The sequence below is a fragment of the Nelumbo nucifera genome, chromosome 3 (assembly GCF_055504915.1).
Source record: "Nelumbo nucifera cultivar China Antique chromosome 3, China Antique-T2T, whole genome shotgun sequence".
Lineage (NCBI taxonomy): Eukaryota > Viridiplantae > Streptophyta > Magnoliopsida > Proteales > Nelumbonaceae > Nelumbo > Nelumbo nucifera.
The window spans coordinates 88568751-88640839 of record NC_142651.1 but is presented as its reverse complement, the minus strand read 5'-3'; the positions used below and the strand labels follow the sequence as shown (position 1 = coordinate 88640839).

General features: G+C 36.2%; 2 protein-coding genes across 4 annotated transcripts; both read left to right on the top strand.

Annotated features, from left to right (window-relative positions):
• Window positions 1-4860: 4860 nt before the first annotated feature.
• LOC104587692 (WRKY transcription factor 28-like) lies at window positions 4861-6920 on the top strand. The gene is made up of 3 exons (XM_010245403.2): window positions 4861-5455; window positions 5897-6040; window positions 6345-6920. The coding sequence occupies exons 1-3, from the start codon at window positions 4995-4997 to the stop codon at window positions 6721-6723; spliced, it is 984 nt and encodes a 327-aa protein (XP_010243705.1). The 5' UTR covers window positions 4861-4994; the 3' UTR covers window positions 6724-6920.
• A 36627-nt stretch (window positions 6921-43547) lies between these two features.
• LOC104587693 (protein REDUCED WALL ACETYLATION 1-like) lies at window positions 43548-65611 on the top strand. Of its 3 annotated transcripts, none has more exons than XM_088900927.1 (17): window positions 43548-43751; window positions 43863-43901; window positions 53187-53278; window positions 54698-54835; window positions 54924-54980; window positions 55080-55152; window positions 60959-61117; window positions 62812-62961; window positions 63057-63312; window positions 63406-63527; window positions 63655-63741; window positions 63934-64022; window positions 64124-64186; window positions 64290-64346; window positions 64536-64632; window positions 64744-64902; window positions 65179-65611. In XM_088900927.1, the coding sequence occupies exons 2-17, from the start codon at window positions 43869-43871 to the stop codon at window positions 65182-65184; spliced, it is 1638 nt and encodes a 545-aa protein (XP_088757053.1). In that variant the 5' UTR covers window positions 43548-43751; window positions 43863-43868; the 3' UTR covers window positions 65185-65611. The 3 variants fall into 3 exon arrangements, with proteins under 3 accessions (XP_088757053.1, XP_088757052.1, XP_010243706.1); XM_088900926.1 differs by having other exon boundaries at window positions 64744-64941; XM_010245404.3 differs by lacking the exon at window positions 65179-65611 and having other exon boundaries at window positions 64744-65085.
• Window positions 65612-72089: the final 6478 nt, after the last annotated feature.

Genomic DNA, 72089 nt, shown 5'->3' with positions numbered 1-72089 from the left:
AGCTTTTGTCTTTTTAACATTTGGTAAAAAAATGCTTTTAAAAATATAATAATCTAAAACTAAAACACTTTTAGGCCCCAAAGTACATTGGGGTTTTGTATTTTTGGACTTTGAAAGCACAAAAGCTGAAGCTTATCCAAACACAACCATAATCTCTAATTTTCTATCTATCTAGACCATAATTTGGATTAAATAAAAATGGGTTCCATTGATTGTGTCACATTTGAATTAAATCTTTGATTATTTTAGAATTAGAGGGGGAGAGCAGGTACTTTTGTCACTTAAAATAATTGAATAGAACATTTCATTCTAAATACAAAACATAATATTTTCTTGCAGTATAGTTTCAACTTAAAAAAATACAAAATAAAAAATCCTTCTATATATTGGTTTTAGACTACAAGAGGAAACCATCTGGGTCCCCCAAAACTATTCAATTGTTTCACTTTCATGGAACCCTTGAATGATATCTTGTAGTTGTGGGTCCAACCCAAAAGTTGGAAAAAAAATCAACTCAAGCAAATGCATGTTTGGCATCTGTGCTTGTAAAATGTTCAATCATATTCAATTGATGATTTGAAAAGAAAAAATAATCTAAAGCAGCATATTCTATCTCAGAAAGTATAAAGGAAAATCACCCTTATCAAAATGATAAAAGTTTAACGCTTTCTAACCATTAGTTAGGGTTTGGCAAGCCCACGCAATCAGCAGCAAAAGAAAAGATTTGGAAATAAACACCCAAAAGAACTCACCACACAATAATCTGGGGTGGCTAAAAAAGTAATCTGGGTCATATTGGTTATTGTCAAAAGCAAAAAAGCAATTTCTTATAGAAGATATGGGAGTATGCCCCACCACAATGAGAATGGGACATGTGAAGAGTTATTGGGGCAGAGTACTTGGGCCTGTTCTGTGGCCCTTGATCCAAGACACTGACCATCCCTTTTGCTTTCATACGGGTGGCAGAGAGATATGTTCACACAAGAGATGGAGGACATGACGTATCTCTAACTTCCTTGATAATCAGACGCTTTGGGCCTTTGGCTTTCTCCTTTTACAGAACCCACTCTCTGTGTACTGAAGACTGGAAAGTGTAAAAACATTCTCAATAGAAACATGTTCATTGCATCCAGACTTGCTATTAGGCTAGAATTTCATTTTATCTTCATTTGGCTTTTTTCTTTTGGGAGAATGACCGATACCCTCAGTGTCAGAATTTATAGGTTTAATGTACCAATTTACGGGCCGGCGTGAGTGCATAGAGTGTGGGTATCGATCCATTTGAATGTTTATAATCCTGCAGTGTAAATCAAAAATCTGCATCGGGCAAATCCCTACTTTTCCAGTTTTCTTTTCTATCATCCCATGAATGAAAGAAATCTGAATTAATGAAATCGTTTGATTGATTGATTTGTTTGTGCACTAATAGGCCTAGCTAGTGTAGGGAACATCTTAATGAAATGACCCAAGAATCTTCCCTGTGGCAGCACAGAAAAGTTAACCCTCCCCATTGTTACTTTGAGGCTATGTTTGGTTTGATAAAAGATGAGAGGGAATTTTGTAACTAGTAAGAGTGCAAAACGCATATGTATTGATGTAAATGTAAATTTAGTTAGAAAGTGATGAAAATGCAAATTTGATTGGATTTTGTATTGATAAATGTTTGTATATTTGTGTTTGGTTGTGATGAATAAAAATACAAATTTCAAGACTAGAATTCGTCTTATTTTACATTGACCAATTTTGAGTACAAACTTTGAATCCCATTTTGAGTATAATGGCAGATCTATGTAGAAGTCAGTGTGGGCAATTGCCCCCACTGAAATTTGAAACTGCTTTATATGTATATGAAGAATTTTTTTTTTTTTTTTTTTTACAATTGCCCCCACTCAAATAAAATAGTAGGAGATCAAATTTTCTTAAATGAGGTCTTTTTTCATAGTTTTAAAAGGCCTCAGAGGTGAGTCCACAGGTGTGCCCCCACTGATCAAAGGTCCTGGATCCGCTACTTACGATGTATTCTTACCGAACAACTGTAAGACCAAACTGGAATACAAAATTTGCCTCATTTCTGCATTTGCACTCTTGCCAAATGCAGCCCAAGGAAAAGTTTCAATTCAGAGATCCCTACTTATCTTTGAACTATGAACTTGAACCCCTTTTCAACCTTTATTTGAAACAGAAGATAGGAACTTCGAATGACTGTTATTACTTTTGAAGGGCTTCAATTTTGGTTGAACTCCTTTAGAGAAGCCACTAAAAGAAGCCTCACTAAAAAACTGAGTGGCTGAAAAATAGTCAGTTTGGGCTCTTTGGATTTTTCATGGAACATTGCCTAGAGACTTTTTGAATGGCCCCCCACTTCACAAAGCTAAAAGCAGCAACATGGAAGTCCTCCTCAATGGGAACTTAGAGAGAGCTCCGACTATGGTGGGGTAAGGCTGAGAAGTAGTTAAGTGAACAAATTAATGACCCATCTGGTGGGTCCTGGTCCACATCATCCAGTGGGTCCATCTTGGCCTCTTTGATGAGACTCCCTACCTAGCCACCCAACTGATCTGCTTGCTTATCAGAATGTCTCTATGTAAGAACATATTTGTACTTGTTCTTGAAGAGATTGTCTTTAAAAAAATCCAAATTTTTTCGATATTTTATTTATAAGTCAAACATGATTGTGAAAAAAAAAAGAGAGAGAATGTTATTCTACTAATTTGTATGTATATATATAAATGTATACATGCATTTTCGGTATCATAAAAAAATGATCAATCAGGTGGTATTCATAAAAGTTCATAGGGTGCTTTGATTGAATAAAGCTATTTTGGTACATGTATTTCTGGTATCATAAATTTATTCATACATACATATACATATATCGGTTGATTTGGTCAAAACTTTAAAATGAAAAAGAAAAGGAGAAAGCTATAAAGTTGTAGGTTTACTGTTTTTAGGACTAGAGAGAATAACCCAAATAGTAATTATAGTCCGTTTGATTCGTAATCGGAATCAGAATCAAAATCCTCTAGAATTGGAATCGGAATGGTCAGAGAATGACTATTCCCTCAAATGAGGGAATGCTAGTCTAGTAGGAATGGGAATAGAATTTCGAATCCGCCTAACCAAACAGTTAGAATCAAAATAACCCTTTCCGATTCCAATTCCAAAACCCTATTCCCGCAAACCAAAGTGAGCCTAAGTTTTAAATGAATTATAACAATGTAACACAAGAATCAATGGCAATCATCTGGTTTTTGAAGTCTAATATTGTAAAATTTTTCCAGTCTGTAGTGCAGATTGCCAGAATTAGACTGTAGATGGATTATTAGAATCGATTCTAGAATGAATGCGTAGAATTCCAACCAAAAAACTGAGTTCTTGCCAAAATATAATTTTATACATAATTGGGAAGATTCTAATACACAAGCCATATGCTTTTAGGCCCCGTTTGTTTTTCTTTTGGCTATTTATTTGGATAAATGTACTTACCCAGGTAAGTATTCATCTGTGTTCTTTTATTTTTCACGTGACCGAGATAATGACTGTTTTATTCTTAAAAGAACAAAATTAGAAGGAACAACATTATCCCATCATGGGCCGATAATTTTCCTTTCAAGTTGAAAAATTATTTACCCACCTAGGAGAAATGTATAATTTATCGAGGTAAGTGATACCCAACAAAAAGAATGTGGAATTATTGGTCAATAGAAATCATTTTTTCCATTGATCAATTTTCCCTTCCCCAACATTTACCAAAAACAAACTTGCCCTCAGTAAAATTGCGTATATAGTTAAGCATCATTTTCTTATTTTTTATTTTGAAGAATATTCAAGCAAAAATATAGACATATTTGTAAATATGTTGAAAATTCATAATAGGAAAACCTTAATTTGAGTAAGGCATTGTTTCACTTAATAGTGGTTGGGAATAAAAACCTATTCAGAAACCTTATGTAATAGCTTAATCATTTTGATTGAATGATTCCTTGAAATGGTATCAAATAATCTAGTATTTGATCCTCCATCCCCCTTATTATAATTAATTAATATCCAAACATAAAATATAGGTGGGCCTGTATTTATTCATGGCTTAATGGGGTTTTATGTATGTATTAAAGAAAATAATTTTAATTTTGAGCTTAAAATTGAGGAAAGTTATTTACTTTCTGTACTCTCCCGAAGACATTTTGGGACCAATTAATCTCCTTGCAGGGCTGATTTTTAAATCTGTCAATTCTAAAGTTAAATAATCTCCTTTGCAGGGCTGATTTTTGGACCATTTAATCTACAAATATGACAAATGTCACACATCCAATGGTGGGTCTGGGTCCATGAATCATAGAACACGTGGCAAGTTATGTGGGACCCGGGCTATACAAACCCTCTATCCCAGAGGCTCAGACCCAAATTCAGCCTTTCACTTGTTAGCAACAAAATAACTGTTCTCTCATTGACTAGCTCTATAGTTTAGTTTGTCTTATGATCCGTCAACTTTTATTCTTATTTTTTGAATAAAATTGTAAATATAAATTTAATATTCCAATAAATTAAAAATACCATGTATATTTAATATTTTAACCATAAGTTGGCGCCATTGGCATCACTATAATTCTGTAGATAGACTACGTCGACATTCGTCAGCAGGACACACACAAAAGAATTGATTCTCACGTGCCAAGTCTGATGTCGGCTACGGTCAAATGCCGGTGCCCATCTGATACGTGTAAGCCTGATGTTTCGAATCCACAGAAGAGTTTGAAACTTTGACCACAATTCACAAGGAGCCTCGTTACCGGCTATAGCCGGTGGCCACCGCTAACTCATCGCCAGCTTCAGCTTCATGAGATCAATCAAAGACTATTCAAAGCTTCAAGCTTGCTCTCAAATTCTCAACCCTCTCTCTGAAAGCCTCCTCTCAATAATAAAACCAAAAGCCTGAGACCTTCACCAGAGCTCTATTTCAGAGCCATCTCCGTGTCTCTTCTTCTTCGATTTCCATGTCTGATGAGGCCAGAGATCTCTACCACCTTGACCCATTTTACGACTATCACCGCAACGTCGGCAGAAGCGGCTTTCCCTTCTCAGCTGATCACCCTTCCATGTATAATCAATCGGGTCATGGGCTAGGAGACTCATCAGCTAACGATCTACCTGGGTTTGGTCCTTCCTACATGAGCTTCACTGAGTGTTTACATGGCGCAATGGATTACAGTACACTGTCGAGAGCTTTCGACTTCTCTTGTTCTTCACCGGATGTGCTTTACCCTGTGGATGATGCCGGTCAGAAGGGAGCTGGTACGGGAGAGTCAGTTGGGACCGGTGACATTCCGGCGACACCCAATTCATCTGTCTCCTCGTCGTCCTCGGAGTCAGCAGGAGAAGGCGAAGATTCCGGGAAGAGTAAGAAAGATCGGCAGCCGAAAGGGTCTGAAGATGCAGTGGACAAATCTAAGAAAGTGTAGGTTTTGTTCTCTTTTTTGGATTCCTGGTAAAGGTTTTATATCACCACCAGAAGGTTCTTCGTGGGCTTTGAGTACCCTCTGGTAGATGGTCTTCTCCCAAATGTGAACTGCTGAGGATTCTCAAGCTTACGTGAACCACTGAAATATCTTTCTTTTTCGATTTTTTTATTGTCTCCAGATGAAAATTATTCACTATCTCCTAAAAACAGTAGGAACTAAAAACGATCTTCATATTTGTTTATGATCTGTTCTAGAGATCTCTCGAAATGACAGTGTTGAATGCAATAACAATTGATCAAACACGCTATGAAGACCCTAATTGATCATCTGGGTCGGATTATTTATCATGGAATTGAAACTCGATCTAGATGTGGTGTTCTTCGCTTCTTAATAGATGAGTCGTGCTTGAATTTGACCTTTTTTGGTTAAACCATCAGGAACAAGCCCAAGAAGAAAGGAGAGAAACGGCAAAGGGAGCCAAGGTTTGCTTTCATGACTAAGAGCGAAGTTGATCATCTTGAGGATGGATACAGATGGAGAAAATATGGGCAGAAGGCAGTAAAGAACAGCCCTTATCCAAGGTTTGTTTCTTCAACTGATCAACTCTCTGTAGATAAACCCACACAGAATTAACAGAAAAAACTCTTAATTTTTTTCCCTTTTGGGTGTTATCTAAGATAATTAGATTTGAACTCTTAATCTAGAAAACTGTAAATTATGGGACCTGGTTGATGATTTGATTGAAATGTCTGCAAGTCTGCAACTTCAGAGACATTAACGTTGTGTGACTCAACTTACAGTAGTTTCTTAATTTGATCGAAGTTTTAGATTAACCCAGAGAGTTTTCAAGTTTTCTTATTAATCTTTTCACTATCATTGAAGCAGAAGCTACTACAGGTGCACTAGCCAGAAGTGCTCGGTGAAGAAACGTGTGGAGAGATCAGTCCAAGATCCATCGATCGTGATCACTACATATGAAGGTCAGCATACCCATCAGTGCCCAGCAACACTTCGAGGACACAACACTAGTAGTACTGGAATGATGACTCCTTCCATGTTAGCAGTGCCTCCATCAGCTGGGTCAATGTTCCCACAAGAACTACTGGTTCAGTTGCCTTCGACAAATAACCAGGGAGGCACAGGCTCCATCTTCCAACAAAACCTAACTCATCATCATATTCCTCATATTCAGCAGCTCCAACTTCCCGACTATGGCCTTTTACAAGACATAGTTCCCTCATTCATCCATAGACAGCAACCATGAAACAACTTCCACTTTGTCAGTTCATCTCTCTCTCTCTATCTATCTATCTATCTCTCATATATTGTGTTCTATTTTGTTTTTTCACATATTTTGTACACTGAGTTAGTATTGGACAGATGAAACAATGCCCGTATGGTATGCATGGAGAATCAGATTCATCTTATTGGAGTACAGAATAAAATTAATGTACTTATTTTTACAAAACCACTTGAATTATTCTTCTGTCAGAAAAGTGAATGGCATTGTTTGTGTATGAAAGAAATGCAGTCCGATCAGACTGTAAATGTAGGAAAGGAGGACTCAAATTGGAGAAGATGGGTCTGTGCTGTGAGAGAGGTTTAAAAAAATAGGGCTTTTGATGAGAAGGTGCATGTTTTTGCTACAACTGCAACTAAGGCTCTATTTGGAAAGAGTACAAATACAAATATCTACTTTGCTACAACTGCAACTAAGGCTCAGTTTGAAAGGAGTACAAATACATACAAATTAAGACAACGGATTAACTGGAGACAAAAACATACACACCCGGCTGAACTATACTTATCACGGTTGAATACACCAGTGTTCACTCTGGGACCCAGCTGTATTGAACACTAGCGTGTTCAACCATGATAGATAGTTCAGCCAGATGTGTATGATTTTGTCTCCAGTTCACCGGGACTGACAAATTAAGACAAAATACAAGGTTTTACGCTCTATATATTTATATTTGTACTCCTTCCAAAATAGAGTCTAAGGCTCTATTTGGAAAGAGTATAAATACAAATATGTACTGTACAAATATATACAAAATACAAGGTTTTATGCTCTACATATTTATATTTGTACTCCTTCCAAACTGAGCCTAATGAGAAATTACTTGCTTGATGGAAGGGGGTGGGATTGCAATCAAGATTGAATTGGGAAGGTAGTTGACTTGGTTAGGGTTATATTAAGATATTGAAGTAGGGCTTATTGGGTGGGTTGGCCGGTTAGGGGGTGGGGTAGTGGGGAGGTTGGGGGTTATTGATAAGAAGAAAGATAATGATGGGCCTTAATTATCTGAAGTGGTGTCAATTAATAGTCTCTTATGTCAAATTTACATGCAAAACTAAGATTTATAATCCACACAAATTTGGTATTACTTCTCCTATCAAAAACTTTATATGTGAATTTTCCATGCTATTAGGAGTTGTGTCTAGCTAAGCCATTTTTAATCCTCCATTTAACTATTAAAGTGCCCGTTGGGATGGCTGAAGCGCAGAGGCTTCTGGATTTCGAAGGTGGGCTTTACACAGACAGTCTATAAGTTATGTTTGGTGAAAAATCCGAAGAGCCCAAGTGCTCATTTGGGAGGATTTTTAGACTTTTATGCAGCGGTTTCTAGCTTTGCAGGGTAAGTCTCATATGGAAAAACTAAGTTGTATATGTTTGGTGAAAAACACGGAAGCCCCGATATGCTTTCATTAATTCAGCCAAGAAAATGACTTTCCGGTGAAGCTAGTTTTAGTAGTTTATTCAAAGCGGATAAGTGAAAGCAGTTCAATCAAAGCTGAAGTCCTCCCAAATGAGCCCCCCAAATCAACTTTCAATCAATTATATGAAGAGTCGGAGCAGTTCAAAGCAGCTGTACCAGCTTGGCTGAATCTTCAGCTCAGCCCTCCTAGAGGGTTCCTAAATCCTTTAATTCTGCAAGTTATTTTGGATGCATGGTTTTTGAATTTCCGTTGATCTGGATGGTCAGACCATTTGACTCGGGAATTATTTAGGCAATCGGTTCCGTTTTATCTCAAATTCGGTATTTGGTCAAAAACCGTTGAAAAAGTCAATAATTCATTGACCCGGGTGATTGAACCATCGACCAGTTCAACGGTTTTTAGCCATTTTTTATTGTTTGTCAGAATAGGCCATTCGTTCAAACTGGATGATCGAACTATCGATCCAAAAACCGGTAGCCAAAATGGTTCTGTTTCCAAATCGTTTTTTGAAACCATGCTTAGATGAATACAAAAGCAGCTGAGGTAACGTGAACAATGATCTGAATGCGTTCCACCATCTCATCAGCCCCTCTTTACCCATAAAGTCTCAGGCTTTCAGCCTAAGAGACTCTGCCATGTGGTATAAATAGTCTCTTTCTTGTCTCTTCTATTTGTGAAGACATCCACAGATGTTCAATTCGCTTTGCACAAATGGGAAAAAATTAATGCAATAAGTAGAGGAGGACATGAACCAGAGAATTTTCAGTATTGCTATATTCGGGCATCCAGTTGAACGCTCATTCAAATTGGCCACCTCGACCCTCACGATGCAAAAAAAACTGTGGAAATTATAAGAAACAAAAGTTGTTATGTCCACAAACAGAAACCCTTTCCCCATTAATACAATGACTAAACACCCAAATCTAGACAGGCTTGATTTATTGAGAGCTGTTTGTAGGTAGCTTCTCCAGTTCTCCTACATTTATGTGGACGACTAGCGTCCCTGTCAAAGCTGCAACTTCCCAGTATTGTTGTCTGCTTGATTTAACTTCAAAAAGGATAGGAGATGCTTTGAGTGGAACTCAATAATTTAAAAGGCTTAGTGCTCCTTAGCTATCGCGTGTAGCTTTTTAGAAGCGGAATTGGAATCGAAATCAAAATCCTTCAGAATTAGAATCGAAATACTCTATTCCCGTAGTCTGTTTGGTTCAGGCAAAAATGAGAATGGAAATTAAAATCAGCAGGAAAGAGATTTCATTCCCAAAAGGGGTGGCTGAGAATAACCATTTCCTCAAATTGGAGAATACCATTACAAAAGGAATAGGAATAAAATTCCGATTCCTCCCAACCAAACAGTTGGAATCGGAATAACCTATTCCAATTTCAATTCCAAACTCCTATATATTCCTGCGAATCAAATGAGACCTAAGTATTTTTTTTTCAAGAAATTCTCTAATAGGAGAGATAAAGCAGCTAAGTAAAGCCTTACTTGAGTATTTAAAATCAATGAAATAGAGAGTGTGATATAGAGATAATCCTGTCTATACACTTTAATCATCTTCTAAGCCATCCTCCCTCACTTTGACCCTTTTTATACAAGTAGTCCAGCCCGGGCCACCTAGTAGGCCCCAACAGATCTCATGCGCGGAAGCAGCCCAGGTCATTGGGCCCAAACATATCTGCCGAAATTCAGGTTGGAATATATCAAGTTGGGCCTCAAAGTGGGCCACCAAAAATGGCCCATGTCAAGATTAATCTCAGTTCCATGGTTGAATCCCAGAAACAGTACCGGTTTAGGAATGCCAAAGGTCATGACCTCTAAACTGGTGCCATACCTCTTGGAATTTGCAGACCAAGGGGGGTGTCCGATAACATGGTTTTTGTTTCTGAAAACAAGAATAATTGCCACATCAGCAAAAATTATATATTATGTTTTTGCTGATGTGGCAATTGTTGTTATTTTCAAAAACAAAACAAACGATGTCGTCAAATACACTCCAAAATTCCCGCATAAAATATGTGTCGTTGCACTGGTACAGACAAAACACCAAATGCTGTAAACTGAGTTCACATCTCCACCCCACAACGTCCTACCCCACAATGCCCCATAGCACATCCCTGTCATGTATTGAGAATATCTTCCGATGATAATACCAGAACCAATGATGCCATCATAGAGATATTCTCAATATACTGCGAGGATGTATTATGGGGCAGAGATGTGAACTCCTGTAAACTATTGTTGTCCTCCAGTACTACTATACTATGTACTCTCATCACTATCATTTAAGCCTTGTCCCATTTTGTTCTCTTCAGTGTCAAATATTTATGTATTTGATAAGTAGTTTGGAAGGTTGTCATTAAATGAAAACTAATTAACCCCCTAGAAAACGCATTTCAAGGTGTTGGTACAGCGAAAGCACCAAATGTTGTAAACCTTGCACCTTTGTGCTGTTAATGTTGCACTTCAATACTATTATATACTTAAGCTGTAAATTTAGCATACTTGGGCTGTATTTGAAACTCCGGATTTATCTCTTTTTTGCAGTTAAAATAAGAGCCTTGTCCTAACTATATAAATTCGGATTTTGTCATTCTGATTTATTCAATGTCATATTATAGGTGCTTAAAATGCTTATTAATTTATCCATTTGACAAGTAGTCCGACGGTTATCGTTAAATAAAATGAAAACTATGTATATATTTGACTACAACTGCTAAAATAAGAGCCAAAAGTGAAATGTGGAAAAGATTCCAAATTTAAAAGATGTACCATTCAGCATTTCAATAATTCGAGACCCATTTAATAAGTACAGGCATTTGGGTGATTATTTTATCCCTACAAAAATTATCATGTACCATCAGTACTCTTGGATATAAGTTTTTTTTTCGGAAAAATACAGATAAGTCCAATGCAGATTTCTGAATTCTATTGCAGAATCATAAACATTTAAAATGTTAAAAACCCTACTCTATACACCAATGGCGGTCCTAAATTAACATCAATTCTAAACTGACACTCGCCCAATTGTATTTTCGGCCTAAAAATTCTGACCCTGGGCTGAACCGTCATTCTCCTCTTTTTTAATTCAGAATCTTTTGGAAATTTCTCTTTCAACACCCATGACAGCTAAGGCAGACTGTCAGCAATTTTTGTGCCCCTGGTTTTGTTTTCCCACTTCAAAAACTAGAAGTACCCCAGTCAATCTATATATCATTTATTTATTTATTTTATAGTTTATTAAATTCAGAGGCCAAAGGTTAATTAATTGGTGTAATGATAAAATCTCAGACTGTGAAACATGAAAATGCAGATTGGAGTGTGAAAGCAGCCACTTTGTGTAATAAAATGTCAAAGGTTAAGAACATGTCAGCCGACCCCTCTCAAGACTCCAAATTGCGTAATGGCCTTTTTTTATTAAATTCAGAGGCAACCAGAAAATATTGCAAAAAGAATAATAAAACGAAATTTATGGATTTATTGTCATTCTCAACTTTTCAACAAATTCGATATCAAGTATATATGTACACGGATAAATTGTATGTTTCTAATACAAATTTTGAATAGAAACTCATATAAAATGGCTCAGTTTGGAAGGAGTACAAATATAAATATGTACAGTACAAATACATACAAAATAATATAAAATATAAGGTTTTGCATTCTATATATTTGTGTTTGTACTCTTTCAAAATTGAGCCTAGAAAAAGTATAAATGCAAATATGTACAGTATAAATATATACAAAATAATATAAAATACAAGATTTGCACTACCTATTTGTATTTGTACTCTTTCCAAACTGAACCTAAAATGGAAAACAACTTTTTTATGGGAAGGCCCAAAAGCCGCATAAAGTGCAAATACAAGTACAAATACAAATATGTATTTGTATTCGTACATATACAAATACAATAAAAATATATACAAAATACAAATATGTACAAATACATCTAAACTGAATCTTTGAAGGAATATAAATACAAATATGTATAGCACAAATATATACAAAATAATACAAAATACAATGTTTTACACTCTACATATTTATATTCACTCCTTCCAAACTGAGCCAAAATCAATAAATAAAGTGGCTCAACTCAAACCTCACCCAACTCAAATCAAAAACTGACTGGCTAAATGAAGACTACCTATGGAAGCCAACCTGAATATTTCAATGCTGCAATGTCAACGGGTTGGGTTTAATATGGGTCACCTCAACTTCAATCCAAATCAAAAAGGGTTGATGGGTTGGATTAGGTCATCGCGGGCTTTTCAATTAACCTAATCCATTGACATCCCTAATTTAAACACGGGATTTCCTGCAAGCAAAAACTCTACACACACAGTAAAGCATGGGTATTTAAATTGCACATTAGGAACATCTTCCTATAAATTTAATATACATATACGGAGATATTCTCAATGTACGATTAAATGCCATGTGTGCAGAATTTTTACTTGCAAGAGATCTGAACTCCTAGTTTAAATGTATCTTAAAATATCAATTTGTGTCATTATCTGATTGTTACAAAGGGCACAAATTAGGTAGTGTCATTAATTATCGCAATACTAGTCTCATGGATCAAGCTTTTTAAAATGGAACGGGCCTGTTCTGATTTAAAAAATAAAAATGGTCAAAAATCGTTGTCCAAGTTGATGGTTCGACCGCCCAGGAATTAAGCAGCTAATCTTCTTGTTCTCTGTATTTTTGTTGCAAGAGATTTCTTAGAACGGCCCCATTGGCTGAATCTTCAGGTAGAAAAGGATATGCATCAGAGTTGTACATATTTTTTGTTTGATAGAAAAGAAGAGAAAAACAGGAGGAAGTTAAGAGAAAATTCTTAACGAATTTTGTGAATTTCCTTGAAAACTTAAATGTCTAATTGATCAAGGAGAGACATTGATGCCACTTGTCCAAACATTTACCCCGTTTTTCCAATAGTCATGCCATGATTCTGTGGTTTAAAACCGTGGAATTGCAGGGTAGAGTGCCCAATGGGATGGGGAGGATCACAGATCACTGACCAATTCAGTCTTTGATTGGGTCACATAGCCCATTACACGCGAACCGGAGTCAATGGCCAATAGCCATAAGGCCCCATGTAGGTCTCTCTTTATACGGCTATAATTCAAAATTTGGACCATCTTAGATAAATATATAGTAATCCATTCAAACCCTTTTTTATATTTTCTTTCTGAATGTTTGTAGGGTTTGGGTGTGGGTCTAAATCCAATGGATTTTACTTTTAGTGAGATAATTTAGGTGGCGTTTGGTTTGTCATATCGAAAATTAGGTACATTAGGTACTTGATTTGAAGAATTTACATAGCATTGGGCCTGGCCCCTTGGACTGGCAATATAATTCAAATTTTGGCAAATATCAACGGAAGTCCACCCAAATTTTAGCTCTGTTTGTACATGAAAACACAAACACCTTTCTCACTTTTCTATTGATGGTTGGTCGATATTAGTAAAGAACCTACTGCATGAACCAAACACCCCTTAGTTTGTCCAAAATGGAAATTTGTCCGGAGCAATGTTTATGTTGCAGGGGGTCGCATGTGTGCTTTGAGATCTGGTGAGAAGAAAGTCTTTTAACCTTGACCAATTACCAATAAAAATGCTAGTGTATAGACCTGGCAAAAGGTTGATCCAACTCGCGAACCCGAACCAACCCAACCCGAAAAAACAGGGTTAGGGTCTCATATTTAGCTACCCGAGCGCAAAAACAACCCGACCCGAAAAACAGGGTTGGGTTGGGTCATGGGTCAACCTTGTTAAGTCTAATTGAGATTATTTATGCATTGTTAGAAGTTTTCACTCTTTAATTTTTTTCTATTTAGTCTTTACTTTTTATTGTTTACTCTTTAAATTATTAAATGTTCCAAGTTTTTTATTTTACATTTGGAATTTTAAGGTTAATTCTTTTAATTTTGACATTTTTCATTTAATTTTTCTTTTTTTTTTAATTTCAATTATTTTTTGGGATGACTCGAATTGACCCATGGGTCAACCCTAACCTGAACATTTAGGGTTAGGGTCTAGCATTTGACAACCCAACCCGAAGTCAACCTGACCCGAAATCAACCCGAAGTATATTGACCCAACCTGAACCCGACCCACCCAACCCAATTGCCAGGTCTACTAGTGTAGTAGTGTTTCATACACATAGGACTAGGGTTGGAAAACTTGACCTCAACCCATTTGACCCACTCATACCCACCCAATTTATTAGTGGGTCCATATGGGTCGAGCAACCCATTAGGTTTAGTAGAAAAGGATTAGAGTGGGTTGGGTCGAGGGTACCCATTAGGGTCAAGATGGGTTGGGTCGCTCTATCTATACTCGCCAAATCTCAAAATACAAAAGTTGTAGAAAATGCTTTTATGAAAATACTTTTACAAAAGTACTTTAACATGAAAGCATTTTTATTAAAGTACTTTTACGAAAACATTTTTATGAAAGCATAAAAGTACATTTACAAAAGTACTTTTGTAAAAGTACTTTTATGTAAGCACTTTTACATAAAAACACTTTTATAAAAACACTTTTATGAAAGTACTTTTATGAAAGCACTTTTACACAAAAACACTTTTATGGAAACACTTTTATAAAAGCATAAAAGCCGTTCTATAAAAGTACTTTATAAAAGTACTTTTATGAAAGCATTTTTATGAGCGCATAAAGCATTTTATTAAAGTGCTTTTATGAAAGTACTTTTATGAAAGCACTTTTATAGAAGTACTTTTGTAGATAAAAGTACTTTTGCGAAACAAATTTTATAAAAGTTATGCATTATTTTGCATTTTCTGTTATTTTCTGCATTTTTTGTAATTTTTTGTATTTTTCTGCATTTTTTCATTTTTTGGTATTTTAATACATTTTCTAAAATTTTCTGGTATTTTCTACAATTTTTGGTGCTTTTTTCCATAATTTTTGCATTTTTGGTGTTTTTCATGCATTTCCTACAATTTTCTATTTTTATTTTCATATTTTCTGATTTTTTCTGCAAAAGTTCTGAATTTTCTAAAATTTTTTAGTATTTTTCATAATTTTTTTGAATTTTTCTACAATTTTTTGGTTTTTTTTTCATTCAATTTTCTGCATTTATCTACAATATTTTCATTTTCGAGTATACGGGTTGACTTGACTCGTTTTTGTCACATGACAGTCTTGAGAGAGATTATTCTCTCAAAATTTATAATTTTGCATATACGGGCCATCCCGACCCACTTTTGTATCTATAAGTGAGGATAGATGGGTTAGTATGGGTGAGGGTGGTTAAAGGTCAACATGGATGGGTCAAGGGGTCAATATGGGTGGGTTAGGGTTAGGGTAGGTTATGATTCTTTAACTATGATTGGTGATGGGTCATGGTGGGTTAGTGGGTCAATATGGGTGGGTTGATATTCAACCCTTACCCAACCCAACCCACCCATTTGCCACCCCTACATAGGACCCACACATGCACAAAGCACTGGTGTGTTTCACTCGTGATTGGTCAAGTAGCCAGGTTCATGCAATCTTGTCTGTTCGCATCAAATTCCCACTTGAGCTATAAGCGTTTGGGAGAAGAATTATTAGGGAGAGGGACATGGGTGTATAAGTAACTTTCATAAAGATATCTATCATTGGCAAATTACGTAAATGTCTGTCTTATGATTTTGAGTTTATTTGAATGTAAGAGTGATCTATGGTTCCATTTGGCAAGTTTTTTTAGTGGATCTTCCAATAGCTTAGATGGACGAAGGTGTCGCTTGACAAGTCTTTTTTGAAAGATGATTTAGAAGATTTGACAGTCAAAAAACTGTGGGCTTTTACAAAATGATTTTGGCAGCCCACAAACTGTTTGGTTAGAAGTGCATATTTCCGCACAAAGACGAGATGAAAAAAGGCAAAAAACTCCATTTCTAACTTTTCGAAATAAGATCGAATCGAACTTTTCGTATCTTTTTAGGGTGGAGTCTTTTGGTGGCTAGATCTTTCCCCAACCAAACGGGAAAAGACGAAAACGTAGGCTGTTGGGCTTCTAAACAACTGATAGCCTGCGAGGAAAAATGCATCAAACAGGGGCTTATTAAATGCCCCCTATAGGGGAGAATATAAAATAAAACAAAATAGGGGAGAATGACTGATCAACCCAGCTTAAAATTCTCTAGCCCCACCGTATAGGGGGGATGAATCCTGACCATGGATTGATGCCAAATCCACGGGCAGAATGCGATTTATAGGGGGCTACTAATAGATTATGGGGGGCTGTAATTCAGAATTCTACAGTGAGCTGAGAGTAATTTTTCCAACAAAATAGGCCACATTATCGGGCCTCTCCTTTATCCCATGTAAAAACTTCTAGTCCTATTAAATTGCAAGTACAATCACATTTTACTATGGATGATGAGGCCATTTCTCTTTGTTTTTGTGAAAATACATGAATGTGGGCCTGGATCTGCTCCTCACACTGCATGCCTCACATCGACCTCACAGCATGTCTTGGCCGCACATCGGAAACATCTCCCGTCCTTAAATTTATCATTCATGGGGAGATCAGTGTGAGGCACACTATGTGAGGAGCAGATCCCAATTCCATAAATGTTGGATGAGATAGCATTAATATCCATCGTAAAGATGTGATTATACCTACAATTTAATAGGAGCCAAATTTCTCTCTTCTCCCCTTCCCCAGCACAGCTTTCTTAGCCTTTGCCTTATACTGTTCCTAACTCTCTCAACTTATCATCTCAGCAACGAGATCAAATCAGCCTCCCACAAGATTGCCCCCCACAACGTCCCACAACACATCGATCATCATTGGGAGATGTTCCCAATATACGGCGGGGATGTGCTGTGGGATGTTGTGGGAGGAAATCTTATGGGGGGCTGATTTGAACTTCTCAGCAAGTCCCCTCCTCCCTTTCCCACCCCAACTAACTATGGTGGGGATGTGCTGTGGGATGGTGTATGCTATCATCAAGGTTTTTAAAACCAGACCAGACAAGGAACCGTTTGGAGACCAGTTCCTGGGTTGAACGGTCGGACTGTCTAGTTTGAACGAACAACCTGTTCTGACTTAAAAAATAAGAAGCGACCAAAAACTGTTGTTTGAGTTGATAGTTTGATCGCCCAGATCAGTGGGTCGTTGACCAAATCAACGATTTTTGTCCAAAAAGTGATTTAGGGTGAAACAGAACCGATTAACTATCTCGTGTGAGATACCTTGTTGAATAGATATCAAGATCTTCATACCGCAACGTGGGGGAGATCACCTCAAAAAGCAGGGGATGTTAAACCTCCTCATTTGATTGAGAATTACAAGCCAATTAGTTCTTTATGGCTTCATTAACTTCACCCAAACATCCAAACTCATTTTATGAAGACGGAAACAAGTAATTTGTTTCATGAGAGACTTGCATGTTGCATCATTTTATCATCTTTGATGGAAGCTGAGAAAACAAGATTTTTCGAAAATTAAATAAGTAACCTAGTAGCGTCCCATGTTAACAATTATTAGTATTTTAATAATAGAAGGCATGTTTAAGTCCAGTTGGTTCAATACACAAGGTATATTTAAGTCTATTTGAAAAACACAAGCTATCTTTAAGTCATTCTATGAAAACCAAAGTATGTTCAAGTCTTTTGCCCTTTTTGTTCTTATACTTCAACTGCACTCCCTCTATTTTGATTGTTTTTTGTTCTTATACTCATAGACAGCTTTAAGCCTTTAACCATGCTCCTTTTTTCATTGAAGAAGAGAACCAGAGCCAACCCTTGAACTCCTACTAGAAAAGGAGAGGACAACAATACTCTTTTAGTTTTGATTTTTATTGCTTCATATACTCGAAACAGCTTTATTATCATGGAACCTAGGGATCACACTATTGCATTTCTTTAATTTTTAGTGTATGTGATAAAAATTTCTATAGGGGTCTTTTTGTCTTTTTCTGTTTTTTCACATGCTTACAAATTCTAACACATGTGTAATTTATCCAAAATTCTTTTACATAGTTTTTTTTTTTAATTTAAATGCTTTTCTTACTCTAAATGACTTTTCAATTCAAAGTGTTTTTTCTGTCATCTATGTATACCCAAGGAAGGACATTTGAGGCTCAACACACACAAGAAAGAAAATTCTTCTCTCCTACTTTTTCTACACTTATTTTTGGCATTTTCCCATTCCCATACAGTGCATTAATCGAGTTGAATTGCATCCATCAAGTTGGAAGATTGTTGCAGTTTGTATGACCCAATATTTCTAAATGCACGGCTACTGGGACCCATCAAGGCTATTGAATCCTAGAGCAAGAAACCTTGAATCGGATTTGATTCAAAGGAGGCAAAATTCTTCTTAAACACAGTGTCCTAGACACACCTGATCAGTCAATAAGTCCAATTTTTTCCTTTTTTTTTTAATTCTCTAATCTTGTTGTTCGTAGTTTTCTATTCTATTTTCTACAATTTAATTGTTTTTTCAAGATTTACTTATTTTTTTACAATTAAATTTTTTATCTCTTGGTTTTTACATTTCTATCCTCACTTTATTAGTAGCATCCATATACACGTTTCTAGCTTTGCTTTGTTAGCCATCAAGTATGTGGTTTTCAATTTCTTTTGCTAGAACACCTGTTTCTACCGACTGTTCGGGAGTTGGGTTGGTGTAGGGGTGTTAATTGGACCGGATTTGGTCCAATCGGATCCAGTCCAATGTAAGTCCATTACAAATAGACCATATTCAATCCAATCCAATGAATATTTTGGATCATTTGGACCAGTCCAATTCAATATTTGGACCATCCAATCTGTTCGAATTCTTTTTAATTTATATAAGTTTGAATCCAAACCTGGTTCATTGACACCTTTATTCTTATCTTATATCAATGGATCAGATATTGGCTTAAATCCAATCCAATCCAATATAAATTTATTACAAACAGTCAGACAGATCAGGTCCAATCCAATCTAATAAATATTTTGGAATGAATTCGTCCAATCCAATATGTCTTGTTGGTCTGTCCAATCCGTCCAAATTGATTTTGGACTGGACGGGTCCAAAACCGGTCCATTGACACCCTTAGGTGGGCGGTTAGACCCAGACAAACTCATTTTGCATGTTTGTACTTCTTACATAGTGAGGTCTCATCAAGCCATTACACAAGCCCTCGCCATATTTTTTTTTTACTTTAAAATAATAAATGTTTATTAATAATACAAAAACAACTAGGTAATAATCTATATATTTAAATCAATAATCATAATCATAACAATATTTTTAGCAAATTTACAATTCATAGAAATAAATTATTATTAATAAACATAAATCAGTATAAAATTAATAAAACACACTTAAAGTAATAAAAATTGCGAATAAATGCTAATTAATTAAAAATATATTCCATGTAAAATTAACTTAAAATAACATCAACTAATAATAAATAATAAATATTTAATAAAAAATAATGCAAAAATCATCTTGCAATAATAATTAATTGTAAAACTAATTTTTAAATTCTATTTAAAAATAGTATCTATTAATAAAAGTTTAATATAAATTAGTATAAAAATTAATACATAATTATATAGTCCAGTTATTATCGATTATCAACTCTTATAACAATTATTAATTATTATAAATAAAATTTATAATTTGAAATGCATAAAATTATAAAAACTAATACACGAGTATTAATTTTTATTAATTAAATTTAGTAATGATTAATAAAATATAAATGAAAGAAAGAATTTGGTCACTCTAAAATTAATAACTTTCAGTTCATAACCATATTCTACCATTTGTTATTAACTAGCTACTACTATTATTTAACATGACAAAAGAATCTAATGCCAAAGATGAGCCCTATTGCTAGGTTCATACAATAAGATACGATATGCTTTGATATTTTGAGAGTTGCTAACAAAGCATGATAAGCTGGAAGGATCAAAAGGAGGGAGGAGTTAGGGATGCAACTTTTGCGGATTAGGGTTCGGATTTTGTCAAAATTTCAATGGGCCCAATCCGAAACCTAAGCATGAAACAGTGTAAACTATTAACTCGGGCCAACCCGACTTGCACCCCTAGGAGTAACTTGTAGGGGTTTTGCTGATATGATCGATGAGTTTGACTTAATCGATCTGGACTGTAAAGGGAATGCATTTACATGGTCGAATGATAGGGATGCAAGGGAGTTAATCAAGGATCAAATTGATTAACATTGAACCCTAACTGTGGAAGTTGCTTCAGGTTCTGATCACAGTCCAGTGTTGATGAACATTGAACCCTAACTGTGGAAGGGCACCAAACCCTACTATTAGTTTCCTAATTGATTAGAGAATTTTGCAAAGAGAACAGTATGTTCTCTTTTTAATGAAATTTGGTCCTACTATGTATTATTTTTTATTTTTATTTGTTAATTAAGTTTTACTTCAACAACAAATCGTGCCCTTATTTTGCCCTCCTAAACTTCCATTACTCCCTTCAATTTGGCCAAACAAATTTTGTGCATGATTCATAAATTTTGAACTCCCTTGAAACTACAAAAGGCATCTAAGATATTTGTGCAAGAAACCTACTATAATCAATTATAGTACCTTCAAATTTTGTGTATGATCCACAAATTTTGAACTCCCATGAACCTACAAAAGGCATCTAAGATATTTGTGCAAGAAACCTACTATAATCAATTATAGTACCTTCACGACCGGACACCTTCTTATCAACATTTGTGAAACTTTGGGTGTTTATGCTATGCAAGCACTTCTAAGCATGGTAGAGATAAATTTGCCGCTCGGTCAAGACAATGTGTGTTTATCGGCTACCCACATGGCCAGAAGGGTTACCGCCTATATGATCTAAACACCAAGCAAATTTTTGCTTCACAAGATGTAATTTTCTATGAGCAAAGCTTCCCATTTCTATCTTTTGAGACTGCTGATACAAGAAACTCGCTGGTAATTCCACTTCCAGCTTCTGATGACGTACTGGAATCCCCACTTACGTCCCCTAACTGTGGGCCTGATATTGTCACTAATGATCCAACCATTAATAGGTCGGATGCTCTACCAATTACTCAAATTGATAATCAGATTTCTAGTGAACTAGGGTTTCATAATTCATGTTAAATATTTCTCTAATTAAAAACTAAAAAGTGTCCTTACCAATTACTCAAATTGATAATCAGATTTCGTTGTTTTAACTATTTAAAATTTATTCATGTTAAATATTTCGCTAATTAAAAACTAAAAAGTCATTATGAGTTAATTAATAACAACATTTATTAAATTTTTGGTAATTTATTAATCGTATTTATTAATTTTTGGTAATAACACTATTTAATACATTGAATATGGGTTAGATTAAATATTAATCATATTTAATTAGTTATTAATTAATATGAATATTTTAAATAAGAGAGAGATTTTGGGAATCACTAATAAAAAGCTTTATATTTAGAGGCTTTAGGGCAAAGGCATTTGATAAAAGTGCCTATCTAGAAAGCCATTTTTGATATTAACCACAATTTATGACACTTCCTCGTGCCCTTCCTCGCGTCCCTTTAAAAGTTTTGACTTATAATTCTTTTGTTTATCGGGATCTCAAAAACACACTTCGTTTCTACCATCATGGATCGTAACTTGACCAAAATTCCATGACCGATAATAAAAAAAAAGCGAATTCCACTGCTGGTCCTATTCCTGAGTCCTGACGAACTGAGTCCTCGTAGTTTGATATTAATGACCGGAGATCAGTCCTTGAAGGGATCCAATGTTCTCCTAAAAGCAAAACTTCGGTAGTGTTAATACAAGTCACCATCTCCTTCCTCTATTTTTCTCAGTTAACTGGAAAAGGTGGAAAATGAGTGAGAGATACAAAGTAGCGACACTTTAGGTGTTTCAAGCTCATGTTCAATCATTTTCATGGCAAAATTGGAGAGTTCGAAGCTTAATTCGTGAACACTAACTTCGTTCATGCATGCTTCGGCAAACGACCAGGATATTGATGTGCACTCACTCATGTTCTCTCGAGAAACTTAAACTCTAGGAAACTCATCAAGTAATGATTTTTGAATTTCATCATTGTTTGCTTATTTCTACTACGTGCTTATGTTTCATTTTTGGAAATTTTGGTGATGTGGTTTTTGGTTTGAGTAGAGGCTCTATCTCATTGGGAACGACCGAAACAAACAATTCTTCTGAGTTTTGAAAATAGACAGATGTGGGCCTTGGGAACTCAATATCAATGAAGATCAGGTTGTCTATTCACGACAGCAAGTTAAGACCTTTCTTCAATGCACCAACGAAGGCAACTACACCACTGGAGGCCTCACATTTGTTGCCAAGGTCTTTGGGATTGTCGGTGATACTTTCTTTTCTGCTAACGCCTCACGCTCTCGTGTGAACATAATTTTTGTTATTACTGTACCTTAAATGACCAATTCATGTTGCAGGGTTATGAAAGAGATGTATTATGTGTGGTTTTTAAGAAGATAAAATGGCCTCATCTAGTCAAAGAGGAAATGGATATTCATTTAATGTAAACTCATGAGTTTGTGACATTGGATGTTGGAAAAATGTTTTCACAAATTATTAAAGGGAGTGGGCAAGTTCCATATTAACTAGGAGTGAAAAACTCTCACCCTTTTGCCCTATATATGAGACATTCGACTCATGCCTTCAACCCATCAAAATATTTGCAAATTGTACACTTTATAACTGCTTTCCATGTATTTTAGGATCTCAGTTCTAAACCAATTTTGCTTCACAATGGTTTGAACAATGTGCCCTTAGGTTGTACCTTATTCCACTATCCCTCTCCTCCATGTATGCACAACCTTGCAAATATGTTCTTTTTTGTGTCATTGTGTGAGTAGTGGTGGTGCTGAGGTGTTAGCAAGTAGATCTAGTAATGTCTCCCTTTACCTCTTTCTTCTAATAAAAATGGTATTCATTATTACGAATTGCAGTAAGGGTATATGAAATCTGTTATCAACCACACACAAAGTAGTTCTAGAGTAGCCACACAAAAAGAAAAAAAAAAAAAGTGTCATAAATGATACCAGTCCAATGGCTCTTGAAGATAGACTGGTTGAGCTTGTTGGGTTTCTACTATGGGACAGGAGCATCAGTGACAAAACCATCACCTTTCTACTAATCATCAGGAAATGGCCACTTGGATAACTTCCTATTTATTTTAAAATTTAAAATACTCTAGTGGCTTCTACTTAGAGAACAAGCCAGCCAACCATATTTCTCTCATAATCTTTTTTATTTTTATATATTTTAGTAATCATCCAATTCTTTTGTTGGCCTGGATTTTGGGTATATGGTGATTCCATGAATTTATTATCCATGTTTAGAGTTCCAGGTCAATTGGTCAAGTGGGAGGGCATCATCTTACAATGTGGACTGGCTCAACAAGCATTCCAGACAAAAAAAGTTGCCTTTTAACTAGGAAATCCCACTACTGTGTTGCTGTTTGGTCAGGTAATAGGAGATTAAGGATTTTCTTTGGCATCTGGAATTAGTTTAGGAAACCAATAAAATATAGTTTTATGGGGTATTTTTAAGTCTATATCATTTAATAGTCTAGTGGAAGGCTTGCATGTGTCATATCCGGAATGCTATCTAATTGACAGATTCCAATTAAATGGGGTTATTTCTAAAGACATTGAAAAGGCTAGCCACTGCACAGGGTTCCTACAAATGAAGGGTCCTAGGGAGGAATAGATGTACACAGCCTTAACCCTGCATATACAAAAAAGGCTTTTCCAATATTTGAACCCTGGTCACCCACATCGCAATTAGACTTGTTCATGGGCCGGGCCGGGCTTTCACTCTGTATTAACAGATTTTTTTAAGGCCCGAGCCTGGCCCGACCATCAGGCCTATAACTTGGGCTCGAGCCCGGCCCTCATAAAAAGCCCAAAGCCCGGGCTTGGGCCCGAGCCCGAAATTTAGCCCATATTGTTACTACTACTGAAGCGGCCGAATAGAGAGAGAGAGAGAGTGAGAGAGAGAAATTATAAAGAAAAAAATGTATATATTAAATAATAAATATATATATTTCAATAAATATTATATTATTTATATATTTTATATAATATATAAAATACATATTATGTATTTTATAAAATATATAATGCTGAGTCGGGCTGGGCCAGGCTCGGGCCAAGCTTTTTTGACAAATCCCGAGCCCGGCCCATAACACAGTCGGGCTTACTGTGTTAGGCCCGAGGTCAGGCTCATGGGCCTAATTACATGACCAAGCCCAACTGGGCCATCAGGCGACCCGGCCCATGACCCCCCCCCCCACACACACACACACTTTTTGCCCTTTTAATTAATATAATAGTTACATTTTTTCAAAAAAAAAAAGGAAGAATAGGATGATGAGAATTGGAACACCTTCATGATAGCACTACAAAGTAGCAAATAGAGAACAATTTCAGAAGTCAAAGAAACAAACTCCAAGAAGCATAAATAAAAGGCAAACAGACAAAAAAAAAATAAAAGAAAAAGGGTATAGTACTAAAATATTTAGCACAATCAGTCCCCACTCTTGTTCACAATGGAGACCAACTTTGGTCCATACCATTTTAAGAGAAGCTACAATCCAACTAGGTATCCCCATAACCCATTCTTGTTAGGGACTCTGATAAAAGCTAGAGTAGAAGAACTAAATAAGTTATTTCTTTATCTTCTAGAAGACAAATACTGTGTAAGTGTACCTAAAGCCTCGGCCAAGGCAATCCCATCTTCTAGAAGACGAATTTACAATGCAAATTTTATTTGTAGTACTAGTGTAAACGCTTAGGAGTGCAGAACTGTAGACCATTGCACCCTCATCTTTGAACAAAGTAGTTGTTATATGCTTCTCACTCTTGTTAGTTTGACCATTGCACCAAAGAATGACCTTTACATATAGTTAATCTATATAAATTTTGTAAATTCATATTGTAGAGAACACTGATGTGGGCCCCACAGATGTGGTCCCCACTGTGTTCATATGATAGCACATGTAACATTTGTTAGTTATGTCAGTGTTAGTTGGTAATTATCTTAGACAGCTTGTTATTTCAGTTTATTATTTGTTTTATTTTCCATGTAAGCATTAAGGGCAATTCTGCCCTTTCCCGCATTTAGTGAACATAACCTATAAATATTGAGAGAGTGGCAGTGGCAGTGGCAGCGACACATGTAACATTCGATCTGCTTTCTTCTCATTTCTTCTCCCTTTTTCTTCTACTTTTCTCAATCTGAAATCTTTTGGAATTCAAGATTGATTGTAGTCTTGATCGACTACTTGGAAGAAGGTGTTTTTGGGAATAACAGTTATGGTAGTATGTCTGAGACTACGTTTCAGATTACAACTGTGAGATTTGATGGATCCAATTACTTGGAATGGGCCCAATCAGCCATGATGGCTATTGGAGGAAGGGGAAAACTTAGCTACCTATTGAGAGATGTGAAAGAACCTTCCAAGGATGACCCAATGTATACCAAGTGGGTTAAGGAGAACTACTTGGTTATGACATGGTTGTGCAACTCTATGCAGCCACATATCAGTCAAAATTACTTATGGGCAAAGACAGTCAAGGAGATACGGGATGTCATAAAAGAGACCTACTCCCAATCCCTTAACATTGCTAGAGCCTATGAACTGAAGTGTGAGGTGAATAACCTTAAACAAGGAGAGAAACCAATCTCTGTTTATTTCTCTACCTTGAAATCCTTGTGGCATAAAATTGACCATCTAGAGACTCTTGAGTGGGAAAGTCCAAAAGATGCATAGACTCATAGAAAGCAAGTCAAGACCAATAGGGTGTTTGAATTTCTGGCTGGCCTGAATTCAGATTATGACATTGTGAGACAGCAGATACTGACAAGAGACAGTGTGACCATATCTCAAGCCTACTCCCTGGTGCATAGTGAAGAGACCAGGAGAAAGGTTACGATGCAACACCAGCCCTTCCCCCCAGCCCGGGTAGCAGTTAAACCTAAGTTTGGGGGTGATACAAAAAGGGACATGAAGAAGATAGATAAACGGGATCTAGTATGTGAACATTGCAAACCCAAGCATACGAAAGATGCATGTTGGAAAGGGAAACGGCGTTGCACCACATCCACAGCTCACTGTATTTCCCAGTTTCTATCCTATGATCGCCTGTCTCCCTCTTATAGGTCCTTTCTCACTTCCATTGCTGATATTCCTATCCCCAGAACAGTGCAAGAAGCCTTATTAGTTCCAAAGTAGAAAGATACAATGAAAGTTGAAATGGATGCCCTTTTGAAAAATAATACTTGGGAGCTAGTTGGCCTACCCAAAGGAAAGAAACCAGTTGAATGTAGATGGGTATCTATTCTGAAACATAATGTTGATGGCTCCATTGAAAGGTACAAAGACCAGTTTGTTGCAAAAGGGTTTACTCAGACTTATGGTATAGACTACTTGGAGACTTTTGCCCCAGTAGACAAGATGACCACTATTCGAGTTCTATTAGCCCTTGTAGCAAGTTATTCTCAGCCCTTGTTCCAGATAGACGTTAAAAATGCCTTTCTGAATGGAGACTTATAGGAATGGGTCTACATGCAGTTGCCCCCTAGATTCTATGATACAGAGATAGGTAAGAAGGTTTGCCGATTGAATAAGGCATTGTATGGATTAAAGCAGTCCCCTAGAGTTTGGTTTGATAGATTCAGACTAGCCCTTGGAAAATTCGGCTATGTACAAGCCCAGTTAGATCATACATGTTCGTTAAAAGAGTGAACTCTTCTTTGACCTTGCTTGCTGTATATGTGGATGATATTGTAGTGACAGGGAATAATAATAGTGAGATTGAGCCCCTCAAGTTAGAGGCAGACCTATGCAAGTTGGGAATGACAAATATCTATTCCCAACTTGAGGGGGAGTGTAGAGAACATTGATGTGGGCCCCACGGCTGTGGTCCCCACTGTGTTCGTATGACAACACATGTAACCTTTGTTAGTTATGTCAGTGTTAGTTGGTAGTTATCTTAGACAGCTTGTTATTTCAATTTATTATTTGTTTTATTTGCCATGTAAGCATTAAGGGTTGCCCTTTCTTACATTTAGTGAACATAACCTATAAATATTGAGAGAGTGGTGGCGGCAGATTCATTCGATCTATCCCTCCTTTCAAAACCCTTGTGGACTTCTGCTTTCTTCTCCTTTCTTCTACATTTCTAAATCTGAAATCTTTTGGAATTCAAGACTGACTATAGTCTTGATCGACTACTCATATTATATATTTATTGCATATTTTATTGATTTTGCTTAAAATACCCCAAAATTGTAGTATTTAACTGATTTTGTCCAAATTTTCTTAACATGTTCCTACATTTTTTGAGACAAGAAGCATGAAATTCAATGATTAAATTGAAGTTTGAAACCAACATAACCTGCCTCTAAGACTCTAAGATGGCATAAGATAGAAGCAACAGATTCTATTGACCCATTATCTCTTCATTAATACATTGCAGTGCATTTGTTTCATTCTAATCTGATATACTCCAATACAACTCTTGTGTAGTTAAATCGCATTTATACACGTCCTGTATTTTATAACCTACAACACTTAAAACCACAATAACACGGAACTTCTTGTTGAATAGTTGTCTTAGGCTCTTGTTTTATATATGATAAATGACGAAATATGTTATGCGGGAGGGTACCTTTTGCTATTGCAAAACCTTTGCTTGACAAAAAGAAGTATGTAGTCTTGTTTGATTTTCCTAGTCTACAAAATGGCTAGTGATCATCAAATTAGGTTCTAGAGAATGTCACTAAACTACAACATCATGATCCAAATCAAGAAAACTCACGTTTAATTCTCAGTGATGAAGAAGAGGACATGGTGGAAGCTAAATTTGATACCTCTGATGATGATTCAAGGATAGAAACCATTGATCTAATAGATGATAAAATAACAAATGGTGATGTCGGTAATACCTTGATTAATCTGGGTGGCTTGCGTTTCAGGCTTAAGGTATGAATGCCTTTGTATAGGTATATAGTGTTAGTCTAGTCCCTTAGAGCACAACAAACACCGCATTGACACCACATGGATGCTTGCGATCAAGTTGCAGCTAATCTTCTTTCTGCGATAAACACACAGCGCATCATAGGTCTACGATAAACCCATGGGTCATCACACGCTTGCGGTGAACCTTTTCCTAAACCCAAACCAAAGTAAACCTGGGTCAAACTTGCGATGAGGTTCGCGCACACTCGGCCCTGTGATAAACTCTCAGCCGCTACAGCACCCCAATTCACCAAGAACTGAGCCCAGATGCTACCTACATGCGTAACTTTGAAGGAACAAAAGTGACAGGGTGCCACAAGTCTAGTAAGACATTGTTTGCCAGATGGTGACGTCATTAGTGCCGCGTTGGTTAAGAAAGACACACAAAAGGGTAGTAGCACATGTGGGATATGTGAATCTCCAAGTAAAAGGAAAGTCAATCCTCAAAAAGATCCACATAGGGACACATGGTGAAACCCTAGCAGTGCCCTTAATGACTGACAGCAAATCCAATATTCCCTTTCTTAGTAGGAAACGAGCACATTTAGCTCCTTCCTTTTAGGATCTTGGGATCTCCCCCATAAATAGAGATCCTTCTCACAATGAAATTCATTCAGTAATCAAGCACCCTTATCATTGATTCCTAACTCTATCATCCTAGCTTGACACCTTAGCTTGAGATCCCATCCCCTTGACCCTCGGTCTTTCTCTGTCTTTCAAAGAGACCACTTCCCCAACCTAGCCTTTACCTTACCTACACTTTGTATGCTCTAATGGATGTTTAACATCTATGACTCTTTGAAGTATGAAGATTCTAGGCTATCAATTTCTTTGTTGCAAAGGATTTCTTTATTCTCAAACAAGGTCCTTGAAATGTTGGAGCCTCATATTTTTTCTTCTTTTACCTATTTGAGCCTTTTATCCAAAAACAAACTCCACAACATAATTTCTGATCACTTGTACGAATCAGCTAATGGATTAGATTATCTTGGTTTTGGCAAGTGTGGAAATGTGGGATAGGGGTCCATATCCAGTCCACCCCTCCAGATGGCTGGGACCAACATTGGATAATGGCCTTATAATTATTTCTGAAGGGACCATCTTGCTTTTGCAACTGTTCTATTCTTGATCTAGTGGTTTCTTGACTTGGTATACTATTTACCATATGCATTCTCTTCAACTCCTGTCCTATGATAGACCCTGGTAGCATTTTTCATCAACTTCTTAAGTGACAAATCTACTTGAGTTTTAAGTAGCAATGTTAAATAACTTTATTGTTTTTATGCTAGCTAAATTAATCAAGATTTTATGGTTCAAGTGGTTGCTTGGTTAAAGTAAATATTGCAAATACTATTGTTTGAAGCAACCCAGCTGCTTTGTCAAAGCACTAACAGGGAAAATCAACTCCTTGTGAATCTTTATTTGATCCTTCTTTTAAACCTATCTACTGGTTTAGTTCAATTCTGTTTATAAGTAAAATTAGGAATCCAGTATATTTTCATCCTTCACTATTATGCTTTTTACAGATTTGAAATCCTATCTGGATTGTTATGTGTGTTTGGGCAGCAGTAAGATAAACATGCTTCAAATTGATTAGTGATGCTCTCATTTTTGTAAAGAAAAAAGTATATTAAATTTTGCACATAAAGATGAGGGTGTCTAATTCCAATTTGATACTGATCTTTCTCAACCCATCATTCCTTTTATTTCATCCATTTGATCATTTGATTTGGTTTACATGTAAATGACAGCCTTAAAACCCTAAAACCCCATTTCAATTATACTGCAAGTCTTTGTTTTCCTTTAGATATTCATACCTCATCTTTGATTTATATAGAAGACTTTTGGCCATTTTTTTATAGGTCCAGCAGTATTTAGGTAACACATGTCCATTCCACTCTGTTTAATAGATAGGGACACTTTGGATAAGTCATGGACCAGATAAACATGGCAGCTTGGCAAGGGTTGCTGAAACTTGCTCCTGTGAGTAACTGAGCCTGGGAAGTCATACTTAGATTCATGTTGGGCCACCAAGTCAAATATTTCTAGGTTGTTGAAATCGCTTTCCTCATTTGGAATTGTATCATTTTGCCTTTCATATGTAGCCTCTATGTATTTTACTAACACATAAGACAAGGATCTAAAACTTAAAATTTCTTTTATTATCTTGTTCTCTATTATTCTTCTGCCTAAAGATTTATATAACTTCAAAGAACAGAACATTGAATAAAACTTATGCCTACCATTTCTTGCAAATTTATTCTCAAAAGTTTTAACCACAACAAGATAATATTTCCAAGATCAATGTAAGCTTTCTATACTTTCTTAGAAAATCCTGGGCATGACAAAAAATTACTTAATAATTTCTTAACCTTGACAATGATAACAAATATTCAAATAAAATAACTAAACTTATACTTGATGTGTATTATTCTACTATAAGATGCTAAGTCAAATATTAGAGGTTTCGATGAAAAATGCACATAAAATTTAGATGAAATTGTTCATAGAATTTTATATGATGAACTGTAAAAGATACTAGTAATAAACATATGGATACCAGATATTTTGTAGGTCTCTTAATCAATGATTTCATTTTACAATTATCAATCTAACCTAATGCATTGGATGTATTAACTAATATTTTGCATTGGATGTACTTACTACCAAGCTAACCTAATGCAGTAACAAATTTTGTTAGGTCTTTGTCAATGGTCAAAAGCTGAGCATGTCCTGAACTTGGGGGCCTTTTGATAATAGTTAAATTTAGCGAAACTTAATGACTTATTGCTTTGTCTTTTTAGTAGATGGTCATGTAATAAAATTCTTTAATGACTTATCCACTAAGATACAAGGCAAGAAGCCATATAGTTGAGCTACTTCATCTATGACCAAAGGACTCGTGAACAATAAAAAGTGAACTTAGGTGGTGATACTAGGAACTTGTTTGAGGGTCTACTCTAAGTTTACCACTTATATAGATTATTCTAGTGGATGAAGCAATATATTGTTACATCATATGGTTTCTAATGTTGAATGTGTTTCCAAGATATTGGTTAAATTGCTATTTGGGCATGGTATATTTTTAATCTAGTTGCATATGTTTCTTTCTCTCTCATCTTATATAAAGATTGTATCTTGATTGCTAATTGGCTAACATGGTTTGCTTTGCAGGCTGCTTTTGTGGTTGGGTCCCCTATTTGGGTGGTGGATCCTAAGGTAGCTTGGATAGATGGGGAGGTTGTGCAGGTAAATGGTGAAGAAATTACAGTCATTTGTACATTAAGGAAAATGGTAAGTGCTCTTGGTAGGGTTATGGTCCTTTTGTTTGGAAATTGAGGATTTCAACTTTCCCAAGTGAGGTGTTTATTCCAATCAAGTAAAGAGTTGACAAACACTTGGTGTTACTTCTTTGTTTGGAAATAAAGTGTTGTATATGCTCTACTTATCATGTATTTACTTTTTGCATTAGTTGCTTTTGCTTTTGGTTAATATTTTCTCAAGTGGCATTCCTTGGCTTGGGAACTCTTAGTGATACTTGTAAGGCCACCACCATGTCTGGTGAGTAACAAAATGCAACTCATGATCATTCTTTTACTCCCCCTCCCACCAATTTTATGTTGTGAATTGATTTAATGTTGATGTTAGTTACAGGTGGTGGTAACTTCCAAGCTAATTCAAATGTTCATAACGAAAGTGGAAGCCCAATCACTCCCACTAACTCTTCAAAAATTAGAGCTTAGATGTCTTGTGCTTGATTTAAAATTTGCGCAAATATCTTATAAGGAATCATATTGAAGGTACTATAATTTATTATAGTATGTTTCTTGCACAAATATCTTAGAAGCCTTTTGTAGGTTCAGGGGAGTTCAAAATTTGTGGATCATGCACAAAATTTGTTTGGCCAAAATGGAGTAATGGAAGTTTAGGAGGGCAAAATATGGGCACGATTTGTTGTTGAAGTAAAACTTAATTAACAAATAAAAATAAAAATAATGCGTAATAGGACCAAATTTCATTAAAAAGAGACCATATTGTTTTCTTTGCAAAATTCTCTAATCAATTAGGAAACTAATAGTAGGTTTCTTATAGGCAAACCTGGATTTAATCAAAATGGATATATTTCTTTCTTATTGAGTTTTTACAACAAACAACTAGCGGGGTTGATTCGAATAATCGGTTTATTAAGGTTGTTGATACTAGAGTTCCATTGTTTATCAATTACCAGGAATCTCTCATGCCTCTTTGAATCAACTTGGCTGATAGAATGCAGTAAAGAACACATCATGGTTCAAAAATGCTTTGAGCAGTCATGCATTTAGTGCCCTTTACAATTGGTATTCTGTTTCTTGACCTTGAAGATCAACCATCCAAAACTAAATTCTATTTCCAAGGTAAGAATCCTACAACATGTAATTAGATGGTTGAAGATCTTTTGTTTTTGAAAAATTATAGTTGCTAATTTGACTATTTTTTTTTGCTTTTTGTTGTGTTTTTTTTTCTTGTAGGTTGTAGAAGAAAAAGACTGTAGAGGTGTCGAGATGAAACTATTTTTTTCTTTTCTTAGAGTAGAAAGTAAGTTGTTTTTTTGTATTTTTTATTCCATGTGTTTTTGTAAATGAATTGTTCTTTTTCTTTGAATTTGTATCAATTAATATGAAACAATATTAAGAAACAATCAATATCTTTTAATAGATATATCAATGAATTGTTTTAAATAGCAAATTAAATGTTTTTATATAGGTTTACAACTTTACATATGATAAAATTGTTTTCTAAAACACAAATAAATGATTTTTAGAGACAATTGCAAGTGCCTCTAAGTAAGAGTAATGGATACTTTTAGTGGCAATTACAAGTGCTACTATAAACCATAACTAAGATTCTTAAAATCATTTTTACAAGCAAATAAGTTTGCCTCAAATTTAATTAAAATGCCTCTAAAAATGTACATTTGGTGGCATTCATACATGCCTCAATATAATGATTTTAGCGATGATACTTTAGAGGCATGATTATGTGCCTCAATATTTTAGTATTGGAGGCATTTATTAAATGTGCCTCTAATTATCAGTCAAGTGCCTCTATAACATTTAGAGGCAATCACTTAAATGCCTCTAATTCTTTTTAGAAGCATTTTTTTCTGTTTTTAGAGGCATTTTTTGTTGCCTCTATAGGTGATTTTTCGAGTAGTGTCAAAACCATCAAACCAGATTTAAAATTAAATAGAATAAAATATATTTTATTACTTTCTTGTGTCGACATACAATTTAAACAAAAAACATGTGTTTATATTTAACAATTCTGACTATTCCAAACAATAATATTCAAAAATAGTATTTTATAAATTAATATAACAAATAATCGATCAAGTCCATATTTATATAAAAAGATTATTTTTAATATCAATAAAATTATACAAATAAAAATATTAATAACAAAATAATTATTTTAATATTGAAATTGCACATGATATGCATCTTAAAATTTTTATAAATTATTGATTAATATTTTAATTTACATAATATTTTAAAAACATAAATTAAAAATTATTGAAATAACAAAATATTAAAAATAGCTAAAAAATTATGTAACAAAATATTTCAAATTACCTATAACTTTAAAGAAATAAAATTTAAAGAACAAAAAAGATTAAATATTCAACATTTTAAATATTTAAATAATGAAATATTTAACATAAATAAATTTTATATAAATTTTAAAAAATTGTCTTAAGAGTAGAATAAAAATTATAATAGATTTCATAATTTTTAAAATGATAATAATTTTATATATTACAAAATTAAGTGAGAATAGTATAAATTATATTTTCATGGATTATTAAATTTAATAAATAATTAATATTTTAAAATTTTAAATAATGGTATTTATTTAAATAATATTATAAATAACTAATTTTTAAATACTTTAAATATCAAAATATTAATAACTAAATCATATTTTGTATACTATTTCATAAATAAAAAATATATTAAATAAAATTTATGTCTTAACTTAAAAAAATATCAATAGCACAAAAGTAATTATAACTAGCGGGCCCCGTGCAATGAAAGGGATGGGTCACTCTTCCCTGTTCCTCGCTCCTATAGTCAAGATACTCCACGCTATCCCCGCCCCGTCCTTAGTGGTGGGGCGGGTTTGAGGTGAGGCACGCATTCCCTATCAAGGATGGGGAACCCTCAAATTTTCCCCACCCAGAGGCAACCACCTAAAAATAATGTAATTTGTGGATATATTACAAATAGGATCATGGTTGGAGGTATTTTAGGAATTGGATTATGACAATTTGGGGGTATTTTATAAATGGAATTGTGGGATCCTAGGATTATAAGAATATGAGGAAAACTTAGAGATATTTTAAAAATCAATATTAAATCTATTGATATTTTACTAATTTACCATCGGGTTTGGAGAATTATATGCAAATTCTATCCCTTCCCCATCCCTATATTGGAGCAAAAATATTTTTCCCGTCTCCACCCTATCTCTTCCCCATCCCTGTTTAAGGTTCAAGAAAACTTGCCTCGTTCATGTGGGGAAAGGTTATTATTTATGTTTTATATACTATTCTTTATTAATTATTTATGTTTTATACATTATTTTTAAATAAATTTTAAATGTTCTGAATATAAAAAATTGAATAATAAATCATATTTTAAACATGACTAAAAAACAAAAAATAGATTAAATAACAAAGTTCTATAGTAACTTTAATAGGAATATAAAATATAATTAAATGAAAAATAAATATTATTGAAATAGTGGAAGTAGATTAATTAACTTAGAGGTATTAAAACTTTTTGTTAGTTATTTATTGTATTTTCGATATTGTTGCTGTCAAATATGAGGCTGGGGGCAACAAGGTGATTTCGCTAGTGTTTGAGGCTAATTGGTCTGATCTGTAAACAAGAGAAGAGCACATGTCGGAGGCCCCAAGTGTTATCGTAGGGGCAAAGACTCCGAACGTCAAGTTAGCCGAGTGCTTAAAGAGGGGTCGGACCAGGCAAGAGACGAGAGCTTAGAGCTTAGTCCTTAATAGCCAAAAATGGTTCTCTATTGATTATGGATCATTGCCTTGAGGTGAGTACTCCCTTTTATAACGAACTTTGCCTTAGGAGTGTTTAGAAGCAGTTGGCGATGTGCGACTAGGATTTGATCTGGCCAATGCCACGTGGCACGATCTAAGGCACACCAAGTATCCCTACATCAGTTATAAATATATTTTCAGCAATTGTGTATTTTCACTATAAATTTTCAATAATTATTGGAGATTAAACTATTATTATTTGTTAAATATTAGACTACTAGTTTAGCTGAAAGTAGGAGTATTCACTAGCCAAACTAATTTGGTTAGGTTACGGAGTTGGTCACTCAAACCTGACCAACCATTAGTGAAAACTAACCATTGGTTAATTAATAAATGTTTAAAATTTTAATGTTTAGCATAATTCACATCAATCATTGTAATTTAATAAATTTTCATTAAATTTTGACAATAATTATTTATTCATAAAAGACATTACTAATTGGCGTAATTTACTAATTTCTATAAAATCCATAGTGATAGTTAACAATTATCAAACAGTTTTGAGAAACTCTTTAACTAGTAATGCATAATTTTTTAAATAAATAATAATTAAAATTAGGAAATTAATCTATGAAAAAACTATTCTCCAAAGCTATTTAAATAATAGTCCATTATTATTATTATTATTATTCAACTAAATAAATATTAAAAATTTTAGAAAATTAAATCAGGAAATTAATCTATTAGAAATTGTTTCATGTTTATTAAAATAATAATCAGGAAATTATTATTATTTTAATAAATAATTATGAAATAATTTATGAAAATTATTAAATCTATCCACACCAGTCTAGACCACTTGGTTGACTTCAACCATACTTGGTTTTACATTAATTAACAACAAATGATTTACTTTTAATTAAAATTAATGTAATTTACCATAATTACGTTAATTTACTATAATTACATCACATTGATTAATAGTAAATAATTTAAGCTTAATTAGTAAATAATTTACATTAATTCACATTAATTTCTTGTTATTGTAAAATAACTAGTTTACTATACATTTTTGCTAATCAACAACACTTTCAATAATTTTTGGAAATTATAAAATATTGTAATTTATTGTTAGTTAATTAGTTATAGAAAATTATTAGAATTGTAGGGGTGGAAATTTTCCTTGTAAAACTAGGAACCTACCTTGCCCCACCACGAATGGGGTAAATTTTCTCGAATTTTAAATAGGGATGGGGAAGAGATAGGGTGGGGAAGGCTGACGGGGAAAATATTGCTCCAAATCAAGGATGGGGTTTGCATATAATTCCCCAAACCCGATGGTAAAATATTAAAATATCAATAGATTTAATATTGATTTTTAAAATATCTCTAAGTTTTCTTCATATTCTTATAATCCTAGGATCACACAATTCCATTAATAAAATACCCCCAAATTGTCATAATCCAATTCCTAAAATACCCCTAAATTCCCATGATCCTATTTGTAAAATATCCACAATTCCATTACTTTTAGGTGGGTACCTCCAGGTGGGGAAAATTTGAGAATTCCCCATCCCCGATAGGGAATGCGTGCCTCACCTCAAACCCAACCCACCACCAAGGGTGGGGCGGGGATAGTGTGGAGTGTCTTGACTATGAGGGAGAGGGACAGAGAGGAGTGCCCCATTCCGTGCATCACACGAGGCCCGTTGGTATATATATAAAATAAAATTGGATGGTTTATGTCAACATGTCTTTCTTTTGAGATAAGCTATTTATCTATTTTCTCAATTTTTTTGCACTTCCCTATTTTCTTTTGTTTTTAAAATATAAAAAAAGCAATCATTGTCTATTTTAATTAGATTAATAAAACTACATGCTGTTAGAGAGAGAGGCTTTTGGGTTTTCCAAGGCCTCTTATTTTAAGGGAAATTTCCCGATCAGTACCTTGTACTTTGGCTCGAGTGACAATTTGGTCTCCGAATTTTAAAATGCAACAATCCAGTACCCAAACTTTCAAAAATGTGACAATCCAGTACCCGAACTTTCAAAATGTGGCAATCCAGTACCTATCGTTAACCAATCCGTTAATCAACAGTGACATTTGAAAACTCAAAAATGCCCTTCGAATGCCATATAATTCTCTTTATCAACCATCCAAATGTCGACAAAAAACTGAATAGTCCCAAATCATAGCCTCTTCTATTCAAAAAAGTTGGCGACTGTTTAAAAGAATCTAAGCGAGACTTTGACTATAAGCATAGACTATGGGCTTCAGGTAATTCTCTTACGCACTCCAACACATATAATTGCTCTTGCACTCCTCTCACCTCGACCGAGTCCTTGGCTAACTTAACCGTCAAAGTCCTTGCGTTGGAAATCACCTTTACACATACTTTGAGAAAATGGTGGCTAACTCTCTTGCTAATCTTGGCTGCAATACAATGGATAACAAAGTGTTTCACTCAAGATAGAACTCCGAAGTATTAGACTTGAACTCTTTGATGACTCACTTTGAATCCCTCGACTTAGAATAGGCTAAGACGGTTTTATGATCTTGGCATTAGGCAAATATAATTATAAGCTACCTATATGCTTTATATAGATTTTCAGAGGGGTAAGGTTTTTATGTCCCCCCTCATAGCTCGTAGGTTTATTATTTTTCAAATTAATAAAATTTATGGTGGTCCCCTCCATCGAGAAAAAAGTTTGGGGTTATAGAAAGAATCCTCCCCTTTGGGATCACACCCTTGGGCCTCTTGATATATTTTTGTGTTGATAGGTGGGACCCTCAGCCTTGTCATCTTGGAAGTTCCAGCCTTGGCCTCCTCCTCTTATTTTTCACACATGCAGTTATCTGTTTTTAACTAAATTGAAGTCACAATAAAAATCATTTTTAAGTTTTAATTTCTCTAACAAAGCCCATCATTACTTTTTTTTTATAAGTTTATTCTTACATATCTCTCTCTAGCTCTGCTAATAAAGCAAGGGAATAAATTAGATGGATTGGGATGGATAAGGGCCAAGCGAAGACTCACCCTAAAATAGTTCTTGACTTGGACCCGAACTAATGTCAAAACCCAAATTTGCCAATCCAAACCAACCAAATTTTTAGTTAATCCCTTGCAAAACATGAATTTACTTACTCTTTTCAATTTTAACAAAAAACTGTTTTTTTTTTTTTGAAAATTTCACCCTTAGGCACTTTTATCCACAATCTCCAAAATTAAGTAAAAAAATGTGTTTTCTTTACCAATTAAAATATATGAAAATATATAGACAAACCATCCTCTATTTCGGGTAGTAGTACAAACCTTGGCTTGAGGGGATTATAGAGAATGACTACTGTTAAGCTTGAATCCTAACTAAATTTAATTTCTAATTGACCTTGTGCATTATCTCAAGGTTTTACTTGCTAGAGTGTGAGAAAGGAATGGAGGAGTTTCATGTGAGCATTGAGGTGAGATGATTCTACTCTCTCACTTCCCTCTATATAATATAGATAGAGATAGTAATTAAAATCATTTAATTGATCTATGTAATATGCTTCAAAAACAGAACTTAAAAGAAAAAAGTTCAACAAGTAATTTGTTTCCCCAAATAAACACGGTTCAATAAAAAGTGATGGCCATCTAGCTAGAGGACTTGGTCAATTGCCTAGAGCTAATCCTATATGAGTTATTAATTTTTAATTGAGTAGTGTTGCATAAAGCTAGAGTTATAATAAAAGACCTATATGTCAAGACTCTAAATTAAGGGGGTGTTTGTTAGACTTGTTGTTCATGGGCCGGGCTCGGGCTTGGCTTCTGCCAAAATTTGAATGGGCCCAATTTAAAGCCCGAGCCCAAAACAGTGTAAAGTTAGGCCTAAAGCCTGGCCCATAAATAGGTCTAGTGTTTGTCTATATGTATCATCCCCTAAATTGTTCCAGATTTGCTATATACTCACAAGAAGGCTACTCACACTACCTTCAAGACACCCTAATTGTTAAAAGGGATACACTCTACTTTTTGAAGAAGTACATACCTTCGAAAAAAAGCGCCCCTATGAATTCATTTTTTAACTAGTGTAAGAATACATGCTATGCACATATACAAGTAAGCAAGTATTAATCATATATCATATTGGTATTTGGGTTTAACTTTTATGACTTGCATCAAACCCAAGGTAAGTAATAACCATATATGATATATATGGTATTTGGATTTAACTTTTATGACTTACACAAAATCCAAGGCAAATATATGCTTTATATAAATGAAAAAGAGTTGTGCCCTAATCAATTTATCATAGGATAAGTTTTATAGTAAACTGGTGCTTACAATTTTATAAAGATAGGGTTTGGATCTGCTACCCATTAACGGTACCTACAACCTACCCACAAGACACTACAACCGCACACTGTCTTAATCCAATTTGGATCTGCAATGCTGAGGAGTATAATGTGGCAAAGCATACTCTTTACTGTCTTAAATCCAGTTTCTCGGTCCTTATCTATCTCCTTGAGATTATTTTGTTCGAGTTGATATGTGTTCATTTCAATGTTGAATGGAATTTGCACTTGTGATTTAAGAAAATAAAAACATAGAAAAAATAAAAGGTCAATTATTATTATTATTACTATTATTATTATTATTATTATTATTATTATTATTATTATTATTATTATTATTATTATTACTCAAAACGAACCCTTACAAAATAAGGGCAAAATAGGAATTATATTCAACTCTAGGGGTTTGACTGGTTCATTGGCACATTTTTTTTAATTCAATCCAAAACCAAACTGAATCAACTAGTTGGCTACTAATTTGGTTATATGATCATAGTTTTTTTTGTTCAATTAACCAGATTTTTTTATTTGGATTACCGGTTTCAATTTATTTTTTGGTTTCCAATTTTTTACCATCCTTATTGTTTCACTTTTTTTTTTTTATTTCTCACAATTACTTAAACACTACAAAACAATCTATCAATCACTGAATCATTAGAAAAATCCTTGTTACGGGGTGCAACTTGGGCAGGTTTGGGTTGGACTTTTGTCAATATTTGAATGAGCCCGGCTTAAATGCCTGAACTTGAAGTAGTATAAAATGCTAACTCGGGCCAATCTGAGTTGTACTCATTCTCTACTTTAATAATATTAATCATAGGCAAAAGTGGGAATATATCAAAGCATAAGGGAGGTTTAAGTAATTTTTCCTAAAAAAAAAGACAGTTTGGAGGGGAACTCTCAACTTTGATTGCCAGTTCCTTTAATTTCCACGTGGCTCGATTTTAACTAGATGATCACTAGGGTTGTAACTAAGTAGAAGTTTTTCTTCCAAACTTGGTCTAGCCCAGCTTCGATACCTAAAATTTTTGCCTTAAAAAGCCTGGTCCAACTATAAGAATTGGAGTTCAAATCAGCCCCCCCACAACATTCCACAGCACATCTCCGCCGTGTATTGGGAAACATCTCTCAATGATAGTATCAAAAACGATGAGAAATCATCGGAAGTTGTTTCCAATACACAGTGCGGATGAACTGTGGGACATGGAAAATTATCTTGTGGGGGGCTGATTTCAATTCCAAGAATTGGGCCTAATGCCCAAGACCAGATTGAAAACCAAGGGCAAGCCCGATTTTTCCAACTCATACTTGATCTACACTAAAATTTGATGTATTTAGATTGGATTCGAGCTTGGATTGTTCATCCAATCTTCACTAAAATTTGACATAAATATATGTATTTGTATATACCAATATGCAATTATGTATCTACTTATGCTTGCATTTATGTATAGAATCAGATTAGTCTCGGACTAAATAAGGATTAGGCCTGGGCGCAGAATTGATCCAATCTATGTAAAATTACACCCCTATTATTGAATTACATTGATAAACCCGAATAGTAGGCCCAGACATTTATTATCGGGCTGGACCCGAACAGCGAATGCTGTTACTACTTTGTGAAATCCCAGTACAGCCCCCTGGTCGTTCGGCTAGCTAGTGGAGCAAATGGTTCGCTCGCGGCTTTCTGTTGTTTAGCATCTTGTGTCTCTGAACTGAAGTTTGTTAATAGGGGTGTTAAATGGACTGGATTTAGTCCAATCTGATCCATTACTCCAAAGTGAGTGTCTAATCCAATTCAATGAATATTTAGGGCCATCTTGGACCGTTTTAATTCAATGTTAGACCATACAATCTGTTTATATTCATCTTAATTTAGATTAATTCCAAACTAAACCTGGTCTATTGATACTTATATTTTTATCTTCTATCAATGGATCAGATATTGACTCAAATACCCAATCCAATATAAATTTATTACAGATGGACCAGGTCCAATCCAATCCAATAAATATTTTTGACCAGTAAATTTAGACTGATTCAATTTAGTATCTTATTGGTTCATCTAATCCGTTTAAATTGATTTTGGTTTAGACGTGATCCAACTCAAAACCAGTCCATTAACACCTCTATTTGTTAGTTTGTTTTTGTATTATTTTCTTAGTGTATTTTTCAATTTCAAACAAAAAATTCATAACAGGTCTACGGTTGTAGACTGCCTTGCCTTGAAAATGAGGACCCTACTTTTCCTCCCAAACAAAAGGAATCATTCACAGCCATTAATTAGATATCCACTTTTAATGGCGTGAGTTACAAAAGACGGAAGAAGAGCAAAAAGACAGTTCACCAAACAAAGAAATCAGGAAAGCAACTCTTCGTTTGAACTTTGAACTTTGAAGCAAAAGGGACAAGGGGTAAATTATTCCATGCATCAAGTACACACCAGTTTAGCATCATATATGATCATGCACCTCGTCTAAAACCTTTCAAATGGGTCCCGCCATCTATTGTTACTAAATACTAAATTGAGTGCCATTTGGTCAAGATGGCTAAATCATGTACTAAGCTTTCGGGGCCTTGTCTTTAAAGATAAAAACTTTTCGTAGTTTATTGAAATGAAGCTTTCTAGGCCTAGTTTGGCACGTTTTTTGGCATGAGCTGTCGGCTGTTTGAAAGCCCTACAACCCATATTTTCGTCTTTCCCATTTAGTTGGGGGAAGATGTATTCGACAAAATTTAGAAAGTTAGAAATTAAGTTTCTTACATTTTTTTTGTCTTGATTTTGCGCATGGAAAGATGCATCTCTAACCAAATGGTCTGTGGGCTGTCAAGATCTTTATGTAAAAACAATGTTTAAAATTTCAATATAATACTATCTTTTGGGTTTTGATACGCCTGTTTACAAGTGTTTCGGGACTCCACTCTTTTTTGATAAAAAATACTTATATTTAATTATCCAAAACCGAATTTTGAAAAAAAAAACTAGAAAAATATATTTCTATGTGTATCTAAGTACCCATATCGATATTTTAACCTTTTGTAAAACCCACTACATCTTTTGATTGTCAAATCTTCTAAAAGATTTTTCAAAAAAGACTTGCCAATTTTTTTGATCATTTTGAGATTTTGAAAGCTTTGTAAGACAAATAAGGATTTGCTCACACACCTCACACGAATGTCATAACACATCCCTATTTGGAAATATCTTCCTATGAAAATGTTTCTTATGTGCGGCTGGGATGTGTTGTGAGGAGCATATCCGGAATCTGGATTCTTGTGAGACTTCGATCTTTCTGGCTTTTCATTTTTTTGTTACCAAACAGGCAAACATAAAAAATAAATAAATAAAAACATTTTTTTGGTCTAGTGGTCTTTTAAAAAAGCTCGAAAGATCTTCTAGAAAAACTTGCCAGACCGTGTAAACCAGCTTTCCGGTTTGCACTAGATGGATACAAGATCAAATCAAAGATCAGATATTCAGTTCTGCGGTAGACCGAAAGTGATACACCTTATATACACAATATAACAACCTTTTTCTTCCGAGTCACGAAATCCCGGCGGGCCTTGTGGAGTGGGTGCCTGAGTGGACTTTTTTATTATTTGTCCGCCGTTCGGGTTTACATGAAGCTATAGTTTCGCCTAAACCACTGGATTGGAATACTTTTTAATTGCTGCAGAACATCCAAACCACCAACCAAAAAGATTCCAATCACATCGCCTACCGAAAAAAATCTTCACATATGAAATGATCATGTGTAGCTTGGATAGACCCACTTCAATATACGACCGTGGATCTGGCATTGATCACTTGCCCTATTACTGATGGGTGAGATCGATGATCAAGTGTGGTGTCCGTTGCAATGTAATATTCTGGGGCTCGTTCTACCTTTGCGCTCTCTCTCTCTCTGGGTGTGTGTGTGGGAACTAGAGAAGATTCTGAGACAGATGATGGTTAGAGGAGCAACAACCATCAACGGTTGGTTTACCTGCTGAGAGAGCGACGTCCCTTCCAACGTTTTCTCGATATTCAAAGCAAAGGCAAAGGCTGGTCGTTGCTTCAGATCTCCTTCTCGTCGATTTTTTTATTAGGCTTTCTTCTCGTATTTATGACGATCTCCATTACATCACTGTGACCAGCATAGACCCAACCCTCTACTGGTACTCGCTCTCTCTACTCCTCGATTTCTTTTCGCTGTTCTCTAATGGTGATTATGTATCGATGGTTTGATTCATTTCTGTCTCTTGTTTCTGTTCTTGACCGATTTGCAGAGCAAAATGGTGGTTTCCGGGTCTGTGACGCCTGGCCAGGTAAACTTTTTTGTTCTTGTTATTTTCCTTTTTGGCGATTTACGTTGATTATGACAATGTCCAAATGCTGAAGGATTTTTACTCTCACATTGCCTCGTTAATTTGAGAGTTTTTACCGCAATTTTTATTCGGATCCATGATAATGCATTGAGATGTTGTTTCTCTGCGAATTATCTCTGTATATGTTCCCCTCCTTTTTCCTATTGTTATTGTTGTTGATATTATCTAGCATTGTCTACTCTCCAGAAATCCGCCCTTAAATTTTGAATTTCTGGTTTTTGTGGAATGAACTATTCCATAAGAATACCATATGCAACTATGCTCCAGTAAAATCGGTCTATATAACTCTAGCAAGGTTGATTTCTAGAGGGTAGGACCAGAAATGCATGTAGAGTTGTAGAGGGGTTGTTACATGTGGCTGAAGGCCTGGTAGGTTTCCAGGCATTTGTTGTGTATATCTATATGACGAACTTATTTGAATTGTAGAAATGGAAAGGAAAACACAAAATATGAATGATGGATGTGTTTGTGAGTGTCTTAGTTTGTTATTAATTTTCTCTGGCATGTGAACATTTGGTGAACTGGTTTTGGTTATTGACATGCTATTTGGTACTGGAGGATATGCTGAATTAGATTGGACAATTATCAGAACTGTAAAGGACTTCATGATTTCTTTGAGGACACAATATTACCTCCTCTGGTGCATGGTTGTCAAGACATTTAGGTGACTTTGGGTAAAGTGTGGTGCCTAGTCACCTAGTCACCTAGGTGATAAGAATATTATAATTTAAAGAACTAAGCTGTTCGGCATGCATATTAAATTATTAATTGGATGAATATCAAATTTCTTAATTAAGAACATTAAATTTCCTCTCAAAACAAGGCAAATCATTATATCTAAAAGATAAAAGTATTTTAAATAATATTGATTTCAATATCTTCAAAAGTAATACTGACATAATAAGTATTTGATAGAGAAATTATTGATCAAATATTTAATAGAGAAATTCCATATCCATCAATGAAAAAAGAGGGCTATAATTTTACATGACAAAAATTAAAAACCCTTTGATCTTTTAAATTTTAATATATATATATAATGCATTAACACACATATTGGTAAAATGTAGCAATATTAATGATATTATAATAGGGCACCCACCTTGTTATTTTTATTGCCTAGGCAGGCGCCTTGTTGCTATAAGTCAAGGCATTTAGGCAAGGCACCCAGCCAAGGGTGCCTAGTCACCTAGGAGACACCTTGGACAACTATTCTCTGGGGTTTGAGACCATCTGTTTTGATGATGTTGAGGCCTCAACCTCTATGCACCCTTATTATTTCAGCTTAATGAATATCCTTTATTTACCATGATAAAAGAACAAAAAAGGCCTTGTGAGTTGTGAATTCTTTAGTAACTTTCAGCAATTAGATGGTTTTCAGATCGAAGGCAATCACTAACCAACATTGTATACCCTGTTGATCCATTTCTGAAAATCCTCTTTTAGGAGCCATTGCTTGGTAAAGCAGAAGAATCTCAACCCAACAAGCAAGAGAATGACAGTTTGAGTCTTTGGGCAGCCACTTTGTGAAAAAACAATAAACCAGAGGATAGGTCCATGTCCAGTCTACCCCCTCCCAAACCCTGGATAGCCTGAACCATAATGGGGTAATGTTCCTTTTACTTATAGTATACAACAGGAAGCTGAGATGCTTATTCGAAGACTGGTTTTAACACCTTTTCTATATAAATACATTGGGTACTTAATAGATGGGATCTTGAATAAACTTATGAAATGGCTTTCAGTGCAGAAATTTTTACTAACTTCATACCCTACCTAATATATCCTGGGTTATACTGATTTTGAAGGAATCTTTACCTTTGGTTCTATTTGAATTTCTATTCTTTCAGTGCTCACTATGAAGCAGTGAGCATGGGAAAAGGTTGAAATGATGCATACCATGGTAATTATGAACTAACTTTTTTCTGTTTGATCAGTAATTATGAACTAACTTTAGTACTTGGCACACCTTTTCACCCTTTGATTACAACCGTCCTGTTGTGCTGAGATAACTTTTCTTTTTTTACTTTATTGAAATTTTTTTTTATCATATGAAAGGTTCCATACCCCCAGGAGGGCCTGGGGGAAAGGGGCCAAGGGGGAGGAAAAGAGCCACCACAAGGCTAGTTTGATAAAAGCAGGACATCTACAAAATATTGCAGTATACAAAATCATTTTGGAACGGTGAAAGTCTGTTTTCATATACATTTAGACACTCTTCCCTCTCCAGTTTTAATGGTACTTCCATTTCCATAAAAATCCCTTTTTAAAATAATAAATAGAAAGTTTATTTAAGTAGGAAAAGAGGAAACTGATACAACCCAAGTTGATACGACATTTCCAAGCAACACAAAAACAAACAAAGCTCATTCCTTATTCCTATTAGAAACATAACTCTACCCAATGGAACCAAGGAATCCAAAGAGTGAACCTAACAAAAAACCCTTCATTGCAAAACCCCTACCAGATTTCTTGACCTACCCATAAATAGACACATACTCTTAAACTAAAGAAAACAAAAAACAAAAACCTAAAAAAAACAACTTCAGAAAGAAGCCCTGAACAACAATCTTTTTCTTCCATTCAACATGCAACTCCTCATACTCACCCCTTCACATCACACCTTCATCTCATCCTAAACCTGCATCTTCATAAAATATCCCTTCTATAGCTCTAATGATAAAGTGGCCCCATTTATAATCATTTCGTCACTTATCTTGCTTCTTGGGATGCATTCAAAACCCTTCTATCATCCCATCAGCTTCCTTATGTTAATGTCTTGATGCACCCTCTTCATTACACAGCCCAAAAATATGCTATCTTTAGGAGGAGGACAACAGAAATAAGTAATTATGAACTAACTTTACAACCCCTGAGGAAGTTAAGGAGAGTATATTAACAAGGACCATCCTTTGACTAAAGACTTCTGACTTGTTTGTGGATTATTCTTATGATGATATTCGGAGGGGTTGGGCAACGGTGGTTTCCGTATTCTCCAAGAAGAATAGGACACAAGTGAGGTGGACACCTCCTACAGAAGGGGTTGTAAAGCTGAACTTTGATGGTAGCAGCCAAGGCAACCCAGGGCCCTCAAGCATTGGAGGGGTCTTGAGGGACAAGGGCATCAACATTATCTCTTTCTTCTCAGGTCCGGTGGGAGTTGGAGACTCAACAAGGGCTGAAACACTAGCAGCTGTACAAGGCCTACAGATTGCTAGCTGTCTTGGGGTGCAGAACCTAATAGTAGAAGGAGACTCCAGGGTGGTAGTGGGTTGGATGCTGAATCCAAAACAGTGCTGTTTGGGGCTACAAAGGTCTCTTGAAAAAAGTAAAATGGATCACAAGGAATATGTCAGTTAGCTTCCAGTGGATTAGCAGATCAGCAAATGCCTTGGCAGACTCTTTGGCTAAACAAGGTGCTTCTCGGGCTTCTTTGTATTGGGCTAATCTATAGTTCTGTTATGTTTATTGATAAGATTTGGGTCTGTACTCATCCCAAAGGGGAGGTAGCATCTCGTGCCACCTCCAAGGCTGTTTGTACTCTTCCTTATTCTCTTTAATAAAATTACTTATTCATCAAAAATAAAATAAAATAAACTACACTTGACTCTAGGGTTCAAACCTAAGATGTTGGAAGGAGAGGATTTTAATTCATAGTGCATTAGAGTATAACAACTAGGACTTAAATTTGAGGAATTTGAGCTGAGAGAAGTGATGCAGGATAGGGAAGAGAAAGCCCTACAAATTGTGATGAGCATAATGGAAAAAAAGCACTGAAATTTGTAAATCCTAGAGGAAAATAGGCTAAAGAATGCTTGTTGATTGATTTCAGAAGGTTATAATATGTTTGGTGAAGATATTAATGGATTTAAGATGGAAAAAAAAAGGTGAAAGTAAGGGGAAGAACAAGTTGTAGTTGCATACATTAGAAGCACACAGTCAACTGCTAATAGCTCTATAAGCTATATAAGGTAGAGGCACACAGCATAGAGAAACATGTGGTACTTGTGCTCAAGGCAAGCAAGCTGAGAAGTGATAAAAGAGAGAGGGATTTGAGATATTGTATCTCACAAGGTACAATAGGATAGAACTGCAAATTAAGTCATATGTATTCTTTCACTTATTTTAAGTCTTATAATAGATCTATAAAGCTCTAGGGTAGGCCAAGCTTAAACTGTTCTTAACAAACTAAAAAAATTTAATGACCAAGAAAAATATTAGTTAACCTAAGAACCTCAAGTTCAACACAAATTCTTTAAAGCAAGAAAGAAACTCCATAACATAATCTAAAGAAATAAGAAATTACTAAAATAATAAATACTGTAAATGATACTTTCAATTTTTACCAAGAATTATTTTTGTATGGAAAGGGAAAAAATCAATTAAAACTAAAGAAAAAAAAGCAGAATAAGTATAATTCGATCTTTGCATCCCAAAGTGAAAACCGACCAACCAAGAGGCAATATACAATCTATACTAACAGCCCTAAAAACACAAAGCACTTGCTATCCAGAAAATCAACACTTCGCATCCCCAATCCTACCATTGTCCAATCCCAAGAGAAAGACTAAACAAACCTCCCTAACTGCTACTTCCACTCACATATAAAACAAAATCACAAAGTGACACAAACAAAATGAGACGTACCTTTTCAACACTAATATTTTCCCCTTCTACCACCCCTATCTCTTGCGTTTCTTTTTTACCAAGAATAGTAAATTGCTAGAAGATTGAAAATTAGCCATAAGAACTGATCAGGAAAAAAAAACCATAGGACTACCTCAATGATTTTTCTTTAGTTTCAGATCTTGCATTAAAAGAGATAAGCAAGAGTAAATGCCCCAGAACAAAGAGCATAACCTCATCCCTTCGCTCCCTCAACTAAACAGTCAATTCATAAAGACATCATATTATAAGTGATTTTAAAAAAGGAGATTACAACTATGTAAAGTCATAGTTTTTGAATTGTAGAGTTGAGACTTTATGGTAACTCCACTCCAAAATTACAGTCAAGAGAAGAATGGGTTCAAATACTATAATCCTCAAAAGATGGGATAACAACCAATTACCAAAAGAAGATGGTATAACAACCAATTAGACATGATTAAAGATATATCAATGCATAGTTCCATGACCTCTTATATTCTTATGGAGATTGAAGGGGTATGTACGGAGGTTGAAGATGATGACATGTCCATGAATAGGGGGCACAAAAGACTTTTATCAAAGCTATGATTGATCTGTGGGTGGTAGAGAAGCAGCTGGGAAGTGGTGATGGCAGTGGGATAGCATATTTTTGGGCTGTGTAATGAAGAGGGTGCATCAAGACATTAACATAAGGAAGCTGATGGGATGATAGAAGGGTTTTGAATGCATCCCAAGAAGCAAGATAAGTGACGAAATGATTATAAATGGGGCCACCTTACCATTAGAACTATAGAAGGGATATTTTATGAAGAAAGAGATAATGTTGCTGTCCTTGTCCCTCAAGACCCCTCCAATGCCTGAGGGCCCTGGGTTGCCTTGGCTGCTACCATCAAGTTCAGCTTTACAACCCCTTATGGAGGAGGTGCCCACCTCACTTGTGTCCTATTCTTTTTAGAGACTACGGAAACCACCGTTGGCCAACCCCTCCAAATATCATCATGAGAATAATCCACAAACAAGTCATAAGTCTTTAGTCAAAGGATGGCCCTTGTTAATATACTCTCCTTAACTTCCTCAGGAGTCCTTTCTTTTCCTTTGAATATCTTGGTATTCTGTTCTTTCCACCCAAACATCTTCCCAAAAAAGAACAGAGTTACCCAAGCAAACATCATACCTTACAAACTTGAGGAATTTAAGGAGAATGTTGGATATTGCCTTCCAAGGAGTAGTGAGTTGAGCCCATGAAGACACCCCAGTATCCCATCTAGTTTCATAACAGCCATTGATACTAGCCACCACTTCATGCCAAAATCTCTCTTTCCACAGGCCACCTCTAGAGCCATTTGTCTAAAAGAACTTCATTTCTGTTAACTAAGTTCCCTATTCCTAATCCCCTTCTTCCTTACAATGGCTAACAGTCTCCCAACTAATCAGGTGATCATTTTTCTCTTCTCCTCGCTCCCATAAGAAGTCCCTCATCAGTTTTTCTAACCTCTTAGCTACCCTGGAGGGTATCCTAAAAACGGATAGAAAGTAAATAGGGAGATTGGAAAGAGTAGTTCTGATTAAGGTGACCCCCGGAAACCCAATGAGATGTAATTCTTTTTCCAAGCCAGTAACCTTTTTTTCAAACTTTTCCACCACAGGGTCCCAGAGTCGACTTTCCTTTGGGTTAGCACCTAGGGGAAGTCCTAAGTAGTTCAAGGGCCACTCAGAAATGGTGCACTCTAAGCAGGTGACAATAGACTCTAACTCCCTTTGATCTAAGTTTAGCCATATCACACAGCTCTTCTCAAGATTGATCTTCAAGTTGGAAGCATTCTCAAAGAATGAAATTAGATTCTTCAGATTCTGCACTCCCATCACTTCAGATCCTTCACAAAAAAATTCTGCACTCTCATCACTTTAGATCCTTCACAAAAAATTATAATGTCATTTGCAAACTGAAGGTGAGTTACAGGTACTTGGTTTCTTCTTATTCTCCAACCTCTTATTGATCCATCCCTATCTGTTGCCAATAACAACCTATTAAATACATTGGCAATCAATGTGAATAAGAAGGGGGGGAGCGGATCTCCTTGTCTTAAACCCTACAGGCTGGGAAGAAGTCATTTCCTCCCCCATTGACTAAGACTGAATAATGGCAAGAAGTAAGGTATCCATTTTACCCATTTGCACCATCTGTCTCCATACACACACTTCCAAAGCACCTCTTGTAAAAATCTCCAATCCACCAAGTCATAGGCCTATTCAAGATCCAATTTGCATACAAAACCTCGAGATTCCGATCTTCTCAACTCCTCTACACACTCATTTGCTATTAATATCTAATCAACTATTTGTCTTCCTTGGACAAAGGCACCTTGAGCTTGACTAATGAGAGAGGGAATCACCTTTTTAATCCACAAGGACAAGACCTTAGCCAAGATTTTGTAAATATTGGTCACTAGGCTAATTAGTCTAAAATCTTTGGGATGTATGGCCTCTTTCTTCTTTGGGACCAAAGCTAAAAAAGTTGCATTGATTCCACGACTAATGACAAATCTATCTTCAAACTCTCTAAAGACCTCAAACAAATCATCTTTAATTATATTCCAACAATCTTGAAAGAAAGCCATAGTAAACCCATCCGATCCTAATGCCTTAGATCTATCCATGGTAAAAACTACTTGTCAGATTTTCTCTTCAAAATTCCTTTCCAACCAATCCTTGTCTTCTTCAGAAAGGTTCGGCCACTCCAAATCAACCAACTCCAATCTACTTCCTAGTGGCTTCCTTAGAATAGATTTGAAATTATTAACAAAGCAGTTGGCTATCTTCACTTGGGAATCCAATTCCCAATCCATCCACTTCAAGTTCGGTCACCATATTTTCCCTCCTCTCATTGGCTATTTCATGGAAGAATTTGGTATTTCCATCACCTTTCCTGATCCACTTGTGTCTAGATTTTTGTCTCTAAGAGATTTCTTCATGTAAGAGGATCTCTTCTAACTCCTTTTTAAGCCTACATCTTAGTTTTCTTTCTTGTCCACTCATTGTTCTAAGGGATTCCTTCGCATCTAGTTCCTCTATTTGGGACAACAAAGCGGATTTCAACTCCTCTATTCTCCCAAATTGGTCCCTATTCCATTCTTTAAACTTTTCTCTTAGGTTCTTCAACTTTTTAAGGAATTTGACCCCTTTCCCCTTCACCCCCCCCCCTCATCTCTTCACTCCATCATTCTTCCACTCTTTAAAAAGTCCGGGTGTGTCAGCCACATGTTTTCAAATCTAAAAGGTCGAGGTCCACACCTAAACGGTTCCTGTCCAAGTGCAATTGGACAATGGTCGGAAGTAACCCTGGGCAATGCTTTGGCTAGCAAGTCTTTCCAGTGGTTTTCCCAACTTTCATAAAGTAGAAATCTGTCTAGCTTGGAGCAAATTGGGATTTCCTGAAAATTCTCTACCAACTTTCATTAGAGTCAAGCATATGTTGCCAACCAAATATTCTCTACCAGCTAACAACACCCGGAGGCTTATTGCCTTTCGAAATGTTAAAGCAGTTGTGTGGTCCACAATTTCAAGAATGTTAACATGTTTCAGGGTTGAAGAGTCTTAAAAGAGTAGAAATACAAAGTCCATTGTGTTTGCATAATGTGTTCAAGGAATGCCAAGGTCTTTTCTTACCATATATTTTGAAATGTTGGGTGATATTTTTCGAGAATTCCATCTTGACTTTTAGGACTTGTTTAGTCAATGCAGTGGCAGAAATTTTGGCATTTCAGGTCATGTCTTTTCAATTCTTGTTCCCCTTGCTATTCTTTGATACATCTTGGAGGGAAAAATAAAACAATCTTCATCAGAGTTTAACTACCAGTCAGCACATTAATAACATCAAAATGAGGGTTGTGCATCAGGATTTTAATGCCTAAAGATATTTTCTTTTTTACATTTGGGGTATTCCTTACAACTTGGAAGGGAATCATTGTAAAATGGTAACATGTATTGTTAAATGGCCAATACCCAATGCTGGTCCTAGATATCCATTATTATCTTGGGAGGAGTGGATATGGACCCAATCTTGAGCATTTTTTCCCACGAAGTGGCTGCTCTCAGATTCAAACCTGCATTCTCACACTACAGCCCGACATTTTACTGTTGCACCAGTCATTTCCCCACAGAAAGGGGAATGTAGTGTTTCTACTAAATCCACCCTGGTTCAAAAGCAAATGGGGTTATCCATAAAAAAAGCAAGAACGCTTGTTTGTAAACCTTCTGTTTTTGCCTGATGTCCTTGGGAACCAAGGACAACTAGGCACTAGGGGTTCATTTTGAAGCATGAATTTGAATGCCTTATAATTTGGAAAAAAAAACTATTAACAACTTTTTATTTATATGACTATTACAAATTCATCTTTAAAGAAAATGTGAGAATTAACCATGAAATATATGAGACTGTATTCTTCCACTTTATTTTTTGAATACATAATGGGATTTTTCTAATATTCTGTGTTTCATCTTTTCCTTTTGATGCTTTCTTTGTTTTTTTTTTTTTTTTTGATCTATATCTTCAGTTAAACTTTGGTTTTATTGTGTCAGGCTTCTTTTTTGCTTGGATTTGTCCCAGTTCTTATTGCTTGGATATATTCAGAGATACTGGAATATAGAAAGTCCTCATCTCCTTTGAAAGTGTAAGTTCCCTCTTTACAACATGGGGTGTTTATGATCTTGTTTGCAAGAACTTGTTACATGTGATGTGGAATGATCAAATCAGCAATCCTTATGGCTGTGTTTGGTTTCAGTGCAAATTTATTTGCACTAGTACAAATGCATGGGAGTGCAAATGTAAAACATGCAAATTCTTGTTTAATTTTGTTTTGGATTTTACTTTATTCTGCTTCATGTCTTAATTTACTTCATTTGTACTGCAATCAAACAAAATAAGCTGAAATTTGAAACAAAAATAGGTCAGAATTTACACTCAAATCATTTGCATTGCCATGGTTTTGCACCAGTGCAAATTTATTTGCATTGCAACCAAACACAGCCTATATAAGAAACTGGAAATAACTAGTATAATTTTGATCTTTCTTTTCATCCCATGATTTTGTTTTGAACTTTCACATAATTTTCAATTGAATTGTTTATTTTGGATATGTGAATGCAATGTATTAAATTTGAAGGATTATTAATCAAGGATTGTTGTCTCAAATTCTCACTGGCTAGAGAATTTGGGAGGATTTAGCTGTGCCAAAAAGCTGTCTCATTTCTTAAATTATGGTGTCTCATGTGGTCTCAGGGCTAGTAATGTTTATTTCTTAAATTATGCTTAAGAAAGTAAATTTATTGGGTAGAAAGAGAATGAAAACAACACACTCACAAGAAAAAAGACAATCATGAAAGGTATATTCACAATTTCACATCCCTATATGAAAAAACACTTGATTGGTGGGTTTGGAATTAACATTTAGTAATTACATTCCATTGAGATTTAAGAACTTACCACTTTGGGTGTTGGTTTTGCATCATGTGGTGGTAAACTATTGTATTAGGGCATGAATGAGTTGGATCTAGACCAAACCCAACAAGATCCATTCTAAACTCAAATAGGGAAATTCTTAGATCTGGGTCTGAATTTGAACATAAAATGTTGTCATGGATTCATGTCCAATTCATTTGCATATTCAAATCAGATCCTAAAGGAACTTGATGTGTGGCAATATCCAAATATGGTGAAATTTTGCTTGCATTTGATTTCTTGAGCCCACTTTAAAATATGGACATCACAATGATTCAAATCTGCTACGTAGAGGGAGGAAGGGAGGGAGGGAGAAATGGCAGAAAAGGAATTTGGCACCCTAAAGATCATAAGTTTGAAAAGAAACCCTGGAGAATTGCTCGTCAATCTTGACACATAAAAACAAAATATTTGATATTGGAGATAATCATTGTTAAGTCCATTAACCAAAATAGTGACATTGCTTGAGTTGCTTTGCACTTCCACCTTGAAAATTGATCTCTACATTTCATGCTTAACTTATGCAGAAATACACTCTCTATCTCCTGTCAAAATCATTTGATTCATATTTCTTTGACTCATTTTCTAACAGTCACTCAGATGCCAATCTGGTTGAAATGGGAAATGAGACGATTAGGGAAGATGATCGAGCTGTTTTGCTTGAAGGAGGCCTCACAAAATCAGGGTCTGCAAGATTTCATAATTCATCAATCAGAACAAATCTAATAAGGTCAATAAACATTGCTTACACCTTTCCGTGGTAGAATTTTGTTATACTTCCAAATCTTGCTTAACTTCTATGGCTTCGGAGTTTTTAGGTTCATAACAATGGATGATTCATTCTTGCTTGAAAATCGAGCAACTTTGAGATCCATGTAAGTTGTTATCCTTGCAAATTTTGTGGCATTATGTAATTAGATTTGATTCCTTCTAACATGTAATCTTGCTCATATGAAATCTTATGTGTCATGTAGATCGGAATTTGGGGCAATTCTGCTTTATTTCTACGTCTGTGATCGTACAGATTTCTTTTTGCAGTCTACTAAGGTGCTGATATGCTCTCATTAGATTCTTGTATTGATTCTTCATGGTTTAATCATGTTTGAGGTTCATTGAAGGGAAAGTATTGACTCTAGGGAACATGTTGGCATGCTTACAGAACAATGGAAGTCAACACCTACTTGGAATCTACAATTGTTTTTCTGTTTCAATTAAGAATCAGATAATAACATAAATGAAACTAAGAGAGAGAAATACATTGGGAAAATTTCATGACAGACCCCATTTGGATAGTAAAATGGGCCTCTGTTTTGGTAGATGAACACATTCAGTAAGAAATGAGATTAAACTAGTTCTTTTAACTTAAGGTGGTCTGTTTGTTTGTTTTTCCCTTTTCTTTTGATAGGTATTGTGTAATGTGAAGGTTTATGTCTTTAGAATGAAGGTTGTTGGCTTAAGACGTCCATGACATATTCTTGTTCTTTTACCATCATCTTGATTACGATAGGAGGATGAAGGATACAAAGGAAGAAGAAAGGAGAAGAGCTAAACTAGATGGAAGGTTAGGGTTTGCTGGAAATGAATCTAATACCCCCTTCCATTTGGTAATTATTGATAATCTGTGGAACAGTTATAACTAAATAGACCTTATAATCTAAATGGAGTGAAAATAATAAATTTGCAAATGACAATTTCCATGTAAATCCTAAAATTAAGAGATGGAATTATTGCAGGCATCATAGAAGCATATAAAATATTATTTGATGCTTCTCAGCACTCCCCTTAAAGTTTTTTCCCCTTAAAGTTGGTCTAAGAAGCCAATCCAATATTATGGAATTGAACATTTGCTAGCTGATGCCCATAAAAATCTCTTTCAAGAATAGATATCCATTGGTAGTTTTAGCATCTTAGATAAGAACCCGATTAGATGAGACATGAATTATCATCTGTCATATAGATCCAATGGAGGCACCTGGATGAGGTAATAGAATTCTCAGCTACACTAGTTGGCATGTTAGGCAGTTATATATATATATATATCAGCGAAACAATCCTTAAGATATTTCAAGGTAGAGAAGTTCTTGGGTGATCAATTTGAGATCAAGGACCTAGATGAGTTGAAATACTTATTGGGAACTAGAGAAAATGAATGTTTGCCTTTTGGAATTGAAGGATGTTGAGAAGTATTCCAATACGGTTAGATGCTTCAGGTTTTGAAAGTCTTTGCTAGGCTGAAGGGAGGTTTATTTGGGGTAGGCTTAACAAAATGGTGAAAAAAATCCAAGAAAGTTATTAATAAAGCAGCAGAGTAATTTTTAATTGTCTTGAAGGGTGCTTTGTCTAGTGTTTCTTTTTTGTTTTTCCATCTGTCTTTTGTTGCTGGTGTTTTAGAGGTTTAGGTGAGCTTTGGTTTTGCTGGATTGGTGTTTTGGTTGGAGGGGCTTATTTTCTTTTTTATTGTTATTTTGTCCTACTCTCGGTGATTACTTGTCATCTTTCTTGTAATTTCTTTTTTTTTAATAAAACTTATTTATCTTCAGAAAAAAAGTTGTTCAATCCAAGCCTGGTAAATTTGTTTCTCGAAGAAAGTATATCCTTGATCTATTAAAGGATACTATAAAGTTAGGAGCCCAACTTATTGATACACCTCTTGATCCAAACAAGTTTAGTGCTTGTGATGGGAATATACTAGAAAGCATAGGTAGATATGAAGGTTAGTTTATCAGTTGTTATATATACAGATGGCTAAACCATATATTTCATATGCAGACTTTTTTTTTTTTATCAATAATAACAGCAAAATTGATTCATTAGGAGAAAAAAAAACATTCCTACCTCAGAATAGAAGGAAGTAGTACAAGGCTAACCAAAGCAATGGAACAAAAACAAGAAAAAAAGCAATTGCATGTTCATCCCCGGCCAGGAGTACCCCAATATCACTCACAACCCCTGATTTGGCCAAGTCATTTACAGACCTTGGAATCCACTTGAATGAGCTGTTCAACTGAAAGCTCAAAGCTTGAGCCTGTCAAACTAAAGACCTGTAGCTCCAACCAATGTCCTCATCAGATTGCATCCATCCTATCACAGTTTGACAGTCCCCTTCCACCACGAAGTCACTCCATCCATGCATAGAGATAAGCTTTAGCCCTTGAATAAGTGCAAGCATTTCTACTGAGATCTATGTCCCGCTCAATTGGGCTTGAATAAATAAGGTATATGTTGCTGTTGCTATCTCTCACTACCCCTTCAATGCCAGAAGCCCCTAGGTTGCCAAGTCTGCATCTATCAAAGTTGAGTTTTAGCCTGGCATTCTTGGGAGGAGCTGTCCAATCCACATGTCTCTATATGTTTCTAGACTGATACCCTGTCACAACATGCCATCCTCTCAACAGCTGATCCGCATTTTTTGCAGTCCTAATCATTTGTTGCACAAAGTAGCCGCTTTTGGACTGGAATCTGCATTACTTTTGACCAATGTTTTAAAACACGGAGGCGTGATGTGAGGCGTTCCATTACCTATAGGTGTGAGGCGTAAGCCTCCTGAACACAAGGAGGCATAAGCCTCCTTAAGAGGAGGGGGGTTAGGAGGAGGAAGGAGGTGATCTCATTTATTCTTTATTTTTAATAAATATCTTTTATATTAATAAGAATAAAGATGCATAGCATTAGTTGAAAGGGTGGGTCTTTAGCCTCCGCTTCAACAAGACCCCCCCCCCCTTTCAACTAATGTTATGCATCTTTATTCTTCTTAATATAAAAGACTTTTAAGGTAGTGGAACGCCTTCCTCCTCCTAACCCCTTCCTCCTCTTAAGGAGGCTTACGCCTCTTGCGTTCTGAACTACGCCTCACGCCTTTAGGTAGTGGAACACCTCGCATCATGCCTCCGCATTTTAAAACATGTGGAACGCCTCACGTCACGCCTCCGCATTTTAAAACATTGGTTAGAAAAAAACTCTATTGTTTCTTTCTGACCACAAGGACCAAAGTATAGCTGCAGGAATTGTTTTCCAGACTAGTTTTCCTTTTTTCTTCAAACCTGCCAGATTCCAGCTAAACAGGAGGCCTTTGACTGATCCCGGCATGACCCAACGAACTCTAGCAGACTTTAGAAAATGCTCCTGCACTCTAGAAGAGATTGAACTGTGGATACTTAGATGATCTGTAGATTCAGGCATCAGTCCACACAGCCCACAAGTAAGGTTTGAGAGCTGCAGATCCCTCCTCTCCAAGCTGACTTTGGATAGGCACTTATTAAGCACCATAGTCTGCACCTGGAAATTGGATTTAGAGGGAGAAATTGCATTCCAGATTTGTTTACAGGGAAAGTTAACAGGCCCTGTGCTGCCAAGTTTAGAGGATAAGGGCTTGATTGAAAAGTTGCCATCCTTACTCCATTTTCATATCCACTTGTCTTCACTAAGCATATCAATATTTTGGCCATGTAATAGATTCAGCAGATCCACCACCTCATTTAGCTCCCTATCAAACAGATCCCACCTCATTTAGCTCCCTATAAACAGATCTCTTCTAAACCGGGGAAACCAAGTCACTGAGCTGTTGGAGAAGATATAGGAATCAACCACTGAATCTTCTTGGTTTGCAGCACCCTGAAAGAACTGGGGAAAGGCTTCGGCCAAGGGGCTATCCAGACACCAGGGGTCCCTCCAAAATTTAACCCTGTAACCTATGCCCACTTTAAACTCCACACCTTCCAGGAAACAGGTTGACTTTTTAGGATACCTTTCCAAACTGAGAAGCCCTAACTAGAGAGAGGATTTTCAGATTTCCAATTACCCGTCCACCCCATACTTGGAGGCAATTAAGTCTCTCCACCAGGAGGTTCTTTCAGCAGCAAATATCCAGCACCACTTGCTGAGCAAAGCAGTATTTATCACCTTCAGCTTCCTAATTCCTAGACCCCCTTTCTCTCTAGGTAAGCATACTTGGTCAATTTCATACACCTGTGCTTACCCTTTTGTCACCAACCTAGCTTTGTACCTTGATCAATCTCATGCACTTTTCAAGTGAAAAAAAGATTCAAAACTTTAACAACCAGCATTCACAAAAGGCTGGAGGCAGAGACTAAAGCAGTATCTGTCCAGGAAAAGTGTACTCCATTTCCAACTTCAGAAATCCACCAAAGTCTCTGGAAACAAGCAATAGTCTTCAGCACACACACTTGAGACCATAAGAAAGGGTCACCAGTCCTAGTCGAAGACAAGAGAACACTAAAACTTAACTGAAACTGATCACATAGCTGATGTTCACAACACCCTTTCAACATTGATGACAGCACATGTACCTGCTTAGGAAGGATACATGATCCACAACTTCAAGAAAGAGAGCCACACACTCCCTCACAGCATGTATTCACCACCAAAGAACACTCTTCCTAGTGTTATGACCAAGAAAGAATGAAGAGAAATGAAGGGAAGGGAGATCAGACTAGTACAATTGAGGTTTGTTCAGTTTTCTATTAAAAAAGGATAAGTGCTGTTGCTGCAGACCTCGATCTAGTGTTTTCTTATGCCCAATTGTATGCTCTGCTACGATATTATTCAACAAAGGAGTCAAAGGGAAAGGGAAAAAAAGCAGAGAAGAAAAGAGTCGATAGAAGAAGATAGAAATTAAATTGGAGAGTCAAGAATCTGGGCTGGCAGTGCCTGGCCCCTTATATTTATAATAGCGTGGCATAATTAAAAAATGGTAAAATTGCAATAGTGTCCCCTGCAGCACTAAGAGAATTACAACATTATCAAATCATATTGACATTGTTATCAATCAAAGAAAAATCCTGTATGAGCCACCATAACTATCATCTAGAAGTGCGGTTGTAATTATTTCAGTTATTTTGAGGCTTATTGCAGCTTTATAGGATAACTGAAATTTTATTAAAAAGCCAGATTATAATTACAAGTATGCATCTACTGAAAGGGAGATACAAAATCCCTCCCCTTTACAGAACATTAAACACTTATCCTTCCATAACTGCCATCGTCTCCACCCTTAAAGAATCCCCTATACCAATTGGTCCAGAGAACAAAGCAATCACATGACCTTTGTCATTTTTGAAGACTCCACCCACTGCTGACTTCCTATGTGGCCTGGTTTATCTCTACTGCTTCCTTGAAAATTCAGCTTCACAAATCCTTCCTCTGGTTGGGTCAACCTAATGCTCATTTTATTCTTAACTGAGGATGAGTAAGCCACTTCTCTCCAATTCCTAATTATATTATTTGTTAAGAATATTCAGAGGATTTTACCCAATGTGCCACCTTTTTACAGATAATCTTTGTGAAAGCTTCCTTGCTTTTCTCCCCTTGTCCGAGAAAGTAGAGTGAAAGAACTCTTCATATTGGGGGGAGGATTCCACCTGCATCCAAATAAAGAGCAGAATCCAACCCAAATACAAGAAACAAAGGGACAGGAGATTAGTAAGTGATAGGACAACTCGCCATTAGCTTTACACAGTACACACTAGCTAGGAGATGAGCAGTAATTTGGTATTCTTTCCTGAAGCATGTCACAAGTGTTGATTTTCTCATGAAAAACATTGGTCTACTTCAAACTTTACACAGTACATACAAGAAACAAAGCATTTACTCAATGCATCCCTGCTGCTTAAGGTAGCCAAATGTTAATTTTTCTCTGTCAATTGACCATTATCTTGCATTTCAGATCCTTTTTCTTTGCTTGTTAGAATGGAATCAAAGTTGTAGAAGTAGAGATTCCTGATTTAGATGTACATGTAAGAGGAAAGCCAATTAGACTATAATGTATATACTATCAATTTATATTTTATCATTGTGATGCAACATTTTTTTAATACATTCTAACCTGCCATTGCAGAAATACAGTCGTGATCTCTTCTTGTTCCTCTATATTCTTCTCATCATAGTTTCATCCATGACTTCTCTCAAGAAGCACCATGACAAGTCAGCATTCTCTGGAAAATCAATACTTTACCTTAATCGGCATCAAACTGAGGAGTGGAAGGGATGGATGCAGGTAGGTATTTGTTCTGCTTTCCATTTTGTTTTCTGCTAGTATGAGAAAATCCTTATAAAATCATTTTTGAAAAAGAAACAGAATAAGAGGGGGAAAAAGAGAATACAAGGTTTTCAGTGGCACTTGCACACCTAAGCAAGCCCACCTTATAGGCACCATCATTTTCCTCCTTTTTTTCTTTTTCTTTTTCCCTGTTTGGATGAATTCCTATTGAAAAAGCCTGCTTGAGACAGCAAGTCACAATCTCAGTGGTCAGCTTCAGTATAATGTAAAAATAAGGCATTTATACCCAAGAAGAATAAGTGCTTGGGTATAATTTGTAACCTTTAATAACAGTGTTCTCAAGATTCAATTCTCCTGGATATTTCCACCCTCATAGATCATTTTTTTGGGCATTGTTGCAGTACACCCTCTAAGAGATTTGAATTCAATCTTCTTAAAATGTCCAGTTCCTTGAGGGATTAAGTTGCCTAATAAGCAAGGATCCACATCAAGCTAGCATTTCACTGGCATCTCCAACAATGTGTGAAGCTAAATGAGATGAGGGGGAATGGCTAACTCCCTAATTCCTTATTCACTTGGACCGAATGTTTTGGAGAGAGATCTTCACCTTAATTGTTTTGATTGTGCATGGGTCTCCAGGAACTTCGTTTAAAAATATGCATACAACCTTTTCTTTTTCCTTAAGTATGGAAAGGATAAAACCTACTTTCTTGAAGAGGTCCCTTGCTCTACGTAACAAGGACAACGCTGGTGTGCAATACAGATACTAGTTGTGCTGCATAACTTTAGAAAAACCTGAAATATATTTGACTCTAAGATGTCAGCATGTGCCCAAATATGGATACCATACAATTTCCAAATGGCTGGTTTTCAGAAAATGGACTAATAGAGCTTTGCCCAATCAACTCTCCATCACCGAAAGGCAGAAATCAAAGAGCCTATCTGGAGAAACAAAATCTTCCTAAGCAATTCCAAATGGATAATATACTCTGTTATGGTTAACTGACTTCCAACTATCCTTCTCTCCAGTGTTCTTTTCATTTCTAATTATGCACCACCATTTATTTACATTGTGCATCAATTGTTTAATTATCCTTTGGTGCTTTATTTATTCATGTTTTCCAAGTATGCATGGAAGTTCCTTTCATGTCCCCTTTTCACTTCATTGTGCTAGATGTTTGAATAGAGGGGTTTTGCATACTCGTGATTTTTACTTTTCAGTTGGTTCCTCTAAATAGACTAAATCACTTTGGACCAATGTTTTCAACCCTTTTGTTGACCTGGCTGATTGGACTCTTGACCCTGTCGCAATTCCAGTTCAGTCACCTTAAACCTGATAATACAAAAATCGTTGACTTGGTCATTGACCCATTGACCTGGACAGTGGAACCATTGACCCATCTGACCCATTTAATGGGTTACTGTTTTTCTGTACTATTTTATTTATTTATTTTGAAATTTCTTGTTATGATGTCACAGGTTGACTCCTTTATCTAGATAGTTGAACCACTGACCCATTGGCCTGGAGGGAAAGCAGTTCAGCCTCCAGGCTGGGTTCTAAAATTTGCTTTGTATACATGTACCAGTTTTCCACATTTCACCCGGACTGTATCCGTATTCACAATATAGTAGAGGCTTCTGCTTCAAGCATGTGTCCATAGTTGAGTAATATACTTTTCTGTTTCCAATAGGTCTTGTTCTTGATGTACCACTATTTTGCTGCAACGGAGATATATAATGCAATACGTGTCTTCATTGCCGCATATGTCTGGATGACTGGGTTTGGGAATTTTTCTTATTACTATGTACGGAAAGATTTCAGTCTTGCACGATTTGCTCAGGTGATTTTCTGATTATTTATCATTTTCTCCATGAGATTTTTCTTTAATTTTATATTAATTCTTTTCGATTGACAAATCCTTTTGTTCTGATGCAGATGATGTGGCGACTAAATTTTTTTGTGACATTTTGTTGCATTGTTCTTAATAATGACTATATGTTGTACTACATCTGCCCAATGCACACACTTTTCACTCTTATGGTGTATGGAGCACTTGGTATTTTTAGCAAGTACAATGAGATAGGATCAGTTATGGCTGTGAAGATCATCACATGTTTTTTGGTAGTTATCTTGATATGGGAAGTTCCTGGAGTTTTTGATCTCTTCTGGAGTCCGTTGACATTTCTTTTGGGTTAGTTACCTATTTTGCTTTGTTTTTTCACCTGCACCTTTTATCACATCAACTGTCTTATCTACAGAGAATGATGGTTCTCTTCTATGGCAGGATACAGAGATGCAGACCCATCAAAATCAAACCTTGCACTTTTACATGAATGGCATTTTCGATCAGGCCTTGACCGTTATATATGGATCATTGGAATGATATATGCATATTATCATCCCACAGTAACCTCTTGAACACTGTTTTTATACCCAATTTATATTACCTTCATTCTGGGTTTCCCATTTATTAAGTCCTTGAAATCTTCATTATTTTTCTTATCTGTTTTCCTTTCCATTTAATAATGCATAGGTTGAGAAGTTGATGGAGAAACTAGAGGAATCTGAGACCAAGCGAAGAGTCTCAATCAAAACAACCATTATTGCAATTGCTTTACTAGTAAGTTACATAATCATCTTTGATGGAGAAACTTACATAATCACATGGCTGTTGAATGTGCTAATATGATCAATAGTGACCTTTTTATTTATTTATTTTTTTTCCCATTTCTCTTGTTTGCTAACAGATCCCCTTTTTCAACTTCTTTAAATTTTAAATGATTTCCTGACTTAGCTTTTGTCATTATTTTAGGCTGGTTATTTATGGTATGAATATGTTTACAAGCTGGACAAGGTTACATACAACAAGTTCCATCCTTACACATCATGGATCCCCATAACGTGCGTATTGATGAGTTTTACAGTAGTAGTTAAGATTCTGACTTTTATTGTAAAAACATAGGATTTTCAGTCTCTTACAGCTATCCTTGTTGTTGTTTCAGTGTCTACCTTTGCTTGCGGAATGTCACTCAGCAACTGCGTAGTTTCTCTTTGACTCTGTTTGCGTAAGTTTTACATTTTATGGACTTGTTTCTACCTGATTTTTCTTTCTTTTATTTTTATACTTCCACATTCTGAGTTACGATATTTCTATTTCCTTGGAACTAGATGGCTTGGCAAGATAACATTGGAGACCTATATTTCCCAGTTCCACATTTGGTTGAGGTGTGCAGACTTCATTTTGTTTTTTCTTTTTTTTTTTTTTTTCAAGTAGGATCTTCCATAGGAATATATCTAGTTACTGTATCTGTAGTTCAATAAACCAGGTATTTTCCTTTTATTTAATGTTAATGTCATTTCTGTCAACAATTTTAAAGAGAAACGCTTTGGTGTCTTTTCAACATAAATCTGCAGATCAAGTGTGCCCAATGGACAGCCCAAGTGGCTGCTTGCTCTTATTCCAGATTATCCCTTGTTGAACTTTATGCTTACAACTGCAATTTATATCTTGGTAAGCAATCCTTGCCCTGATCTCTAATAAAGTTTGAGAAAAGAAAAAATAGAAGGATAAACTAACGTCAATATTTGTGTTGACTGGATGCTGTCTCAACTTGCTCTGAAGATATCATACCGGCTTTTCGAGCTAACAAATACATTGAAGGCAGTTTTTGTACCTGCAAAGGACAATCGGCGGCTGCTATACATTTTTATTGCTGGAATTGCTATTTCAATATGCTTGTATAGCATCTCCTTGGTTCTTCTCCAGATTTCTCAAACAGTGGTACGCCATATGACAAACATTTAGCAGATTAAGTGAAAAGTGAGGAGCAACTTTTTATATAATGAAATTCTTAAGAATGCTAACAAGCTTGCACATTGAATGCATTTTGACATCATTGATGACAAATGTAGTAACCAATTGACTGATTTTCCATGTCATTTCACATCATTAATTTTTGCACCATGACATCATTGCCCAGAAGAATTCTCAAGCTTGTTCTTTGATCTTTCTCATCCAACTTCTTATATATATATATATATTTTTTTTTTCTTACAGGCTTAATAGATTGAGACCCAAATACAGCCGAACAGATTTCTTGTTGGAGACCGAAAAACTCAAATCAAGTAAAATAAGTGGAACTTGTTTCTTGAGGATCTGGCTTAGGACACTCACTCCCCCAAATTTTTGAAGAAATTCTTACTTCCTTATTTGTCTACCCTGTTCTCATTTGAGTTTCAGTGGTGCATAATGAGTGGAATGGGTTTATTCAACTAAAAAGGAGCTCGAAATTTGCCTTGTAAACTTTTGAAGGCAAGTGCTGGCGTCCACAGGGTAGGGCAAGATATTTTTTGTAATCTTGGTAAATAGTGCGTATACCCATTTTTTTCCATCCAGCCAAAAGCCAACATGGGCTTATGTTGCATAGATGTGCTGTATCAAACAAATTCAAGATTCATGGTTAATGAAAATTTCCTTTGGGTTCTGTTTCCCATTTTCTTTCCACTGTCTAAATCTGTTAAAACTACGTAGTGAAGACAGCAATGGTAATGAAAATTTCCATTAGGGCTCAATTAGCAAAACGTTCGACTAGTTGCTGCCAAAACTTATTAAGGGTTATCATCATCTGAAACGCCCCTCAACTTTGCTGACTTTATCTTAAACCTACCTTCACCTTTTGATACCTCTAGGGACCCTTTTGTCAGACATTTGCTGTTAAAAACTATGGTGTTTGCAAGATGGCCCCTCTTTTAACTCTATTCTTTGAACTGAAGTTACAAAAGCAGGCTTATCCATTCACTCCAAGGTACCGATATTCTTGATATGCAAATTTTGTGTAATGAGTTTTGGTTCAACGAAACTATTATTTGTTTATATATTTTGGTCTGGCGATTTTTGACAGGAGACCTGTTACGTTATAGGTTCGTTAGAGTTTGTAAAAAATTTAAAATCTTTTAATTTTTAAAACTACCCGTATCAGTGGCCAAGAGATGTGATACAGTATATTTTGAATCTTGGTTGAATGAGCAAGCAATGAAATAGAATGACAAATAAAAATAAGAGTAATTTTATCACATGAAAATTAGTTAATAGGTAGATTAATCGTAATCGGTCGGAGGAGAATTTTAGATAATAACTAGGATGCAACTTGGGTGAATTCGACTTGGGATTTTGTTAAAAATTGAATGGGCCCTGCTAAAAATCCAGACCTTTTTTTGGTAATAGCTAAAAATCTAGACCTAATGTTGTCTAAATTGAAAAAATCTTCAAATTGGGTACCCAATTCACACCCCTAGTCGTAATAACTAAGGCCCCGCTTGGTTTGCAGGAATAAAGGCCTGGAATTTGAATTGGAATAGCCCATTCCGATTCCATCTGTTTTGTTGGGTGAAATTAGAATCTCATTCCTATTCCTATTGGAATGACATTTCCCCATTTGAGGGAATGGCCATTCCCTCCCCCTCCCTTGGGAATGAAATTTCATTTCTGCTGATTTCAATTCATATTCTCATTCCTGTCTGAACCAAACAATTATGGGAATGGACCATTCCGGTTCCGATTCCGAAGGATTTTGATTCTGATTCCAACTGCGAATCAAAGGGACCCTAAGAATCCATTTTAGAATTTCATTCCTAAAGGAGAGAGGAAGGTAATGGCCATTCCCTCAAATGGGGGAATGTCATTACCATTCCAGCAGGAATGAGAATGAGATTCCGATTCGATCCAACCAAATAATTGGAATCAGAATGATCCATTCTGATTCCAATTCCAGACCCCTATTCCCATGAACCAAACAAACCCTAAATTATTAATAGAAATAAATAACTCCACCTTGTATCCAAGATCCTTAGATGTGGTAAACGCAGTTTAGGCCCTAAAAAAAGACTAAATTCGTCTCTTTACCCAGTATTTAAACTTGCATAGGAGATATCTGAGAAAACCTAGCCACATGGTTAAAATAAGCTCTTTTATGTGGGTATATTTTAAATTGAAATTTTGAAATCCTAAGTAATTAATGTATTTTGAGGAAACCACAATACAGGCAAATAGATCAGATCCGATTGGGTATACCTAGATTCAAATTTGATTGGATAAAGCTGGAATCCCATCCATCACAATTATATTGGGTTGAGATCAAATTCAGATTGAAACAAAACATTGAATACATTAATAAGTTAAACTAAAAATTGATCAAAATATTATATTTAAGTCAGATCAAATTTGATAATATCACCGAATCTCATACGTACGTTGTTAGCTGCCGTCTTGTTGTTGCAAGGCAATTAGACAAGATGTTCTGTTTGTGCCTTTTGCAAATCCACCATTCGCCAGTCAAGTAAGTCATCTTACCTACCATGAAATTTATCCACACTTATTTTAGTAACTGAACAAAATAACGGGAGTTTATTTTAAGGAAATTTATGGTTTGTTCCTCTCAGAAATTTTTATTGGTTTATTTCTAAGGGGGCTGAGCCCAATTAGGGTCCAATCCAACCCAAAGTCAATTTTTGGTTGGATTACATGCATCTACATGTATATTGGATCATAAAGCCCAGGTGATAAATGTAAAAGAGAAAAATAAGTATAAGATGGCATTCAAACCCAAGGTTTTAAAAACTGGACTGGACACAGAAACATTTTGAGGAGTGGTTCCCGAGTTGAATGGTCTGACCATCTAGTTTGAACAGATGGTCTATTCTGAATTTAAAAAATAAAAAATAAAAATAAAAACAGCCAAAAACCATTGTCTGGGTCAGAAGGTTCGACTGCCAGGGTCAGGAGGTCGCTGACCAAATCAATGGTTTTTGGCCTAAGAGCGGTTTTAGGGTAAAATGGAACTGGTAGCCTGACCGGTTCCTGGGTCAACCAGTCTGACCATCCGGTCCAGTCCGGTTTTTAAAACCATGTCCAAACCTGCCCAAGCCCAACAAAGCTAACCAAAGTTGTGTTTGGGTTTAGAACTTTAGATCTAGCTGGTCTTAGGTTGGCAAACTTCAGCCTTGACCTTGGTTAAGTTGAGCTAGGCATGAGGCTGAGATCCTTACCATAGTGTTGCGCTAGGGTTGGCCTTAAATCTGGAACAGTCTGCCTAAGTGCAAGTCAGGTGGGTAGGGCCAGGTTTATGGTCAACCCAAGCCTAACCCTAGAATTTGGATTTAAGACCCGAACCAGAGCTCAAGCCCAGTTTTCCTATCCGAGCCCAACCTATACTATAAGTTGATGCATTTTAGTTAGGCTTGGGCCTGGTCTGGGCTTAGGTTGGTGAATGAACCCGTTCTAAAATTTTACATATATATATATACATTTATGCAAATATATATGTATTATATACCCCTATTTGATACATAACTGGTGTGAATAACAACAGGATTGGATAATGAATGATCTATATGATACATATGGATTGGCCAAATTATCCCTCCACTTGTCAGGAAGAAGCCATGTAGATGTAGTGAGACATGTACATCAGATTTCCTGCCCACAAGAGTCTACCCACATGATATCGCGTATTGGCCGGACAAGTAAATATTAAGAGAAATTCAAACTTTGGACAAGTAAATATTAAGAGAAATTGCCCCATTCCACACCTTTGTATTGGCATCAATTGTCCCACTATCACTGTTCTCAGCTATACAACATAATAAAAAATTTGTTAAGTGGGAATAAGTGAAATAAAGCCACCAAAACAGCCTAAAGCATTAGACATATATACGTCTAATTAATCAATCCAGAGGGTCCCCCTTGGTGGGGTGGCCTGTTTAAATTAACCACATCATCCACAGACCTGGCAGAAATAGGGTAAGTAGCATAGACAAGCCCCCTAGTTGTCCTGATGATGAGGAAATCTTTTTAAAAGAAATACATATGATCCCATTAGAGTTTACTCTCACAAGTACTTCCACAAACCATTCTTGGATCGATCCGAAGATGATCAATCACTCCCACTCACATTCATTGCAAAAGTTGAGAAGCCTCAGAGCTTTTGGATTATTCTACCCCCAAATTCCACCCTCCTAATCTCTCTCAAACTTACCTTCAAAAACATCCAGTGGGGTAGGACCCAACAAATGGGCAAATACGCGTACGTACGTTTGATTTCTTCCTCCATGCCAACTAACAACAAGCTAAAGCATTTGTTGGGATCACCAACTGCTGCCCAAAGGTCAGAGCTTCACAAAGATGCAGCTGTACTTCCATCCATGGAGCAGAAAAATATGGATCACCACCCCACAGTGAGTTGATTCCTCGTGTTCTCTGTAAAGGACACAAGAGTTGTGGATTTCCATATACCCACTACACACCCAGTTAACAATGGTGGGTCGCATACAGAAATATAGAGCAAGAAAAAACAACAATGATTTCATCATCAGCCTTGAGCCACTAGTGCATTACACCGGCCCTCAGCTAGTTGACTAAATTGCTTGCACCAGCAGTTATGGATTCCCTCAATCTGTATACTTTAAACCTGTAACTGCTTTGTCATATCCAAAGCTTAATTACACAGTACTGCCTAATAATATTCTTATCTGGGGTGTCCAAATTAAACAGCAATTTGCTTCAATTCACAAAAGGTAGTGTGGATTGTGGCATTATTCATCCAACCGTTTCATTCCATGGCAAGTTGGCAACATGGACATGGCATCCTATGTCATGGAGTATCAGTACTGCTGACTGGGTTGCACCTTTCAGGGGAGCCAGATGTTCCTGGAGGGTTTCCATATATTGATTAGGGTCCCATATAGCTCATGCAGGTTTTAACAATGGATAAATGGAAAAAAAGAAGAAAACTTGGACATTTCTTCAGGTTGGTGACTCAACACACCTTTCGTTTATAACTGAATTTGAGATGTAATTTTTACCATTTCATCTTCATATACAACCAATAATTGCACTAGTGAGGATTGACTTGGTGCAAGTACTAAAAGGCCGTAAAAGATCAAGGGTACCTGATGAGAGGCGATTTGGCCCTCTAGTGACCTAGCGACACGTAGCATTTTCCCTTTTCGTACAGTGCCATGTGCACAGTCATGAATTTTACTAAGTCAAGGAGGTGCACCCTGGAACCAGTCCAAGTACCTTGGGCACCTTGGAAGAGTGGCTAGCAGATCATTGTCCAGGGCCAACCTGTTGTATCTTATCAGTACTGGTCCAAAGAACCTAGGTGTGAGGAACGACCTCCCCCGACGACTTACCGACCTGATTGAGGTCAAGGTGGTGACCTGGGTGACGTGTTCGTCGACCTCCTTTGTGTGCACCTTATCACTCCTGAGTCCTCTGGAAGTCATCTCTCGCATCGTCCGCTCCGGAGGCGACTAGATAAAGCCTTATCACTTCACGTGGAAGCTTAGTCCACGTGCAAAACTACCTTTGGGAGCATCTGATTGGTGAGCCACGTCCTCCCGGAAATCTCGGACGCGGTGCATGAAGCCCACGACAACCTGTGCCTATATAAAGGCACTCCATTTCTCAAAAAAGGTACGTGTGATTTAGCTCTCAAGCACACTAGCTCTCTTGCTTTTTGCAATCATATTCCAATTTGCTGACTTAAGCATCAGGGTGCCCACCCCAGGTCAAGCAACCCAAACACTCTGATTACTTCTTTCTTGGAGTTTGGCCACACAATCTATCTAGTCTGACGTCCAAGTTGTTCGCCAACAGGGAGCGTTAGATCGTGTAGCATCAATTGGAACCGTCTATGAGAACACAATACATAAAAACTAAGTTATCACCCGTTCTTTGAGCCTTAAATTATGGCATCAAAGGAACCCCTACAGGGGGCAGAATCAGAACAACCAATCCGGACAAGCTTTAGCAATCTTGCCCGGTCAAAATCGCCCAGCCTTGGTTGCGAGGCTGCCCCTACAGGTCGAGCTCCCCATGGCTCCCATGGGAGTCGACAACCAACAGGCTATGGAGTCACAGGTCGAGCCTTTCAGGGTTCCCATGTGAGTTGACGACCTGCAGATAGTGGAGCCGTCCCCACAGGTTGAGCCTCTTGTGGTTCTCGTAGGAGTGGATGACCAGTGAATCCGAGGGCAGATGCAGCATAGTCATAGCACCGACCTGGAGAGACGCCCCACCATGATGGTATGGGTGCAGCCTCAGGCTCGCCCGAAGCAACATGAAACCCACCGGCTTGTAGTGTGATTAACATGATCACTGGAGGGTCAAAAGTAGCATGCTCTAGTACCCCAACTAGTCGAACCTTAGTTCCTAGTTTGAACTGTGGGGAGAACTTGCCAAAGCGACAAAGAGTAGGAGAGGTGATCTACTTCAGTGAAGATGACACATGCAGGGTCCGATACCCTCATAATGACACCTTCGTAGTTAAGCTCATGATCTACGACTATGAGGTAAAAAGGATACTAGTCGATTTTGGCAATTCAATGAACATTCTGTTCCTTGGAACCTTAGGAAAATGGGACTGCAAAGGAAAGACCTAATCTGAGCTAATGTACCTATGGTTCATTTTGGCAGCGAAGCAATTGGAGATCTTGGGCGGATCAACCTGTCTGTGATAGTAGGGACCGCGCCAAACAGGATGAGGTTTTAGTATGACTTCCTGGTGTTGGAAATGGTGTCGCCTTACAATGTCATTTTGGGCCGACCAATCCTACACGCCCTTAGGGTAGTGGTATCAGCATACCACTTCATGATGAAGTTCCCCACCAACTAAGGAATAGGAGTAGTATGCGGTGACCAACTCAAATCGCAAGTTTATGTTGCAACATTAAGAGACAAAGAGAAGCAAACAAAGATGGACCTAAAACCACCTTCAAAGAACAACGAGAAAAGAGCTCACCCAATGGAAGACAATGTCTTGGTGACAGTCTCAGATGCTGACCCCTCAAAGATAGTGCAGATTGGTGCACTCCTCAAGGAACCACTACACTCTAAACTGATATGTTTTTTAATTAATATTTTAGATTTTTGCATGGTCGACTACTGACATGCCTCACATAGACCCC

Excerpts from the sequence above, each read along its gene's own strand:
- LOC104587692 (XM_010245403.2), top strand. The coding sequence starts at position 4,995 with ATGTCTGATGAGGCCAGAGATCTCTACCACCTTGACCCATTTTACGAC. Across the intron at positions 5,456-5,896 it reads GTGGACAAATCTAAGAAAGT|GAACAAGCCCAAGAAGAAAG; the intron begins GTAGGTTTTGTT and ends TTAAACCATCAG. Across the intron at positions 6,041-6,344 it reads AAGAACAGCCCTTATCCAAG|AAGCTACTACAGGTGCACTA; the intron begins GTTTGTTTCTTC and ends TCATTGAAGCAG.
- LOC104587693 (XM_088900926.1), top strand. The coding sequence starts at position 43,869 with ATGGTGGTTTCCGGGTCTGTGACGCCTGGCCAG. Across the intron at positions 63,313-63,405 it reads TCCGTTGACATTTCTTTTGG|GATACAGAGATGCAGACCCA; the intron begins GTTAGTTACCTA and ends CTTCTATGGCAG. Across the intron at positions 64,187-64,289 it reads TTCTCTTTGACTCTGTTTGC|ATGGCTTGGCAAGATAACAT; the intron begins GTAAGTTTTACA and ends CCTTGGAACTAG.